The sequence below is a fragment of the Manis pentadactyla genome, chromosome 6 (genome assembly GCF_030020395.1).
Source record: "Manis pentadactyla isolate mManPen7 chromosome 6, mManPen7.hap1, whole genome shotgun sequence".
Classification (NCBI taxonomy): Eukaryota; Metazoa; Chordata; class Mammalia; order Pholidota; family Manidae; genus Manis; species Manis pentadactyla.
The window spans coordinates 52,370,971-52,443,059 of record NC_080024.1 but is presented as its reverse complement, the minus strand read 5'-3'; positions in this window follow the sequence as shown (position 1 = coordinate 52,443,059).

Below are 72,089 nucleotides of genomic sequence, written 5' to 3'. Positions count from 1 at the left end.
ATATAATGTATATACTATATGGATATAAGATCAACACACTACACATTTTTATAGCAACTACTTTAAATAAAAAATTTCAACATTTACAATGATTAACACTTGCAAATTAAATAAAGCTAAATGTAGAAGGAAAGAAAAGTTAGATTTTTCTTTCATGTTTTGGAGCAGATGAGATGAATGAAAAAATAGAGTTTGTATAAAATTTAATGAAACAAAATGGCTGTTTATCAAGTGAAGCTTGTTCATGTATGTTTTACTTTATAATATTGCATTTGCATGTTAGTACAAACATAGTATGTATGTGCACACATAGAGACATTTGTGTAAGTATACATGGGCATATTTATGTATCTACCATTTACTAAAGGAAGGCACGTCATGAATTAAGTCATTACTTAAAGGAGAATAATATAAATTAGATATGAAACATTTTAAACATTTTAATTAAGCAATTAAAATAAGTAACATTAGCATTATTGGAAATGAGTGTATTCTTAAGAATGAAGATCAAATAATTTAATTGTCCATAGCAATAAGTACTTAACCAAACCACAGAGGCTAGTTCAAAAACCATGATGCCTTTTTTCACAGACAAATTATTTCTCTTGGAAAAACTTAAACATATTCATTTGTTGTTTACAATGTCACAGTGGCATGATATATAAAATTAGTGAAATTCAGGCATGCTTATGAAATATGCACATTTATTTACTAATAGGTGGTAATAACTAGAATCTAGAAAGGTCATAGTTGCTAAGAGAAAAGGAATTTTTCCTTTTAATATGCTTTTCTGTTAGACATGGCATTTACTTTATAGGTTATATATAGATATGGATATATGCTATTTAAGTGACATTAAGTTAAGTATATAGAGCACACACACATTATGAAAATCTGTTATGCATTATAAATTTTAAAAAATTTTTAATTTTTTTATTAAGTTATCATTGATATACACTCTTACGAGGGTTTCACAAGCAGAACAATGTAGTTACCCCCATACCCCATTGCAATCACTGTCCATCATGCATTATACATTTTAAGCCTACAATTGACTTCAAGCTCCAAATCTAGTTTTATCATATACAGAGTTTTGCCCTGATACTAGTCTTAGTATTGTTTTTAAATGTCATGTGGATTTAACAAACATATTCGTATGTTTCTATTTGCTTCTTTTTGAGATTAAAGTACTTCTCTTTCCTGAGTGTCAGGAGCAGGTTAGAACAGAAGCTGTACATGCTGGGTTTGTATGTTGGCTTGTGCTGTGGTCGACCGCACACTGAATACAGCTAGTCGATGGCTGAGACAGGAATTTCTGACTATAGACAGAGCCTGTGTAATTGGAGATGGGCAGGAAAAGGAGTCCTGCAAGTTATCACAATATCAGCCTAAAACTGAAAAGATTTAAAAATGTTCTGCCTTCTGGTTTTGTTTTGAAAGGAAATTCTTCTGTATATATAGTTATACTCACCTAGAATAATTTTATTCTCATGTTCACAAATCTAAAAAAAATTAAGGGATTGAAGGAAACAATCTCTACACAAGCTTCCCTTTGCTAATTGTTCTTGACATTTTTTCCCAGGGTCCAATATTTGGGCTTAAAATCCTCAGTAATTACAACAGGTCCCAGTGAATTGATTCATGATTAGTTGTATGTTAAAGACTGTTTCCTATCCAAGTTAATAATGGAAAGGGGTGAAAGTTAAAAGGCTTCTATGATTCTACTTTAAAATGAAAATATAAGATACCACTTTTTTAAAGTTACAGTCATTAAATGAGTCAACTTGCTTAGATCATTGGATTATTCTATGTAAAATACAACTGTAACATTCTTTATAAGCCATCTATACAATGAGTTACAACTAAAATAAAAATGCGGAAAAAATTATCTCTATTTTATGATCAAAATAAAATATATCTCATTGTTTTGGTTTCAGATAGATATGAAAATTTCCTGTGGAGAAGGGCCTGATAAAAAGCCCTTTCTCTTATTTTTCTGGCATGTATAATTACTCATTTATTAAATAATCATTGTTTTATTGATATACTAAGTTAATAGGGCTTACATTACAGCTTTGGCATGTTTTTTATGAGGTTATAAGGAAAAGAAGCACTATGTACTTTTCTTTCTTGAAAATGTTGAACTTGATTATGTGAACCTTGTGTTTTGTAGACATTCACAAATACAATATAAATAACCAAACCACATACAGTCTTTGCAGATTAAACAGATGTTCTCTGCCATAACATAAACTTGCTTTGAAAACCATTGTAAAGGGGATTTTTGATGTTAAAAAAATGTATTATGAGCTTTATAGCTTTTTTAGTTCTTCAGGGTATTAGTTGAGGAGAGAATTCAATCTCTACTAGAATATTTTTGCACTTCTTCAAAACATAATTGTAAAGTCTGTCTTGGATTTGACCTATTCCCATTACTCTTCATGTTGAAAGGTATCCCCACCCTACCCCTCCAAATTAAAAAAAAAAAAAAATATGTGGGTTCAGTTCCTCTCAGGAACAGGCAATCATAGATTGAGCAGGTACATTTAATTTGTGTTTACTTTGCTGTATGTAACTATGCACAGGTGTAGCTCCAGAGGGACACTATGTTCCCAGCCTAGGGAATAAACCAGTGACAGCAATGAAGAAGCCAAAACCAGTCAAGTTGAAAGCTAGATGGGAGAAGCTCTTTACTGCTTACAAGAGGCCTGCCTCCATTACTCTCACGTGCGGTTCTCTCTTGCCCCAACGCAAGGACTGACAGGTGCCAGACCAATTGCACAGCAGAGGGGAGGGGAGAACAGCTTCTCTCCACCCCTTGTCCCCAGAGGCTGCAAAAGGCTGCAAGAGGCTGCAGTAATACCTATTGTTATGTAGAATGACTAAAACTAGGTGAGAGGTTCTGGAAATATTGCAATTTTTACCCACAACAGGTTAATAGTAATAGGCACAATTAGAAATATAAAGCTACCCTTGCCTACACTCCTAACCATGGTATCATGAAAGTGAAAGCATTCAGAGTAGTTTTATTGATAGATAGGGGTTTACTCCTGCAACAGAAATTTAAAATCTATCAGGAACTTGAGAGTGTATCTTTCCATAAGAGATGATAAATCATTTGCAGGAGGACCAGATTCAGAGCCAAGAAGGCAAGATAAAGCTGCATGCCCTGTGGATACTCATTAAAACTTCCTGTTTGCTTGATTGAATTGAAAAATATCTGAGAATCTTGATCAAAGTATTGAGTTTCTAGTAGGAGTTGCCAGTACTGGGCTTAGCCAGTTCATATGTTAATAGATAAATACAATCCTATTGTTAATCTTATTCAGTAAATTCTGTTTTTGTGTGTGGTATGACCTTTGAAAAGGTTACACATTCTGAGATGAACTCTTTGAAAAAGCAATGTCAGGCTTACATGGCAATAAGAATAGCAGGCCTTTTAACACCATTAACAACCATTCCTGTGAAGTTCTTGGACCCCCCCAAAAGGAAAAACAGTATTTAAGACTACAGCTCCTTCAAAGATCAGGGGTCGTTCTCTCTTAGTGAGTAATTGACTAAATTCTGTAATTTGTGGTACCTAAGTACTCTTTAATCAATTTTGGCAATTTATATTCTAAAAAGTTTTTAATTCCTTAATACTTTAAAATTCATTGTCTATTTGGTACTTATTTTTGGTGCTTATATTCGATTTCTTATTCTCAGTGGTGTATTTTTTATTTCTGTTTTTCCTACCTAAATTAGGATTGCAAAAGGTTTATGCATATCATTTTTTATTGGGTCAGATTTCACGTTTTTTTCCCCTATTCGCTTTTTAATGAAGTAATTCGAACCAGTATACAGAATGTAACTTTCGCAGGTAGCTCTGACCACTGCAGGTTTGTAAACGAGTCCCACAATTTCCCCCCTCCCTCTCTAGAGGTAGCCATTTATAAGCTGACTACTAGCCCTTTCTGTCCATCGTAATTGTAGATTAATGAAAAAAAAAAATCTCATATGTCACACACACAAAAAAAATTACACATTTTCATTCTTCCACTATTTTTCCTTCTATTTCATTAATTTCAAATTTTAAAATTTCAACCTTCTATTTTTGATTTATTTTACTGTTCCTTTTTCAAGTTGTTTAATAGGTCAATTATTTTCATTCTTTCTGTTGTATCTATTCAAAGCAACTATATAAAGTATGACCCAGATGCAATTTCACTCTTTTAACATTTAGGTTTGGACATTAATTAGTCTCTCATTTTTTGTGTTAATATCTTTATGCTTTGAAATTTCAGTTTTTTTATTTCCCCCTCACTTTAACATATGTATTGTTTTTAAATGTTCTCTCAATTTTCAGGTTTTATTTATTTTTATCATTTTTGTCCTACTTATTTTTGTTTTATTGGAAAACTGTGGCTTAATTATCAATCAAGTAATTATTGTAAAATATAGCAAGCAGTAAAGTATTAACTGCTATGTGTATATTTGTATGTGTAATGTAATAGATATATAATTTACTTAATCCTCACTTTAAGAAAAACCTGTGAGGGAAATTTTTAAGATACTACATTTTCATTAGAAATAAAGCAGTGCTTATCAGTGTGAGAAACACACTCACTGGTCCAAATTCAATAAGTAGAAACGGAGACAAAGAGAACAGCAGAGCGAGGCTTTAATGACGGTCTTGCAAGATGGGGTGTCTGGTGGGCAGGCACACCTGGGGAGTTTGGCGCCAATAATTTATCTCCTAGTACGTGAGTCCCTCCTCTGGTTCCTCATTGGCTGAGTACTACAGGGTTCACATTCTTTCCCAGACGTCGCCTAAGCCAGTTATATCTTTCATTTACATTTGTCTTAATTTTATTGGTAGGTTTAAAATACTCAAACAGGTATTGCCAGGCCCTTATCAATTCCCCCACCCCCACTCTCAGCCTGAGCAGCTTCCACCACGTGGCCCTTTGTTCATACCTTACTGTTAACATGTTTAAACATCTTAGTGAGAATAAATCACATTTAGGTTTTATATTCTTTCCTAACAATCAGCAATACTTTCGTGCTAAACTGGAATACATTTTCATTAAGAATACTAAAGGGAATGACTGGTTTAGATATAGCCTCATGCAGTATGAAACAAACATAACATATCGCCACCCTTTTTCTTGTAACAACAATTTTCTTTGCCTAATGCTTATGTCCAACTTTAAAAACTAGTTATTTTTTTTCCCCAGAAATGGTAAAACAAGGAAAAGGAAAGAATGCAACAGTAGAGATTTGAATAGTAATTGTTCCTAAAAAGAACCAAATAGAAAAAACAAGTAAATAAATAAGAAATGCAATGAAACAACAAATCTGAGGCCATGATAGGGAAGAAACAGGAAAAGAGATTGGAATGTTGCCTTGTGGGAGACTGTTCTCAAGGGATTTCCTTTCTCTAGTCCCCAGATTGTCATGTGGATTTGGGCCTCTCCCTCAGCCTTCCTCAGCCCCTTTCTATTCAGGTCATTTATATGCAGAGCCATGTGCCATGGTTATTATCTTCTGTTTTCAATACTACAACTGGTTAAAGTATCTGTAGCTCTTCACTAGGATTTTAAATTCTCTGACCTAACTCTCATTAGTGGGTTATTTTTATCACTAGTTTAAATGAAGGCAGTGTTGCCAATTATCACAATTAACACTCTCTTCATCAGTATTTAAAAATTGTCTTCATATATGACAAATTATCACATGAAATATGTTAATGGATATTTTATAATAACCATGAAAGTTAGAAAAGCAATAGTTTTAGAATCGGGTATGAAAGGATCAAGGCAAGATGGAAAAATTATTTGCTGATAATGAAACTTGCTTGACTCCAAGGGAGGAAAGTTAAGTCCTTTTCCTGAATGCTTCATTTTAATTTTTCTAGGATGTTTTATATAGAGTCAAGCTAGAGGTAGGGAAATGGATGAAGACTTTCTAGAGCTGTAATTTTATGAGATTAAAAAAGAATTTGAACTAGAAATACCACTTTTTCAGAGTTCTCTTTCCAGGTTTACATAATATAGTCAACTTGTCATAATGATACCGGGGTTCTTGTTTGCAGAGCTGAAGAATGAGCTTCACAAACAGTCAAGGTAGGAGAGCAAGGTACAGGCTTTTATTTAGAGATACGGTGAAAGGACAGAGCTCCCAGCTCATGCCAGGAGGGACAAGATAGTCCGTAGTGGTGCATTGTCTAGGGGGTTTTATAGGCAGCTGAGGATTTTTCGAGAACATGGAAAAAACTTAGGGGTGTGGACTTGTTAAGTGGTCCCTGAATATTTAGAATTAACTTAACACAAGCAACTTCCTCTGATGATTTCTCTCTGAGATACCAGCATCTTGGTCTGGGGGCATATGAAACAAGGCCACCTGCTCAGCCCCCAAGGTGGGCTGAGGCATTGTTTGCTAAAAAGTAACTGAAGAATTTCTAACGTCTTAACTTCTTCGGTATTAAAATGCAATCTTATCTTTAAGGTGGAATCCTTTCTGCCTTTTACTGTGTTGTTTATGTCTGGGCTTACTTGCTAAATTAGTTGCCCAGCTTGCAAAATCACTTCATCAGATCTGAAGGAGAAAAGACAGCACATAGGCCTAGGCCTTTTAGTATGCTAAAGTGAACCTTACACATGATTATAAATGGTTAGCATAATAAAACATGTGCTACTCTTCTTTATCTGGGGAACATTAACTGATTTCACTGAAGAATGATTCTAGAGCTCAATGCTTAACATAGAGTTTTAGTAGGGGGTTTCCTTGCATGTAGTTACATTGCTCTGACTGCAAATATCCCGCCCTGCACCCTCCAGAGGCCCTCACCCTACTCTGACTACATCCACGGTCCCTGTCTCAATAATATAGTCAACTTCTTAGGGTTCTTCAGAGGATTAAATAAAACTGACCTTGGTTCATGTAGCTATCACATAGTAAACACTCAGTAAATTTTATTTAACATTAGATTACATTTCAATCTTGGAACAAATTCAATTACAGTAGAGAAGTTGAAGAGGAATTTCTTTTTGCTATAGAAAATTTTAAAAATCAAAACTGGGATAATCATTTTTCTATATACTTATTATAAACTTATTTTATTATATGTAAAGTAAGGCACAGAATAGTTTAATGACTCATCAAAGGTCAAGTAGGAAGTTCTGAAAACTCTGAATAAAGAGTTCAGATCTCTACTTCCCAATCTAAAATGTATCCTTTATGATGCACTGCCCAAAAAAAGTATTATTAAACACATATTAACAGATTCAAAGATAGATCCTATTATCTCATAGTGCGCTTTGTGCCAGAGGAATAAAACACAACTTTAGCAAATCATACTACTCACACACATACACCTCATACACAAAAACACATAATGCATATATATCCAAGTGTATTTATATGGTTCTAGTGACATTAAACATGTAACATTTTACATACATATTTGGACTGTATGCTCAGAACTGTTAAGATAATATGCAACAATCTATGATACTATTCAATGACAAACATTTTGCTAAATGTCCAAAAACATAGTTTACTAAAAGGCTGATTGGCTCTTGATAATATAAAAGGTTGTTTCCTTCAACTTAAACATAAAAAATATCCAATATCCTGTATTTCCACACAAGTAAATTTGCAAGAAGTCACATCCGGGAATAAAACAACATTATTTCAACTCTATTCCAGTAATCCATAATTTCATGCTGGATAGTAAGCCATAACATCAATGAATAACAGGTTGTCCAACTGTAAAATAAGCATATATCATTTAACTTTGATTTTACTACTACCCACTACATTCATTAAGATAGGAAATTCAGGGTTTCAGGGAAGAAGCAAACAAAACATAAAACCTTACTGGCATAACATAAAATCTATTTCATTATGATGGAAATGTATATATGAGTGTATTAGTTTGTTAAATTAAGTGAATACAGCATAACTTTCCCATATATGTAAATTTTTCACTAAAAGCTTTTCCTCTTAAGTGTATTATTTAACGGAAAATAATCCCTACATGGTAAATTGACTGTCTAGTTGTTACCATCAGGTCTTATTTAGTTAATGTTTTGTCTCCCACAATATAATTTTATCTACTGTGCTGATTGCAATCCTATAAGTGATGTAAGTAATCATTTTAATAAACATACTTTCTTCTATACAATGAAAGTTGTATTAAAAAGAAAGTGCTCTTAATAACTCTTTAATAGAATCATGTGACTATCAATTCTAATCACCCTTGTCAAAATAATGAGAGAAGAAAATGACACATGGCAACATTTCCAAATTACAATAAATTATCTGGGTTTGCAAGACAGTAAACACTCAGGAGGTTGAAGAATAAAGGTACAAAAGTTTGAAAGAAGATATGGGCTAGTTAAAGGAAATAAGACAAGAGACAGTCACATGGAAGAAGGGCTGAGCCCATTAAAACAGTGATGAGGAGGTAGGTTCTCTTCAAAAGGCAGCAACCAAGTAGACTCAGTCATATTCCATTGAAAGTCTTTTACTTTTGGGGAAAAAAAAAAGTTTTTGACTGTGTAGTAAACAGAAAATAAAGTACAGATTATTTAACCCTCTTATTTTATAGATACTATCACAAGATGACACTGGCAGTTGGCATCTGGAGTGTCATTAAGCACCACTTTATTAAACAGAAGTGTGGCCATTAATATATGTCTAGCTACCTCAAGAATAAACCAGAAGTGGAAAGTAAATGACCCTTTTGTATAAAAGTCTTATACATAAGCTGTAAATAGGTAACATGTACTCACCTCAAAGTTGAAGTGGTGTATTCTGTACTTTAAAAATTGCTAGCTTGTACAATGAATTTTAAATTGTAAAAGTTATAGTCCTTTACAAATAATCTATTCTGTTATTCGCCTGCACATCTTCTCAATTCAGTTCTAATACCAAAAATATTTTCAAATTACCCACTAAATATTATTTGACTATATTTTCTATGAATGGTATAATTACATGATAATATCATCTAGCCAGTCGTAATTACTCTAAATCCTCCCTTTTCTTTCACTGTTGTCTTCTTTAGTTATTTCCATTCTGTCTCATAAAATATTAGACTCAAAATTATCTACTTTTATGACCTTAATTTCAAAATGTATTGCCTTAAAATATTGCTATTGTTATCACAACTGGAATTATTTCATTGAATAGTATCATAGATTGTTGCATATTAACAGTTCTGAACATACAGTCCAAATATGTGTGTAGAAAGGATTTCTACAGTTGTGGTAACAATAGCAATATTTTAAGGCAATACATTTTATGCATTACACAGAAATGTATTGTTAAACACATATTAACAGATTCAAAGATAGATCCTTTTATCTCATCCTTTTATCTCAAAGAAGCTTAACTTCTCTTGGGAAGAACTGCAATCAAAGATATTGTCCCTTCAGGCATTCAATCAATTCCATCTTTGTTTGTTTACATTTTGATTGTATTTTTCTTAAAAAACTTTAAAAAGCTAAATCTAAGAAACCCCATAATACTCATAAAATAAGTTTATTTTCAATAATGACACCTCCTTTGATATATAAATATTTTTCATATAAAATTATAAAAATTTGCTTGAAAAACACTTCCTTCTTTTGCACCGTAATTGAGATGTGTAGGGATTTATCTATTGGCCTCTCAAACTTCCAGAGGTAAAGAAATAAATTCTAGAGATCTGAACATAGCTGAGAGATTGCAGAAGATTCTAAATTGGCACAGAAAACATGACCTATTTAGAGGGGAAACTGACCTGATGACCTCAAAATGCAGAGCAGAGAAGCAGTAAATGAGTGATAATTTGAGAAACATCATATCCATCTCTCCTGATGGGCACATAAAATTAAACTTGGCTTATTCAGCCTATCCCCAGTTCAAGTGAGAATTACTAGAGTTCAGGTGGCATTGCTGTATGTGAGTGAAGGACCGATAGCAGAAATCCTGTCCTGATGTGATCATAGCTTCAACTGACCACTCACTGAAGGTTTCCCAAGATAGTGCTGATTTATGCTACTTCTTCAGTTTAATACTAGTGCTGTTTCGCTTTTTAAAATGTCCTTGTTTGAATAATAAATTATATGTGTGCTCTGTCAAATAGTCAAACTGAGCCATCAGGGAAGTGGGTTGGGCAAAAAAATAGAAAGTAAGTTATATAATCAAAGCAATATGATCTGAAGAACTAGGTGTGCATACACACACACACACAAGACAAAGCTATAAAACAATTTGTGTGCTTATTTCGGGCTTTAGGAATTGTAATTTGGGACCATAAGTTCAAAAGGAAACTCAAATGTATTCTCTGAAAAGGGGAAAGGACTATGGGTTATAAAGATGAAACAGGAACTCCAAGGGAGCTTGTATGAGTTGTTTTCAAAGAATTAAAATTGTCTAATGTTGTTGTAACCTACATTTATCTATACATCATTGGTTACTAGGGCTGCTCACAAGGCAAAAAGTCCACTTGTTGTGGGCAGATGTTTGTCAAGGGTGTTTATTGTTTGGCAGCAAGTAAAGTTCAATATTCTTCCAAGAACAGTCATTTTCAGAGAAGAGGATGTGCATAGACCTTATTTTCTTCATGGCCTCCGAGCTCTATTTTAATTTAATCTTATTGTCAATGTTAGCTCCATTTTGTCTATATTTACACAGGAAATCTCAGAAGCATAGGCTAAGAGCAGGTGATTCACAACCTTTCTATTACTAGAGAGCAGGTATTTCAAGCAATGTTTTCTGCAATTGTATTCTAAGCTATTTTTGTTTGGCTAAAATATCTGTGTGTGAATTAAGAGGCAAATCAAAAGGAAAGAAGAAAAGAATGCACTTATCACTGCAGAGGAAAATGATTCTGCTTCAAGAGACAAAAATATATATATAAGTTGTTGTCAAGTACCATATTGAGTATAAAACAAATTACTATCCTACTTATACACTGAGGGGTGTTGTATCTCAAAAAGGAATAGTTCAAATAGTTGTGGTCTCAGTGACTCAATAAAAGCTATCAGAACTAGTTATGATAAATAAAAGAACTATGGCTATCTGAGTTTAAATATGTCTCCTGATCAGGGGCTAATATAAAATACCCACAGCAAGTATTCAATATTAATTGTAAGATGCTTTTAACAAAAGTGCATTGTTGAAATACATCAAACAACACAATGAATTTGAAAAAATAATTTTTCTTTATCATCAGGTTTGTTTACTCAGTAAAACCCAGTGAATACATTTATGGCATAGAGAATATTAAGGAACAATTTTTCTGCACTAGGAGACACGAAGACTGATTATAAAAGTTAAATAAATGAAGCAATTATTATGCTACCTAGCCAGGTAGCATAATAATTCATAAGCAAGGATATGTACTTTCCAATCAATGAATTATTCTCTATGTGAAAAATATATGGGTATATACTAACTTTAAAATGTATTATGTTATCCAAGCATTTAGATATGATAAAAATTTTATTGTATACATTCTTAAGTATTTTATTTTTCTTTGACCTAGAACAGTCACTGTGTCGTTTAATTTTATTTTTTAGCTTATTTGACAAACATGCAGGTTTATTGCATTCCAGGGAATCATGCAAGAATTTTCCCTGTTTAAAGTAGACTGCTTTTACTGTTAAAGATAAAAATAATAAATTTTTATTTGTATTTCATTAAATTATGTTATAGCCAATATGCAGGGTACTGATGCAATGTAGTTTGAAAGGTGAACAGATGGGGTTTTATTTTTAGCTCACATTATACACCCCATCAAATACTCATTTGCCTGATATACCAGCATAATATAGCTTACAACTTTAAAGTACAGCTTTGCCAGTCATATACAATTCAAATAATAGACAAATATGGAATAAGTACTCAGTTATAACTCTGAGGACCACTGAGTTGCTAAAGCTATTTATTGTAAATAAATGGTTAAAAAAAAAACTCTTCATCTGTATTGCCGGAGAATATCTACCTCTAAGAAATGTAAAAGTAGCAAGTACTTTTTACATTTAGAATTTTTTACAAGCAAGATTTATAATCGCAAAAAGGGGGGTAAAATAAGAGTATATAGATACCTAGTGAAGCAAATTAGTGAAACACTTTTCTGTGTTTCAAGATTGCAAAGTTCTGCTCCATTTTGCTTGAAGTACGTTTCTGATGCAGAATAACTATCAGTTAAAAAATTCAAAGTGTTTAAAACAGATGGCTACTCATGAATAAAGTCAATTATCTTTTTAGTCTACAAAAATTTTGTGCATTACTTTGAATTTAATATTTGTCCTAAAATTTTAAATGGTACTTTAAATATATACTGTTTCCTTACCTCAACTTTTCAAGGAAATCAATTTTATTTCTAAGTATTTTAGTTATTGGGCCAATTTCTTATTTGGGTACCTTGAGTAGGGGAGTTATGATTAATTCTTAATTATCACTTTGGTGGTTTCACTGTGAAACCCACTTAAATCTAGTCCATGCTTTCTCAATGGGGCAATATTGCCCCCAAGCAATTAAAAATGACTTTTGGGGAGGAAGTAAAATGTCTTACTCCTATTATGTATAAAGCAAAGATTTATATCTATCTATCTATCTATGGTACTAAAATTTTAGACATCAGGAAAACTCTGTCTAAAAATGCTACTTATGGAGCAGAAATTAAAAAAGGTTAAGAAATGCTGCTCTGATCTTCTTCCCCTTTCCCCTTTTAAACAGAGGTGAATTTTACATATAATACAATATGTTGATCTTAATCATGAAGTTAAATGAGTTTGGCAAATGCATGCAGCCAAATCAAGAAGAAAAATTTTTCCCATCAGTCCAACCATTCTGTGAGCCCCTTTCCAGGCTTTATCACCACAGAGGCAATATATTTATTTGTGTTTGTCTAATTTCTATCACTATAGATTAATTTGCCTTTTCTTGAGCTTTGTCTAAGTGGAATCATGAAATTTCTAATCTTCTGTTACTTTTTCTCTATGTTGTTTCTGTGAAAATTATAACCATATCCGTGATATGATTTGGTTATCCTTTCTTCTGATGATGAACATGCAAGTTGTTTCCAGTTTCTAACTTATTAACAAAGCTACTATAAGCATCTTGTATAAGTCTTTTGGTAGAAATATGTTTTCATTTTATTTAGAATGCACCAGTTTATTTAGGACACACACCATTTAGGATACCATTTCATTTAGGACACTGACTCTGGGACTGCTGGATCATAAGGCAAGCGTATATTTGACTTCACTGAAACTATTAAAAAGTTTTCCAAAATGGCTCTAAATTATAACATCCCCCTCAGCAACTCAAGAGACTTCTAGTTGTTCCACATCCTTGACAACACTTGGTATTGCCAGTCTTTTAAAATTGTGTACATTCTAATAGGTATTTCAGTACCATCCAACCAACAGATCTTATTGTTTTTGAGACATTAATATAAATTGTTCATCCTGGATTTTTTTATTGATTTTGATTTTCTTTAATGTTGCATTGCAATATCATTTATTATGATGACTGACTTTTTTGTAACCCTCTTAAATTTTGTTTTGGAGGAGGGTCTCACCTCATCCTGGCCCTGTCTCTTTAATTTGCATTTTCTGGATGACTAATGAAACCACACATGCTCACATCTTACCATTAAAACATTTATTTGAGTGACAGGAGTTCTATTATTAACCTCTGCTTATAGACTATGGTTTAGCAATCTTCTGAATAATGTCTTATGTCAAAGATTTCCTGCTTGTTTATATTTCCCATTGTTAAAGTGAGAGATCTAAGAGATTTTTCTCCCACTTTAACAAAGGGACATTTGATGTTTCCTTCAAAGTGAAGTTAGTTCATTAATGTATCAATTCTGATATCTCTCCTGTCTCTCTTTCAGTCCTCCTAGGGGAGGAGGACACACTTATTCTAACAATAAGAGTAAGAAAGAAAAACAAAAAAGAAAAACCTGTCCATGTTGTTCCCAGCCCCTTCCTAGTGGGATAAAGCCATTCTTGTCAGAAGTTTTAAAGCAATTTGCCTAGTCGGAGAGGCAATATATTTTGTTAGTGCCTATGTGGTTAAGGATGGCTAAATCATGGGTTTGGTACAAAAAAATTCAAATGTCTACATAAATAAGTAAAACTGCCAATCTGGGGGAGGTGACAAGGTGGTGTTTTGGATTTATTTGCTGACTCAGTTATTTTGCTTTCCATTTGGTTGTGAAGTAGAGAAGGAAAGGTGTGTGTGTGTGTGTGTGTGTGTGCGCGCGTGTGTGTGCATGTACTACATTGCATCACAACACTAGAGAAAGAGAAAAGAGTGAAATGTTTGATTTCAAAGGAAAAAGAAAAAATATGCCATTAAATTAAGAAAAGTCATAAGCCTTGTGCAAGTTATACAATGGTTCATATTTATATAAAAATGAAATCGGGAATTTTAAATAGAAGCATATTAAACATATCAAACATATAAAAATCTGGAGAAAAGTGATTTCAAAGGAAAAAACTCATCAAAAGAATCAAACAAATGCAGCATATTATAGTTTTTATCTTTCTCCTTTAGGCATATACTTCTAATATTAAAAAATGTCTAGAGTTACAATAGGCAAATGGTACACAATTATTTTTTCTCCCATGTTGCACATGGTTGATTAGGAAATAAATCATGTAAGTTACAAATAATCAGGAAAGTTTTTATTCAGATATTTCATCCCTGACATACTTGCAGATCCGAGAAATAAACATTATTTTTCCTCACCAGCTTTCCGTTAGTGCATGATTAGGTGTTGATACAAAAGCAATCATTAGGGATATTCTATTGTAATACAAAGATGTTGATTACATTTGTAATTTAAGTTAATTTAGCAAAGTAAAATGTAAACAGACTTGTTCATTATATAAGACAATATACTACTCCAACTGACAAAACAAACTGCAAAGGTAGTAGTATTATTTCCTAAAGATTACCTCTGTTCTTTTCAATAAATTATCTCCAAGTTGCTTCTATTAAATCTATTTGAGAATGTGTCATAGTGGGGGATATGGAAAAAAATCTTTAAATATCACAGTTATTGCTATGATACAATATTTACCTCTCAGAATCTTCATATTTTTTCTAATTCATCATTTGCAGTTTTAGATTCAATACTTACATTTTGTACTAAAAAAGCAAAAGTGTTAGATGATTGACCATTCCTTCTGTAATAGACAGCTCTTTAAAAATAAGAAAGTAGTCCTAGTTATTAACTACGTGTCTCTGAAGAAAGGTTTTCCATATACCAGTGCAAGAAGTAAGGTGGATCTATACTTTATGCCACTGTACAGTCATCAATCACTTATAAGTCTTCTATAGTCTATTATCACTGTCCACTGAAATTTTACAAGTGAGGGTATATGAGGCAATTATATTCACAAATAGTTTTATCAAAGTATTAATGTTTTACATTGCATTGTACAAACTTTAAAAAATGGATCATAGAAAAAATGTATCTAAAACCTTAAAACTCCTAGAAGAAAACATAGGAGGAGAATCTTTTGTGAATTTAGGTAGAAAGGTGTTTCTTAAATACAGCACCAAAATCATGGCCAATTAAAAATGATAAATTGTGCTTCATCAAAATTAAGAACTTCTGCTCTTCAAAAGACACTTAAAAGAAAGAAAAGTAAAGCTGCAAGTTGGGAGAAATGTTTTAAAATCTTATTTCTGGTAAAGGATTTGTATCTTGAATACATAAAGAACTCTGAAAGTTGGTACATAGCAAACAGACAAATTAAAAAAAGGCAAAATCTGCACATGGATAAGTGACCAAATAATATATAGAGATGACATACAAACACATGAGAAAATGCCCAACATCATTAGTCATTTTTAAAATTTAACTTAATATCATAATAAAATATGACTAAAATCTAGAATGATTAAACTTTTAAAAGAAAGCGAATTTAAAAAACAGATAATTCAAAATTTTGGCAAGGATGTGAAGCAATTGAAAGTCTATACATTTTGGTGGAAAGGAAAAAACAACTTTTAATTTGGAAACAAAAGAGGTAATGCTCCAGTATGCTAAGTTATATAGTTCATAAAACTTTAGATGGTGTACACATGCTAAATAAACATCCTCAATTTTGAGTGTAACAATTATGTTTTGTCATCAGAAAACCAGTTTTTCCTCAACTTCTCTCAGTGAGCATGGAACCAATTTATAAGAGACATCTAATTCTGAGTCTGTTAGCCACCCACCTTGGCAGTTATCTAGATTTAGATATCCTGTCATTTCAAGCTCTCTGACACCATGACACCTGCTGAGGTGGCAGAGATGTGGGAGCACCTCTTTAGACAATGAAAAATGAAGGTTCTGCATGAAGGCACCGAGATCCTCAGTGACCAATCCAGAGAAATTCCTTTAGAGAATTCTAACACATGAAAATGTATGTGTGTGTGTGTGTGTGTGTGTGTGTGTGTGTGTGTCACAGACTTTAGCTGGCTCAAATATTGCCTCCAGTCTTGGACAAATTGTCTTTTTTCTTTGATTTGCAGTTATTTCCATCTATCACTTATCTTCAGCTGTCCTCTTCCTCCTCATCTCTATTCATTCTCCATACTTGCTGCTAGACAGTAGAACTCATAAATCTAGGCTTCAAGTTCCTAAGACATTCTCTAATGATTCCTATGTCTTTGTTTATGTGCACCAGTTTCTAGGAGAATTCCTTAGTGAGGGCCATGTGCTCATTGATTTTACCTTAGAAATGTATTTTCCATCATTATCTGTCCATCTTTTTTTTCTTCTAAAATATGATGGTTCTATTTTTAATTTCCAACACCTTTGATTATTTCCTTTTTGTAAAACAGCACTTTGGGGGAAATGCAATCTATGTAGATACATCTCCATTATTGTTTTAAATGTTCATCACTGTTGTCTATTCTTCAGTATTTAATTGTCTTCAGGTGGATTTGGTGCTCTTCATCAGCAGCAGTGTTCTCTTTAATACAGTCTGTCTTTGATTTTTCTGGTAGTGTTTCCTTTTGAAGACCTGCGGTGAAGGTTACCTGTAACTGTGGTGTATCTCCTCAGGCAAAGTAAGCATCCCTTGACTTTTGCAGTGAATGCCAGTTTTTGTTTAGAGGAGCTCTGCCTCTGAAAATTGTGCAGGGGTGTGGGAGTGTGGCCAATGATAGTGATGCTTCTTGGCAGGGATTAGTAGTGAGTGAGCTGCATGCTATCAAGATGCACAGTGTCCTTATCAGCCAGTTTGTTTTCTGTATGCAGAGACAGGCTCCACATTCCTCAGGTAAGCTGTAAGTTATCAGGGACACTGCCCTTTATTTTGATCCAATGAACATTTGGAGGGTTTTTTGTTGTTGTATTCCTGACATACATATACATAAATTTGGTGCTTGTTTTGGGGTACAAATATCAGTCAGCTGCTATAAATGTGGAGAAATAACCCAGTAGACTTATTTTTCTTTTTATTAATGATTTTCCAAAAGAAAATTATCTTCATTAATCTTCCACTACCTCTGCTCTTGATATTCCTTTTATCTGCTGGGAAAACTCACTGTGGAGTTCCTATCCCTCAAAGGAATGATGAGAGAATTAAATGTAATAATGTATATAGGGCTTATACCATAAATACTGAATATATATTTTTGTTATTGTGTATGTAGTTTTTGTGGCTGTTATATCATTTGCTAAATATAAGCACCAAAAAAATACTAATTTCACATATTAAGGTGAATCCCTATTTTTTTTGGTTAATTGGTGAACAAGGATTCAGAACATAACTGCAGATGGTACAGTAGTGTTAAGATGGTGAAACATAAATGATCTAACTTTGTCAAACAGGATTATATTAAGCTGAATTTAAATAAATTCACTTCTCTGTAGAGAAACTAGCCAGAAAGTTATATACTCATAGTGCATGGATATATACCTTAAACTTGCTTTTGGAGCAAGTATAAAGAAGCAATTCTGGATGAGACCTTTGATGTAGTAGTCATTCTTTTTCTTATTAAGAATAACTTCCATTTTGGGCGGTTCAACTTTTGGGTTATTTCTTTTCCTACAGACAGTATTTAAGTCCTCATTTTTAAAAAAGACATAGATTCTAGGAAAAGATGTTTACTTTTCTTTCAGGCACTCCAAAATGTTTGATCTTGGTTTATGATTCACATTACTTTTTACTGGAGGTAAATGCAATAACCAAAGAAGGTGTTAGGAAAAAGAAATGCAGCTCAATCTCTATTTTTAGTTTTAACTGCAGCTCTAATGGAGAAAAAGAAACACAGAAAGAAATGTAACTTAGAAACATTAATGACTAAAACCTCTACATCTATTTTATATGTAAAGTACTCCTAGTTAATTGAGCTGATCTTTTCTGTCAACTTAAGTGCACATATGAAGTAAGAGAAAATCTAAATTAACTCATCCAAATATCGCTTTTACTAATTTTATTTCTACTTATGTGAAAGATTGGTAAAATCAAATGATTATTCCAAATAATGTATATAAAAAGCCCAACAACTGTTCTATTATCCCTTTATCTTTTTTACACAGTAATTGAAGTATTATTTACTTTCAACTAAAAACCCATTTTAAATTTACAATCTAATGAGTTTCAGTAAATTCATAACCTTGTGCAACTGTAATCACAAGTTTTAGAATTATTAAATAACCACAAAAGTGTCATTCGAACAACCCCTTACAATGTCCTACCACTAACTCCAGATAAACACATCTCTGATGTTGCTATAGTGTTACTTTTTCTAAAATTTCTTATAAAAGGGATCATAAATAAGTAATTATTTTCGCTTAAATTTTTGTAGCATAAATTTTTATGAGTCATTCATGTTGGTAAATGTATCAATGGTTTGTTTCTTTGTTAGGCTAAGTAGTATCCTACTGCAAGAATATGTCCTAGTTTTGTTTATTCAGCATTAGATAAATATTTGGGTTACTTCCAGTTTGGAGCTATTAGAGATCCTACTTCTGTGAATATTTGTGTACAAAGTATTTGTGAATATATGAACTCATGTCCATTTGGTACCTATCTAGGACTGAGATTTTGGGGGTCTATGGCAGGTGTATGTTTAACTTCTTAAAATATTCCAAGGTGTTTTACAGAATGGCTGTACCACTTAAAATTCACATCAGACACTTATGAAGATTCCCTGTATACTAGATCCTTGCCAACACTCCAAATTGTCAATCCGTTTTATATTATTTCTTCCAGGTAATATATAGTGTTATTTCATTGTGGTTCTGATTTGCATTACCCTACTAACTAGTGATATTAAGTATTTTCTCATGTGTTCATTTTTCATTTGCTATCCATGCATCTTTTTTTATAAAATATAAACTAATTTACCCATTGTTGGCCAGTGTCCACTTTTTTTTGTTAAGCTGTTTGTATCTTTTTCAATTGTAAGAATTTTTAATATATTTTTGATAAAAGTCTATATATCTATACCTGTGCATTTCTGTCTGTCATTCTTCATTTCTTCCTTTCATATTTTCTCATACTTGTAGCTTTACTTCATTCTATTAAAGAGGTATTTGAGGAGAAGTTTTAATTTAGTTGAAGTTTATTTTAAAATACTTTTTTTTGTTGTTATTCATGTTTTTGTGTCATATTGAAGAAATCACTACATAATCTCACACAGATTTTCTCCTACATTTTGTTCTGTATGTTTTGAAGATCTAGGCACTACTTTTAGATTTGTTCCATTTTTAGTTAATTGTTACTTATAGTGGAAAGAAGGTAAAATATGTTTGCCTATAGATATGTAACTGTTCCCATTCTTTTGAAGGAAGACTACCCTTTCCCCAAGGAATTATCACTGTTTTTCTTAAAAAATCAATTGACCTTATGTATGAGAGTCTATTTCTGAAATCACTATTTTATGTTATTGATCTATATGTCTATACTTACACTATATTGTCCTGATTTATGAAGATTTACGTTTGAAATCAAGTAATGTTAGTCTTCCAACTCTGTCCTTCTTTATTAAGTTTTTTTGTTTCCTTATTATAGATCCTTTGTATTTCTATATAAATCTTAGGGAAATCTTTCCAATATGTAGCAAAAAGCTGCTAGAACAGTGATAGAAACTGCTTTGAATCTACAGAACAATTTATGGTTGCCATCTTAGCATTCTTCCAACTCATGAACATAGCCTACCTCTGTATTTAGGTCTTTATTTTCTCTGACAGTATTTTGTTGTCTAAGTGTTTAGGTCTTATGCTTATTTGTAAAATATACTGCTAATTACTTCTTCTTTAATACTAATGTGAATAAAAGGGTTTTAAAAAATTCATTTTCACATTGTTCTAATGTACAGGAATACAATTTATTAGAGTATGTTGCTTCCGTATCCATAAATATTGCTGAATTTGCTTTGTAGTTTTAGTAGCATTTTTGGATCCCTTAGGATTTTCCACACAAAAGGTCTTGCCATCTCCTAACAATGATTGTTTTAATTCTTCCTTTTCAATTCTTTGTTCCTTTATTAATTGTTTTTCCTGTTGATGTAAGAAGTCAATAGCATAATGATGATAAAAGTGGTGAGAACAGATAACTTCACCTTATTGCAATCTTTAAACATTACATCTTTTATCCCTACATGATATTAGCTATTCATTTTTTATTGAGACCCTTTATACAAAAGAGAAAGTTGCTCTTATTTCTTAGTGCTGAGAGTTTTTATCATGAATGAAAAATGGATTTGTAAAATGTTTTTTCTGCATCTATCAGTATTATATGGTTTTTGTCTTTATCTTTTGATGTGATGTATTATATTCACCTGCTGAATGTTAACTCAAATTGCATTCCTGGGATAAATCTTGCTTAGTTGTGATTCCTTGTATATATGGCTGGATTTTGTTGTCTAGTATATTGTTTATGGTTTTTGCATCTATGTTTATAAGGAAATTTCTTCTTCAGTTTGCTTTTCTTGTAATAGTTTATCAGGCTTTGGTATCAGGGTAGTAGTGCCCCAATAGAAGGTGTTGGGAAGTTTCCTCCCCTTCTCTATTTTCTGAAAAAATTATGTATATAAATGGTATTATTTCTTCCTTAAGCATTTGATAGATTTCACCAGATAAGTCTGATGTTCCAGAACTTTATTTTGTGGTAAGATTTTGAAAAATTCACTTAATTCAGCTAGATGATAGATGTCTATTGACATTTGGCTTTTATCTTGAGTCAGTTTTGGTTTGTTTGTTTTTAACTATCTAAGAGTTCATTCATTTCATATAGTTATTATATTTTTGGCATAAATCTGTTCATAATTTTCCCTTATGGTTTTTAAATTCCTGTAAAATCAGAAGTGACATCCCCTCTTTGATTTATGATTTCAGTAATTTACGTTTTCAATCTTCTTTCTTCTTTGACTAAATGTTTTTTATTAGTATGTAAACATACCAGTTTTGGTGGTTTATTTCTTTCATTGATTTTATTTATGATCTATATTATTTTACACTTTCAACATTTTATGTTTGATTATCCCTTTTATAACTTCTTAAGTTTAGCCATGAATAATAGTTATTTTCTTTCTTACTATAAACATTAAGCTATAAGTTTCCCTACAAATGTTGCTATAGCTGTATCCCATATTTTTAGAATTGCATTTTAATTTTTTCCAAGCATCCTTTAAAATTCCTCTTAGGATTTTTTTTTACATATGGATATTTAAAAATGTGCTGCTTCATTTGCACATTTTTGATTTCCATATTTGTTATTGATTTCTAACTTAATTCCAATGTGCTCATTGAACATTCTTTTTTTTAATTTTAACTTTTAAAAACACTGAAAGTTTTTGTGAAGGCTTATCATCTTGGAGAATGTTCTAGGTCCACTTGAAAATAATGTGTATTCTATTATTTGGAGTTTACAATATTGATTAATTCAGTCACTGTGTTAATAATGTTTATGCTTCTCATATTTTAACTGGTTTTCTTAAAATTCTGTCATATTTACTGCATTACTCAGGGGTTTTGTTGTTTTGTTATTATGAAATATTTCACTTTGTATGTAGAAATATTTCTTGCCTTAAAGTCTATGTTATCTGATATTAATTCTCCCATCCCAGTTCTTATGGTTACTGATTGATTGCATCTTATATCTGTTCTTTACCACTACTTTCAACCTATTCGTGACTCTGAGATTAAATTGCTTCTCTGTTGGATAACCTCTTGTTGTATCTTGACATTTTATTCAGTCTGACAATCTCTGTCTTTTATTTGGAATATAGTACATTTATATTCAAGATAATTATGAAAATTTTTGCAATGAAGTTTGTCATTAGTGGTCTTATATATGTCTCATTCCTTTTTATTATTATTCCTTTTACTGTTCCAGTATATCATTTTATTTCCTCTGCTGAATTTATAGCTATATCTTTGAGTATATTTTAGTGACTGATCTGCTCGATGCAATTGCAATATGTGTCTGATTTAAATATAGTTTATTTTAGGTTAATATTCTCTTAATTCTCATAAATTATAGCAGCCATGTCCACCATAGCTCTATTTTGTCCCTATTTCTTTATTCTATTATGGTTACATATATATATATGTGTGTGTCACATATATGTATATGCTAAAAACCCAATAATGTGTTACAATTTTTGCTTTAAGCAATCATGTATTTTTTAAAGAAATTAAGAGATAAGAGAAAGTATGCATATACTTTTGGGATTTTTTGCATTTTTAATAATTTTGGGTTGAAAATTGATCATTTTAGATAATATATCACAGTAGCTTTGGATTCTGTTTTATTTTTCTAAGAGTATTTGTTTCCTTGCCTTGATTTAAACTACAAAATCTATCAACTTCAAAATATTCTATCACTGACATCTCTGTTCAGTTCTTTTCATGGTTTTATTACTCATTTTAGTCATAGTTATTAAGGGTGACACCTGTGCCTGTATGTTCAGTGCTGAACCAGTGGTTTGGGAAAATTTTGATACGACATCTCATGTGTCTTAGATTGGGCTGGTATAACGAATACCACAGACTGGTGGCTTAAACAACATAAATGTATTTCTCACAGTTCTTGCGGCTGGAATCTTCTTGCTGTACCCTCACATGGTGGTGAGAGAGAGATCACTTGTGTCTCCATTCTTCTTCTTATGAAGATAATCCTATTATTAGAGCTTTGCCCTCATGACCTCATCTAACCCTAATTATATCCCAAAGGTTCCACCTCCCAGTGCTATCACTTTGGAGATTATAGCCCCACCAGATGATTTGTGGAAGGACACACTCTATAGCATCATCCTCTAGGGCTTTTATTTTCAGTCAGTTCACCTCTATGTACATGAAGGAATTCATTCAAAGTTGCAGTTAGTTGTCAAGTCTCTATTGGCTCTTTTTTTGCCAGAATTTCTCAAATCTCCCTCATACATGTGTAATTTATTCAGCTGTGGTTATATAGAGAATTCATTTCAGAACTTCTATGGTTCTCTACATTAATTCCAGGATCTCTACATTAATTTCTGGTTGTTTTGCTGCTCATCTTCACCTGGCACACCAAGCCATGGATTCTGAGCCATTCTTCACCTTTGAGCCACCAACACCATGAGTTGCCCCATGTGGGTAAAATTGTAATATTTCCAGAATATCTTGCCTGGCTTTAGTGCATCTGTGTTATCAACAGGTGTTCTGCAGGGGTGGAGAAAGGTTCATCTCCATATCAGTGGGTAATTACCTGGACAACAGAGGACTTATCTGAACCTGAGAGGTTAGAGGAAGGGCTGGGTTTGCTTCTGCCAGAGCAGGAAAGAGAGACGGGCCCAGACTGCAGTTTGTAAGCAATAAATGGGTTTTAAATTTTATTTCTCCCTTTGACTGATTTTGGTTTTAGAGGTATTTTGTCCCAGAATTTCCTCTCCCTTGACTTATACCCCACCTCTTCTCAAGTCAGTTCCTCCACCTCTGGTGACAAAGCTGCTGGTTTTTGTGACTAGCCATAAATCAGTAAAGCTACAATATTCACAGAGAGATCTGGAAGTAGGGAAAATGAGAGCAGTCTCCAAAAAGAAGTAGATAGTATTCATTTTTATTCAATGCTATAGTAGTTTTTAAAGAGAGAATCATCTTCAGTTAGTTAATTTCCATAGAAATAGTTGTTTTTAAAACAGCTGAAGTTTGTATCCACATGAGCCATCCAATAATGGACACATACCATTGTCAACTCAGCAATGAACCTATGCGTTGAATTATAAGAGAATTGACTTTTGACCATATTAGAGGTACCTTGGAAGGAAATTTAAACCTTAGGTTTTACAGGAGTTTTCCAAAAGCTATAGATCTTTTGAGGAACCACAGCAAAGAATAATTTTGTAGTTAGGTTCAAAGTGTTAGTTATTTGAAGTGACTTCAAAATCACTAATGCATTCAGTCAGTTAGACAACTGCAGGAAGTGTGTGTCAATAGAAAGAAATGTAATTTGAAAAAAACAATGAAAACTAGACTTAGAAGATCTTAGTATTCAAAAGTGTCCTCTGTATTAATTCATCTTTAAGAGAGAACACTGAAGATCTCCACTATCTAGTTAATGTAGAAATGAATGCAATGACCTTTATGTATAGAAGTGACCTTTATGCTACCATTTATCAATATAAGGAAATATTTTGACTGGTGACTCAATAAATATTGGTTCACTTCTCTTTTTTCCTTCACTAAGAATACAGAACTATGATATGGCTTGTCAAATATTTAATGGGGTTACTTATTTTCAGCAATTAGAAAAGCTCAAATGAGACAAATGTATTGACAGACTGCAAAAGATGACTGGAATTATTGAAAATCTACTTGTACAAAACTGCTTAGAATTGGAATGGAGTTAAGGTGACTGGAGTTATATAAGAAGTTGAAGAACTTCTTGTGAACTTCAACTAGAAATACAAAGACTATAAAAATTATGGCATTTTAGAGTAGGTGTGGCTCAGAAGATGGATTAAAATGATTTTGAAACAACAACAACAAAATAAGGTATTTCAGTATTGGTTTCAGATTTGCTCTGAGTTAGTACAACACTGGAGAAAAGTGAAAGGGATGTGTGCCTGATGATTGAAGGAAAAGTGAATATAGATCAGAGGAATATCAATTCTTAGATAAATAATGTAAAAGTGAGCTAACTAAAAATATTCAATTTGTCCAATGATCAAAACTTGTCTAAAATAAGGAGGCTTAGCCAGCTTTTTTGAATTCTGTTGAGAGTAGGCTCCTGGCAGTGGTTTGTCTGATGTTTTAAAGTACTTTGTGAAACTGTAAGAGTTATGTAGCCAGTATTTTTTTTACAGTTCAGATTGACATAAAATTGTTTTGTTGATAATTACAATTTTAGGTTAAATTGGACTAATCTACTTATTCTTTTGTGACATCATATAAACATAAACTTCTCAAAGGAGAAAATTCATGTTTCTTGAGATGCTGGTTTGGGCTAATCATGTGAACTATAAAAGGAATAAAAAGAGCTGGCTCTCATTTGTCTGGTTAAATGGGATCCATCTTTGCAGTGCGAGTGAAAAAAAATTAATACAATTAACTTCAAAGTATTTTCAAATGGTGTAGTATGGGATACACTGAAACAAGAGAGACCTGGAAATAACTGTTTTGCAGGTTTTTTAACCCTCATTACATCTTACTTCCCCAATCTATAAAATGTGAATAGTAGTACTGGAATTTTTATAGGAATTCTTGAGAGAATTTATTTGATTTGCTAACTATGTATTAAGGGCTCAATAAATATTGGTTCACTTCTCTTTTTCCCTTCACTAAGAATCCAGAACTATGATATGGCTTGTCAAATATTTAATGAATTACTTATTTTCAGCAATTAGAAATGCTCAAATAAGACAGATCTATTGACAGACTGCAAAAGATGACTGGAATTATTGAAAATCTACTTGTACAAAACTGCTTAGAACTGGAATGGAGTTAAGGTGACTGGAGTTATATAAGAAGCTTTGTGAGCTTTATATAGGCAGGGACATATCAATCATGTTGCTGGCTATCTCAGCAGGGGCTACTTCATGAAGCTTTTAATTTGAAATTTAATTTTTTATTGATTGAATGGTATTGTCCTTCCTTTACTCCTGAATAATTTAGGATATAATGTAAAAAAACATATTAGATTTTTTAATAATAAATCATGTGGGGTGATTGAAACAGAAAATGATTGTAAATATATTGGTATTCATACCTAAGGGTTTTTAAAGAGGAATCTATTTATAGCATATAAGGAAGGTGTTTAGCACAAAAGAACTTCAAATTCAACGCATTTTAGTTCTTTCGGACTCCTCAGGGAACTTTAAGAGATGCCTGCCACCATTTTTCTCTCATGAAAATGTGAACTGTGATAAGAAACAGCTTAGTCTCTCAGAGGTAACACAGATAATTCCAGTTACCAATTTACTGTGACATGCTGTTTTCCTTTCTATAGTCTCAGTCTAAAATAAACTCAGTGCCCCACTGTGAGTTTCAAGTTATATATACACACACACATACACACAGATGTAGAAAATGCTATTTTCCTCTTCTCCTCCAGTGGAAAAATGTTTGGCTATATGTAGACAACATTAAATTTATAAAATGAAGTAGAGAGTTGTTGACTCTACAGTTAATCAGATAAATACAGAAAAACACACCTAATAACCTAATGATTTAGGAAAATAAAATGTCTGAGAGAGATGAAGTTGAAATATCTGTTTTTCCATATGGCAGTATGAAATAGTGTTATACATGTTTGTCTAACCGGAGTGAAAAATAGTCACTGAATATAATTTTCTCCCAACAGTGTTTGATTATAGAGATGAGTGTGCAAAGATGTTTGCAATGAGATTCCAATATATTTTCAAACAAACATTTTTTCAACAAACTTAAGTTTTATGGCTGTAAGGATTTTTGAAATATAATGTCAAGTAAGCAGACATACTTATGTTTTAGAACTGATGGATAAAACATATTATTCTGCAGCCACTTTAAGCACTATCAATCACAGTGGCAAAATATATTTTAGAATAAAAGGCATCATGTAAAATAAGAAAGCTATGAATGGTGATACATATATATTTTGAAACAAAATCATCTCTTTATCCCTTATTCTTCCATACAATAACTTAGCTATGCAACTACAAATAGTACTAATCTAAATCCATTAATAAAGGTTCACAACTCTTTGTAAAGAAAATTATTTGTAATAAAAGATGAAGAAATAAACATCAATATTGGACTCAATATCTTAAACAGGTTGTTTAAATTAATTATGATTTACTTGGCATTTAAGTAATCTTTTTTCTTATGTACTCTCCCATTTATTTTTTATCTTATATCTCAACAAATTATATCACCTGTAATACCCATTCCCCAAAAGAAGTTTCATAAGCAGTTCAGTCACCTGAAAAAAAATTGTAGTCTATAAGTGCTCTGTGTTGTAAAAAGATAAGGATTTGGGCTCTGTCTTAGTCAATTACTATCTATATACTGGCAAAATTACTAAACTTTTAATCTGCAGTTTCCTCTTGTTGAAAATAAGGATAATAACATTTTACACCTTATAAAGTTTTTGTAGGGATTATAAAATATAATTTACAGAAAGAAACTATCAAGAGGTTGTATATGATAAGAATTACAGAAATAATTGCTATAATTGCTATGATGATTGTATCATTATAAATTTAAACTCATGATATTTCAAAGATTTTTTGTTTTTGACATTATCATTCTAAGACAGAATACTGACTTTATTTCTGGTGTTATTTGTAAATGTGGACTTTTGTTTTAACAACATAAACAATAGACATTAATAGCTCCAGAAATAAGGTTGAGATACCAATAAAAGTTGAGTATGCCACATATGAAATATAATTTATAGATTTACCTGTTCAGATTTTTGTAGTATTTATTTCTGATTGCCTATCAATACATTTGTAAGATAAATTCTAGCCAAAATAAGCAGGTAAAAAGAGGCAACAAAGGGCCAGGTAATTTATTTAAATACCCCTGGGTGAGGTTCTGTGGCCTTCTTGCCAGAGGCCAGAGAAGTCACACCTGGTCAGGGAGGTGGGGCGCTTATAAGGGATTAGGAGGGGGAGGAGTGGGCAAGCTATCCTAGGGGGTGTTGAGAGGTATGATTGGCTAAAGGTGACATAATAGACAACTAGAAACTTTTTTCCTTCCAAGAGGGAGGAGGCTGACATCCGAGTCTTAGTTGGCACATTGGGATGGAATTCGGGGAGAGCTGTCCCCTTTCCATATACGGCACGGACTTTGGGGTCTGGTCAGTTCTCCCCCTATGGCATCTCTCTGTTCTGTTTGCATGTCCTTGTTTTTCCTTTCTCCAGCCTAACATTCCAGCCTTTTGGTTATAATGGGCGACGACTCAATCTGGCTACTTCCGGCTGACAAGGGGCGTCGTGGGGGTTTGAGGCTGGTATTAGGCTGAAGGAGTGGGTTCAGTGGGAAGAGGTGCGTAACGGTGAAGTAACGTCTGGTTGGTGGCGACCCGGGTCATCTGGGTTAGCCGCTATTGGAAGAACCTGAGGACACAAGGGGCAACTAAGAGTAACCACAAACTGTTATTAAGGGTCCCAGTAGGGGCATTAGCCAGGCTGTTATGGGGGACTGGAATTCTGGATCGAGTTTACATTTCAATGACTAGTATTAGGATTTAGTATAGATAAGACTGCATTATTGAAACAATACTTTTCTCTAAAATCACCCTTATTTTTATTAGAAGTAGTTAGATTAAGAAAATAATTAACAGTTGGCTTTATTATTTGCATAAGTGCAGCAAGAAGAGCAATTGATTACATGGGCTCTTTTAAATATGCTTTGCTGGAACTTTTTGTAAGGAATTTCAGATTGAACTTTTAAGGGCTTTTTGAGGCTAGAAAGCCAAGCCAGACTTGCCATCAGGTTGTGCCTGCAGTACCTGTAGATTTGGGTGAATTCCTCTCTTCTTGAGGTTCCTGCACCTGCCAGGAAGTGACCTTCTTTACTCACCTGGTAAGGCTGCTGGGAACTCTGTAAGCAAGGTACCAGGCCAGTTTTTCTAAGGGGCTTTGTTGGCTAAAGTCAACCTTAGTTCCTTAAAGCTGTCTGTTCATATCTGAGTTTATGCACGTGTCTCTCAGGTATGACATTCCAGTCAAAGCCTTGGTAGTATAACCTATGTTTTTAATTGGTCTTCTTACAAGGAATGCAGGTTCTTATTGAACTTATGCAAATAAACATACTGCCATGAAACATAAAAATAGTCACTGAGAGTTTTAAATTCTGGAGGGATTAGGTAGAGAGAAAGACAAAGTTTCAATTCTGCTTATAAAGAGTCATTTACTAAACTGTTGTCAGCTTAAAAGAAAAAGCTTAAAACACTTTATCAACAACATTTGAAACAAAAATCCACAAAATTATCTTCTTTAGCTTACTTAATCTTATGTAACCAATACCTGTTCTGCTGAAATCTAGTTCTTTACTAGCTTAAGAGTAATAAAACAGTGACTGTAAATAATAAAAGACTTACAAATGACAATGGTTAAAGATCTGATGAGAGCTTACTGTAAGACAGTTGACATAAGGAAATTTTGATATTTCTGTAATACAAAACATTCAGTAACAAAGTTTAGCATTTAGTCTTAGATTAAGATCTCATTTTCTTAAAGACTCCGACAACTCACTGAGACTTTAAGCATAAGAAACTGCTTTGATAAAACAATTAGAAGAACTTTCTGCAATTTTTCAATATTAAGAGCTAACAGTTAAAACTTTGTCTTTTTAACTGAATATAAAATTGTAATTTTGCTGTGTACTTGATACTGAGACTTATTTGCTTTAATTTTATATAGCATGACCATATTAAATTCTTCTACAAACTTTTTACAACTTTCTTTTATCAAAAGACATATTTTTTAGCATGCAGAAATGTTTTCCTTACTACTTTAAGTAGTTTTGATCAGAACTTAAAACTATTACTTTAACCTTCAGTGAACACTGAAAAATAGGCTACTGTAAACTGTTACACTAGCATTCTTCAGATTGATACGTTTATGAACGTATATTATCATTTTTGGAAATGTGCTTTATAGCACAATTTCTTATTAGGCACAAAATATGTCTATAACTTAGCAAACTTTAAGAATTTTGGTTACTACAAAAATTCTCAGGCTGTTTGCATATATATATATACTGTTATACATTAATACAGTATTATTATTAAAATTTATTTGCTAGGCTTGTTTACTTATTTTTAGCAACTATGCTAGATTACTTACAAAACCTTTATTGAATGTTAGACAAAGCCAAGCATTTAAGCATTTTATTCTTAAAAGATTTAGCAGATAACACTGACTTAAATGACTTTAGCTAAACTTAGGCAGCTGATAACAACAAGGACATGCCCGCCTCAGCTAAACTCAAATTAGCTTTCATGCTTAACATTTTCTACTAGATTCTCTGGAAGTTCCAGAATGCTCAATCTTCACAATCGCTTGTTTTTTAATAAAATATTTTTCATTTATACACTTATACACACAAACGTACAAACTGAGATACAGTGACTACAGTCAGCAACACTTTTTTCATAAAAACATATACACAGATAGACAAACTGATACAAAGACTTAAGTTACTGATATCTAATTGCCCTCTCTCGTCTCAGCTTCTTGTCTGTGGCTTCTGGAACTAGAGGGCAGGAGGGGCTTGTTCTGGTGGGGGAAGAGGGCAGTGAAGGTGGAAGGAGAAAGGGAGTGGGTGGTGCAGCCACCGGAAGAGGAGAGCAGGACAACGGCATGGTTGAGAATGCAGGGCTTTAAGATGGAGGCGACATGTGTGAAGACAAAGGACTTAGAGATGGTGGTGAAGAGAGGGGGAGGGGATTGCAAGCTGAGGGAGGCAGGCGACTGAGGTTTTCTGGAGGATCTGAAAAGGATGGACTGAGCAGAATAAGAGGCTGACAATCTTTAACTGGAGATCGATCGGGCCAGAAGAACCTGAGTTATAGAACACTTAACATAAAGGTTTTGACGGGAGTGCAAAGTCCAAAAAGCCTGCATATGTGTGATTTCATTCTACTTTCCACTCCGGTGGCAATAATTAGTTAAGTTGGTGAGGAGGCTAAAATCAAAAGTTCCCTCAGGGGGCCAGCAAGATTGGTTGTCCAAGGAATACTGAGGCCCGGCCTCAGAGCAAAGGAAGACTAACTTCCATTTGTGAATTTCCGGGACAAACAGAGTAGCCAGATTAGAAATGAGACACCGCAGCGGGGTCTGAGCCTCTGCTTTCATGGGCTGGTTTCCCATGTCTGCGTTCACTTCCCAAAAAAATCCCTCTGAGGGGAGCACGCCCAGCGTCCCAAGTGCACCGAGTCAGGGGAGACAGCCTGGGAGCCTGGGTGAGAGACGTCTTCCCCACCGCAGGGCCAGGGGCGAGTATCCCGGATACTCGCAATGGATGGGCTGAATGCCCGGACCTGGATGTAGCTACGATTTTGGACAGACCAGGTGAAACAGAGTTAGGAAGGGAAGCAGACCGGGGGAAACTGAGGGACTCACCAGAAAATAGTCCACGCAGCAGAGAGCAGGCTGAGGTCCCGGGTCGGGGAAGGAGGGGGCGGGGCCGCCAGTGGCCGGTCAGGGCCTTGCGCTCACACTCCTCCCGCGTTTCAGCACCATATGTAAGATTAATTCTAGCTGGAATAAGCAGGCAAAGAGAGGCAACAAAGGGCAAGGTAATTTATTTAAATACCCCCGGGTGAGGTTCTGTGGCCTTCTTGCCAGAGGCCAGAGAAGTCACGCCCGGTTAGGGAGGTGGGGCGCTTATAAGGGATTAGGAGGGGGAGGAGTGGGCAAGCTATCCTAGGGGGCGTGGAGAGGTACGATTGGCTAAAGGTGACATAATAGACAACTAGAAACTTTTTTCCTTCCAAGAGGGAGGAGGCTGACATCCGGGTCTTAGTTGGCACATTGGGATGGAATTCGGGGAGAGCTGTCCCCTTTCCATATATGGCACAGACCTTGGGGTCTGGTCTGTTCTGCCCCTATGGCATCTCTCTGTTCTGTTTGCATGTCCTTGTTTTTCCTTTCTCCAGCCTAACAACATTGTGTTCAGAATATATTTTATAAAGATTTATAAATCTTTTGGAATATTGAATACCTTTCCTAAATAAAGCCATGATGCATTATATGAGACTGAGTGATTAAGCATAAAGATTGAGTCATCTTATAAAATTAAATGGTTTAATATTAGAAAAGTTTTGTGTTATTAGAAAACCAAACAAACAACTCCTGAAAAACAGTTTGTGACATTTTGTCACACTTAAGCTGTTAGGATTTCTCCATTCCTGTGGAGAATTGTCATTAAGGTCTTAGTATTCTCTATTATTAATGGAAGATTGATTGGCTGTGTGTGGCAGTAATGAATTATTCCTAAAAGTTATCCATTTGCTTATGTAGGTATGCATTTAAAAAATAAATATTTACATGTACATACATACATAAGAAGGTCTGTATGAAGATTAGCTGAAACCACCTAAGTTCAGTGAAAACCAACTATAATCTGTTTTTATAATATTTTTGAATTGCAAATGTTCAATCTCCTATAATTTATGCTAAGCAGAAACACAAGGAAGCAAAAATACATTTTTTGTTGTCTTTTTCATCTTCTCAGACCTAAGAATTTTAGAGAGATTGGGTTTTTAAAAAATTTTGCTCTTCTCTTTAAAATTTATTAATCAAAGATGCAGAATTTTCAATTAAAAAACACAAAGGCGGGTGCAGTCCAAGATGGCAACATGGGAAAATCCTGCAATCACTTCCTCCCACAGACATGCCAAATCTACAGCAACACGAAGAACATTTCCCTCTGAAAAAGACCAGAAGGTAGCTGAACATCTTTGTCACAACAAAAGGTAAAAGGGCCACATTGAGACAAACAGGAAAGGCAGAGACATGATCTCACCAAAAATCCCACTCCCAGCATTAACCCACAGCTAGAAGGGATCTCACAAATCTGGAGCTTATCCCTGAGGATCGATGTACATCCTCGGGACCTACACTGGAGAGATGAGCTCCCAAAACACCTGGCTTTGAAAAACTACAGGGGTTTACATTCTGGAGACCCAAAGAACTATAGAGAACTAAGATACTGCTCTTAAAAAGTGTGTGTTTTTCAACTCCCTTCCCCGGGGTCTTAGCTCAAAAGCCAGCTCACTTGCCCTGTGGCTCAGCTCAAAAGCAGCTGTTTGAAAATCACTTAGTTTATATGCAAAAGAGTTTTATTAACCTTAAAGTGTCCACCTGAGGGGAAGGGACCTATCTGGACTCTGCTAATAGAGTGCTTGTGCTCACCATTTTTGTACTCTCCCTTTACATCACAAGTGTCAGTGGGCACACATAGCCCTTGCACTGCCCCCTGCCCCACCATCTCCCTAAAGCCAGTAGGCATATGCAGTCCCTACAGGTGATACTCCTTGATCACCTGGGTCTGGTGGGTCCCATTGGACCATAACAATTGGAGAGACGAGCAGTTCTTGTGGGGCACCTACCCTCAGGGAATTGCACAGATAGCAGAATGAAACACCCACAGTCTTTCTGTATAGACTTGCCCTTGAACTTCACCTTGACAGGCGGGCCTTAGGTTTGCCACATGTCTACAAGCTACAGAAATGTTCCCATGGAACCTAGGCCAGGGGACACCATCTTTGTGCTTTCCCTTGGCCTCACTACAGATCAATGGTCCCTTGCAGAAAGGAGCTTAGACATTTGCCTGGAGCCCTGGTTTTTACAATTGTGGGTAAAATTGTAGCATTTCCAGAATATCTCGCCTGGCTTTAGTATATCTGCATATCAATAGGCGTTAAGAGGTGGAAAAACATATGGCTTTAGGGAATTTGCATCTTTCCTCAGAGGTGGAGAAGTTCATCTCCATATCAGTGGGTAATTACTTGGGCAACAGAGGGTTTATCTGTACCTGAGAGGTGAGGGGGAGGGACAGCGTGTTGTTGCTGCTGGCGCAGAGAAGAGAGAAGACCTGGGACTGCAGTTTGTGAGCAATAAACGGGTTTTAAACTTTATTTCTCCCTTTGACTGATTTTGGTTTTCAGAGGTGTTTTGCTCTGGGATTTCTTTTCCCCAGACCGACAATTGGCATAAGTTGGCAGAGTTCCTCTGAACCCAAAATCTGTTATAATGGGTGTGACCTTTGGGTGGGCCACCCCTAGAAATGATGTGGAGAAGTGGCACTCACGCCGAGGGACATGTGTCTACGCTCGTGTGGTCGTGGAGGCGCCATCACAGCTGCTGGCCACGCCTACCCCACCCCATGGCCTGAGCCTATAAGGCTTCTGCTTCTGCCACTGCTGCTGCTCCTGCTGCCGGCCAGAGCCTGGCCACAACCATGGAAAGGAGCAGAGGTCCGGGTCACCTTGATAGAGAAGCAACTGGCTGCTGTGTACCACGTCTTGCTGGTTACAGAGCCCATCACCAGAACAGCTCCGACCAGAACATAACCTCCTATCCCATTGCGGGGTGGGTGTGAGACTGGAATCACAGGCCATGGAGTGGCATGGCACCGACATCTCAAAAGACAATGTGGGCCCATCCGTGTGGCTTATCTTTCACCTTTGAAGAAGTCAGCTGAGCCCGGAAGGAGTTCCCTGCACGTTGTGATCAGCAAACCACCAAGAGGGGCCTAGAGCATCTCTCTGCAGCCTATGGTTGGTTGCCAGTTACTGAGAGCGATCAAGGTACCCACTTTATTGGACATGTGTTGCAAGGATGGGTGCAGGAATTAGAAGTAAAATGGACATGGCCCTGGACATTTCAACACATGGATCGGTGATGGCTGGCTTTTCTGGCACCTTGGGGTAAGGCCTGGAAGCTGGCCTTCTGTGTATTCCTCTAATACCAGCAAATTGGCCCCTGACAATCACAGTTATTTGCTTCTACAGTCTTTGTGTCCTGGATGCGCCCCCTGGCTGCAGCTGCCACGTGATGGCTGGAAAGGACGAGTTTGGGACTTAATCTGCATGGGACTTTGAACCTAGCTGAATCCTCTGGCTTGAGATTTATGATTGTGTTGCTGTTGTCAAGAAAATAATGTTTAAAGAGAGGCTTGACTTTGTCTAATGTTTGGTAAAAGTTTTGTGAGCAATCTAGCATGATTGTTAGGAATGAGTAAACAAGTGTAGAAACGTATTTTGTGCTTAGTGAGAGATTGTGCTGTAAAGTACATTTACTTAATCTGCATAGGCTGAATCCTTTGGCTTGAGAATTATCAAGATTTTATTGCTGTTGCTATTGCATGTTACTAGATTGGTTGGAAGAGGGGGATTGAATAAATTGTTAAGGTGAGATTTCTGGAAGGGTGGATTGTGGGTAAAATTGTAGCATTTCCAGAATATCTTGCCTGGCTTTAGTATATCTGCATATCAACAGGCATTCAGAGGTGGAAAGAAGTATGGCTTTAGTGTATTTGCATCTTTCCTCAGGGGTAGAGAAGTTCATCTCCATATCAATGGGTGATTACCTGAGAGGGGAGGTGGAGGGCCAGTGTGGTTGCTGCTGGAGCAGAGAAAGATGGACTGGGAGTGCAGTTTGTGAGAAATAAACGGGTTTTAAACTTTATTTCTCCCTTTGACTGATTTTGGTTTTTGGAGGTGTTTTGCCCTGGGATTTATTTTCCCCGGACTGACAACAGCCCTCACTCAGGGGACACCTCCTGATAGCCTTTTCTGAATACCAGCACAGTTTATGATTATGGTTCCACAGGACTATATGTATTTGCATAGTTTAAAAGCTGTTGCCTGAGAGTCTGGCTCCCAATCAGCCGAAAGTAGATGCCAACTGAGGTCCCTTCATTCAGAATCCTGACAAGTCTTGGCACACTGTCAGTACCTGGGACCCATCAAGAATACAACTGGCCACTTAGACAATCACAAAAGTTTGAGAGAGAACCAAGAGCTAGGGCTAAATTGAACAGTTAAGTTTCATTACTAACTCAAGGCTACTCTTTCAAGAATGGGAGAAACAGCTGTTTCACCTAATACTTAGAAACAAGCACAGTCAAACAAAATGAAGAAACAGGAGTATGTTCCATATGAACCATTATAAAACCTCTGAAAGAAAACCTTAGTAAAATGATTGTAAGAACCTGATTAAGGTTTTAAAGTAATGGTCATAAAAATGCTCAATGAATTGAGAAGAATGGGCAGTGAGAACTTCAGTGAAGAGATAGAAAATACAAGAATGTACCAAACAGCAGTCACAGAGATGAGGAATACAATAATCAAACTGAAAAATACACTGGAGGGGTTCAGTAGCAGATTAGATGAAACAAAGAGGGAATTTACATATGTAAATTTTTCCAAGCAAAATAACATATTCATATATTCTGGGGATAAGGATGTGAACATCTTTAGTTGTTCATTATTCTCTGGATACAATATTGTATACAAATACGATTTTTCTCCTTTCTTTCCAAACTACATCCTTTCTTTTATTTCCCCCATAGTTTTCTTAATGAATAACTGATGTACAAAAAATACACATGTCTACAATATATAATTTGATGAGATTTGGCATATTAGCATTTCCCAAATGACTAATACACGTAATGATAAAAAAAAGAGTGAGCTTCTTTTTTTGTGTGTTGTTTTGCCATTCATTTTCTTCTTTGGAGAAATAGCCATTCAAATATTTTCCCCTTTTATCTTATACAATTTTTAATTTTTAGCAGCTTTACTGATACATAATTCACATTACTATAAAATTCATCCATTTGTAATGTAGAAAAGATGTCCATTTTCCCCAAATTGATCCACAGAGTCAGTGCAACTCCAATTAAAATCTAGGCAGCTATTTTTGTAGACATTAACAAGCTGATTCAAAATTTATATGGAAATGCAAGCTACCAAAACTACCCAACATTTTTTAAAAAGAAGAGCAAATTTGAGTAACTAATTACTTGATTTTTAGCCTTAATATGAAGGTTCTTTTATCATAAAAGTGCAGTAGTTATATATGCATATTCATATATATCATTGGAACCTTCATATATATGACTGATTGACTTTTAATAAAGCACCAGAATAATTAAATTGGGAGAAATTATAATCTTTTAAACATTTTGCTGTAATTTATGGATATCCATGGTAATAACAATAAACTATATCCTTTTATCACATCATATAAAAATAACTGAAAATGAATCTTAGGCCTAAATCTATGTGCTAAATCTATAAAACTTGTTTAAAAAAAGGACCATAAAAATCTTTGATTCCTAGGGTTAGTCAAAGATTTATTAGGAGAAACAAAAGACAAGAAACAAAAAAACAAAGACTACTAAGAACTGTAGAAGAATGATTAACCTCATAAATATATTAAGCATATTCTTTTCAAAAGAACCTGCTAAAAAAATAAAACTCAAGCCATAGCTGGTAACAACTAATTAATTAAAAAGCACAAAATATTCAAACCAACATGTTACCAAAGAAAATATGCAAATGGTACATAAATATATGAAAAAATGCTCAACTTCATTAATTATTGGGGAAATTCAAATTAAAACTGTAATGAGATACCACTATATACACAGTGGCATAGCTAACATGGAAACAACAGTATCAAGTACTGGCAAGAAAATGGACCAGCTGGAACTTTCATGCAGTACTGTAGGGAATTCAAAATTTATAGAGCTACTTTGGGAAACAATTTTTAAATTTATATTATATTATATATATACATACCCTATGACCCCAAATTTCCACATCCCCAGTTATTTACCCAAGAGAAATGTGCATATATCCAGTCAAATACTTGTACTTGAATGTGGCAACTTTATTCATAATAACCAAACTGTTAACACCACAAACGTCCATTAATTGGTAAAATATAAAATTCTAGATAAGGCAAAATTATAGTGACAGAAGTCAGGACAATGGTTACCAGTGATCGTGTTGAGGAAAGTTAGTTGACTGCAGAGATGCATTGGGAAACATTTCAGGTTGATGCAGATATTCTGGATCTTGATTGTTGTGGTGGTTACTCAAATATATATATACACACACATATATATTTTGTGTGTGTCAAAATTCATTGAACTTTTAAAATTAATGAACTTTTATTTTATGTAAATTTTATCCCAAGAAGCTAACTTGGATAAAGACTACCTAGGTAACTATTTGAAACATAAGGTATTGCCAGGCAGCTACATCTGGGGTGGTCTCTCCCTGTGCACCAGGTGAAACGACCTGGACAGGGGAGGGTTCTTGACTCTGGATGAGAAAGAATTCTTGAGCAGGTCAGACAAGTGTAGGTATGGGTGAAATTGTAATATTTCCAGAATCTCTAGCCTGGCTCTAGTGCATCTGCATATCAATAGGTGTTTCCAAGGGGTGGAGAAGAAGTGGTCCATCTACATATCAATAGGTAATCACAAGGGTGTGGGAGGGTTTATCTGGACTGGTGAGGTTGGGTGGAGCTCTCTTCTGCTGTAACCTGGTCATGAGAGAGACAGGATGACTGCTTGTAAGAAATAAATGGGTTTCTTAAACTTTATTTCTCCCTTTGACTGATTTCTGTTTCAAAGGTATTCTGCCCTGGGATTTTCTCCTGCAATTACAGTAGGTAAGGAAGGAATTCATTAAAGCAAGAGCATCAGGGAATGGCAGCTGCCTTGCAGGAAGAAGAAAGCAGGAAAGTGCAGAGGGAAGGAGGAAAGTCTTGGCCAGGGCAGATTCCCTTGCCATCTCTTAGAGCAGGGGTCACCTGGTGTCCTGTGTCTACTTGGATCTCCATGGCATGGGGACTAGCTCCTACCACCCCAGGATTTGGGGGAGCAATGGAGTGTGGGATGGAGTGAGATTATGTTCTGAGAACTACCCAGAGAAGGGAGATTTTCAGGCAGTCTCCTGCAGCTGCAGTTCTGTTCAGGTCACACAGGTGACAGGAACTTGTGGGCCCAAATCTGAGCTCTCATCAGCCCCTGCCTACCTATCAGGTGTAAAATGGAGACTTGGAAATAGAATGAAACAGCAAAAAGACAAACACAGTAAGTTGAGCAGTGATAAAACTTTATTTAAAAGTATGCACTTAAAGAAAGGAAAGTGCAGGTGTCCTCAGAGAGAAGGTGTGCAGAAAGGCTGGGGATTCTGTCTTTTAAGGCTTTCAAGGATGGGCAAAGGGCAGGGGTGGGGGTATTGTTGGGTGTAGGCTTGACATGTGGTCTCATGATGTCTCTCTCTAGTGAAGGACACTATATGATCATCCACAGTCACTCCTCTACATAATTCTGTAAGATAACTTAACACAAGGTATTTGTTGATCCTGTTCTTCTCTAAATTAGTGGTTATCCTCAAGCAGTGGGGACATACCAGTTAAGACTGCTTGCCCTGCCTTAAGATAGGTTGTTGGCTCATTACCAAAGAATATGTTAGGAATCTTACTTCTCAACTCTTTGGTTTTTAAAATGGAATCTTAGCCTTAAGATGGAGTCCCTCCTGTTCTTATTATACTGTTTTTATCTTAGCATTTTTCATCATAGGCAGGAAAAGTTAATCATGATGCTTGTCCCATGTCCTTGTCCTGCCTCAAAAGCAGTAAAACCTTGATCTCTGGGAGTTCAATTTCTTTAGAATTTTCATAAGATAATGTAATTTACAATTTAGCAGTAATAATAGATGGATAAGCTATAATTCATAGTTATCTTGAACCCATTAGGGAGTTGGAGATTCCCTGGAAACCTAAATGAATTAATTCTGTAAAGTGACTATACTTTTTAGAAAATAAAAAATACATAGTTTTAATGTTTAATCTTTGGCAGAGCTATGGAAGAAGCAGCAAATAAACCCAGTGTAGTTATATAGCAAAACCAGCCATTCGTACAGTTCTCCAGGGATCAGTTTTATTATCTAATTCATTGTTCCTGATAATCCAACACAGAGCTTTCATTACTTACTTTAACATGTTGGTTGGTAACCACCTCATCAGTGTCACCACCTGGACCCTATATATCCTCTTTGTTATCACAAAATGATTTCGCCACGTTAGGTAAAGGATCCGAAACCAATCCCATTTCTAATACCACTCAACAGTGTACAACATTCTCAACCAGCAGCAATGATTTGGAGTTCAATTTGAAAATCAATTTTAGTCAAAAAACCAAGCTCCCCAGCACAAAGTATATTTGGAAAGAAACAACGTAGGTAATAGTACAAATTGCATGTCAACACCACAGCAGTGGTCTCATAATTCCTTGGTGCAGCATTGATGACTGCAGTCAGGGTGTGCATGATCATGTGTGAAGAGACTGGGTGAGAAGAGACCATCCGACATAAGATAAATCCATAGCTGCTGTAGTCCTCTGTCTTTCAGTCTTTGCTAGTCCTCTCTGGGCTGGTTCCCATCCTCTAGAGCAGTTGCATTTGAACAATGATAGTTATTGTTCAATAAATGATCTTGACAGTGAAGTATGGATGCTTGGTCTGTGCATAGTAATAGCAGAATTCATATTTATCTTGGATCCAAATCAGGGATACTTATAATTTTTTGAGTTAATATTTAAAGAAACACTAAGGAGTAAATTTGTAAATATCCCTGGAGTTAGGGAAAATATCCCATAACCATTTGGTTACCCTGTCTTTTCAGATAGCAACATTCTAAACAATATATAGTTGTCTATTTGTCAAGTAATTATTAAACCTCTACTTCATGAGATTCAACAATTTCCATTTCTCTCTATCACTTTCTCTATGCACATCACAGTAAACAATATTAAAACTATTTTGCAGCAAGTTCAATGCACTATATAATTAAAGAACCATTGTTTCAAATGTTTATGTCTATTCTATAAAAGAAACAGTACTTCACATTTCCAATATAAATGTTCTCTCTAATATCATATGCTTTGTGACAATTTTAAATGTGTGTATGTAAGAGGAGATTTAAAAGAAAATCCGATATACTGCAATAAGTTGGTATTAGCAGAATCAAATTTAAATTCATACCAATCAAAATTAAATGGGAAGTAGCTGTGAAAATGTAAATATCAAGAAAATAGGAGAACCAGGGTCAGTTACCCAAGTCTTAAATCTGATCCAAGTACTGAAAGACTGTGTGCTTTTGCTAAAGCATCAAGCCCCTTCAAATTTCCAGATAGGTCTTTTGAATTAAGAGAGAAGATTATTAAACGAAATCTTCACTGAGTTCCTGTTTAAATCTGAGGTCCTACAGTTTGTGTAGGACACAAACTTATACATTTCAACATTCATTATTGAACTGTTTCATTTTTATGCAGGTTCAAAGCACATAGACTTAGAATTATTTTAATTTTTTGGAATACATCTGTTTAACAACCCACGATAGTTTATTCATTATTTCTCCATCATTATTAACTTCATTACAAGTCATATAATGATACTAGTAAATATTTACTTATCTTTGCAGAAAATACAATTTGAACAAATAACAAAGCAGCTTCCAGATGGTTCCCAACATTACACATGGATGTCCAAATGAAGATACTAAAACTTTTGTATTTCATGAATATTAGTGAGATGAAGCAATGGATATAATGGTTTTTTTTTTTGTGTGTGTGTGTGTGTGTCAATAGGTAGGCCAATTTGTAGCAAACAGATTTTCACTGTTTTTTGTACTAACCAGAACATTACTTTATTATTCTATATTTAAGTATCATTAATACTTTTGTAGATCTGATTTTATAGTCATGATTAAAAAAAAATAATAGTTCTATATTTGTCTTGAAACAGTGTAACTCCAAAGACTGTTAGCAGGCAACAGGATAGCATCTAAATAAATGGGGAGACGTTCCATGTTCATACATAGGAAGACTCAGTATTGTCAATATGTCGGTTCTTCCTAATTCATCTATAGATTCAGTGTAATCCCAATCAAAATCCTAGCAACTTATTTTTGTGGATATTAACTGATTCTAAGTGAAATCTAATAAAACTGATTCTAAAGTTTATATGGAGGGGCAAAAGACCCAGAATAGCCAACACTATTGTGTTGTCAGTAGAACAAAGTTGGAGGGCTGACACTACTGAACTTTAAGACTTTCTATAAAGATACATTAATCAAGTCAGTGACATATTGGTAAAAGAATAAACAAATAGATCAATGGAAAAGAATAAAGAGCCCAGCAAGAGATCCCCATAAGTATAGTCAACTGATATTTGAAAAAGTAGTCAAGATAGTAGAGTGGAATAAAGACAATCACTTTAACAAATGTTTCTGGAGCAACTGGACATCCCCATGCAAAAAACAATCTAGACACAGACTTTACACCTTTCATGAAAATTCAAATGGGTCATAGACAAAAATGTAAAACATAAAACTTTAAAACTCCTAGAAGGAAACATAGGAAAAACCTAGTTGATCTTAAATATGGAGATTCCTTTTAAGATACAATACCAATGATACAATCCATTAAAGAAATAAATGAGTAAATCTATACTTCATTAAAATTAAGAACTTCTGTCCTGTTGAAAAGTAACAAAAAGAGAACTAGAAGACAAACCACAGAAAGGAAAAAATATTTGCAAACAACATATCCGATAAAGGACTATTATTTAAAATTATGCAAAATAACAAAGAACTCTTACAATGCAACAAGAAAAAACAAAGATTAAAAAATGGGCCAAAGATCTAAACAAACACTTCTCCAAAGAAGATATGCAGATGGAATATAAGAATATGAAAACATACTCCACATCATATATCATCAGAGAAATGCAAATGAAAACAATGAGATTCCACAACATGCCTAATAGAATGGCCAAAATCCAGAACTTAGACAACATCAAATGCTGATGAAAATGCTGAGTAACAGGAATTCTCCTACGCAGCTGGTGGGAAAGAAAAATGGTTCAACCACTTTGGAAAACAGTTTGGCAGTTTCTTATAAAACTAAACATAATCTTACTATACCATTTAGCAATCATGCCACTCAATATTTATCCAGAGGAGTTGAAAAGTTATGTCTACACAAAACCCTGTACACAGCTGTGTATAGCAGCTTTATTCCTTTTATGTTTTTTCAGTAAAACTCATCTTTATTTCATAGGAGTTAGTCCAGAATTGCAATGCTGAATGCAAACTACAATGCAGTAGATAACATTTTATTGAAAAATAGTTTCATTATTAAAATCTCATGATTTAGACAGCTATTCCTTTATTTTTATTTTTATTTATTTTCTTTTTTTAAGGTATCAATAATATACACTCTTATGAAGATTTCACATGAAAAACAATGTGATTACTACATTCACCCATATTATCGAGCACCCCCCCATATTATAATTAGTATACATGGTGTGGGGGGATAATGGGGAAGACAGTGTAGCACAGAGAAGACAAGTAGTGACTCTGTGGAATTTTACTACACTGACGGGCAGCTTTATTGCTAATTGCCAAAACTTGGAAGCAACCAAGATATCCTTCATTAAGTGATTGGATAAATAAACTGTGCTACATCCAGATAATTAATATTATTCAGTGCTAAAAAGAAATGAGCTATCAAGCCATGGAAAAATATGGAAGAAATTTAAATGCGTATTACTAAATGAGAAAGCCAATCAGAAATTTTACTGTATGATTCCAACTATAAGACATTCTGGAAAAGGCAAAACTCTGAAGCAATAAAAAGATTAGTGGTTTCTATGGGTTAGAATGGGGGGACAGATGAGTAAGCAGAGCACAGAGGATTTTTAGGGTTAAAAATATAGTGAAAATACTCTGTGATATTATAATGATGGACATATATCATTATACTTTTATCTAAACCCCTAGAAAGTAAAACATCAAGAAAGAGACATTAGGCAAACTTTGGATTGTAGGTAATTGTGATATGTAAATTTAGGTTCTGACTTGGTTTAATAAAGAAATGAAAAAAAAGAAGGTACCATTCTGGTCAGGGATGTTGATAACCAGGGAGACAAGTTTGGGAGATGTACATGGGAATCTCTGTAGCTTCCACTTAATTTTGTTGTAGACCTAGAATTGCTATAAAAAATAAAATATTTTTAAAAAATAGCCTTGTAAGTGCCTGTAGAACTAAAGTGATGGCAGGAATCTTCAGGTGACCAAATTTCATGGTAGTGCTAGACCTGGTTCTCAGTGCTGGCAGACACCTTTCATCCTTAAATGACCATTTGCACACTCAAACCTATTGTAGCCTGTGTACATTTTTGTTCTAAGTTAAGATGATTTCAAGTAAATACTTTGTAGCATGCTATTAAGTCCACAAAATTAATGGACACTTTTCATCATTTAATGATTAGATGACCTTGGGATCACATTGCTGCCTTTTACTTCGGTTTTAATAATCAAACCACTTTCTTATTCACTATTATCTTACCATAATTGATACATTGTTGCTCTTTTTGATGCAAACTTGCCTTTTTTTTTTTCAATTTAGAGATCACTTGAAGTTCAACCAAGCTTCCTACTCCAATAAGACATATTTCACTATAGTTCTCTCATGCTTAGAACTTACTGTTCTAGATCTATGACTATACTGGGCTCAAAAATTCTATTATACTACATTTATTTGCTGCGGTTCCCTCCTGTAATGTGTCTGTAAGGGAAGATTCCCTACTAGCTTTCTATGACATCATGGTCTTCTCATCTCTAGCTCTTCCTTAATTTTCCTATTTTGTGTTCAGCAAATGCCTAGTTCTAAACCTGTTGAGGAGAGAGGAAAGATTAAGTAGTATCTACTTTTTTCCTTCTACGAATTCTTTCCTACTTAAATTGTAACTGACAATTCTCCAGCTATTTGTGAGTGAACACGAAAGAGATAATCCAAGACTCAACTCTGGCTCTTCAATCTATAGTCTTCCAGATGTAATGTGATTATATATCCTTTTTGGCTGAAACAGATGTGGTTCAATTCAGCTATTCTTATGTAATTATTAATAGTATCTTTCTTCACTCACAAGTGTCCCAATTTGACAGATAAAATATATGGTCACCTTAGCCAAAAGTATGAACATCACTGAATAAAAAGAATTTAATTGCTTAGACTATGACTAGAAAGAGAACAGATTAAAGATAAATCGCAAAAGTAAGAAGTGTGATAGAAAATAACTGATCATAGAGAAAATGCTTCATATGTATTCATGATCTACTACTTTCACTGAATTTAAAAATACAAGTGAAGTCAAAGAAGTAAGGTCTAATAAGGGTAGTAAAATTAAGAAAGTACAACTATTACAGAAAACAATCATTAGGAGGAATGTAGAGGAATATGATCCTTAATATTGAGAGATTAGGGATACAACTAATGAGAAAAGTGAAGTAAAAGTATAGAGGAGATTGTTCAGGGAGAAGACAGATGGGTTCTTGAAAACTTGCAGAAACTATTCAAAATGCAGTGAAAGGAGCATGAAGGTAATAACCAGTAAAGGTGCTGAAAAAGTTGGAGGAAGTTTATCAGCAAATAAAATTTAGTGGAAAGAAGAGTGCATTTAAGGTAAATATAAATCAGTAAGATTATACTCATCTGAAATCTTACTTTTTACAGTAAGACTATGATGCTTCATTTCAACTTAAATACTTCCCCGATACAAAATATTTGGATTTCATTTTCAATAGTGGCATTCATGTGTGTAAACATTTTCATTTTTTCTAGATAGTTATAAGAAATATGACCAAAAGTAAGAAATCCATAAGATATGAAACATTAACTTAAAGAATTCCATTTAATGGTCAGTTGCTCCAGAGAGGTAACTCTTCTGCAAAGCCCAATCTGTAATGATTAGGTTCCAGGAAAAACCTTATCTTATTTGGGATAAAAACATATACTGGTAGACTTAATTTACTTTTGAGGAAAAAAAGAAAGAGATCTTTAAATGTTTTGATATAGAGAGGAAAGGGTAGGTTTGGGCCTTCTGACTATATTAAAATTTCACTGTGATAGCCTTAATGGAAAATATAATTAGGAAGGAATTAAGTAATTGTGAAACAAAAGTAAAAAAGAGGAATATTATAGCATAACTTTTACATGACTTCATAAGAAATTTTAAAAAACTTTTATAATAAAAATACTATATATATATACTTTTACATATTTACATATATTTAATATATGTTATATATTAAATAATATATATGTATATATTTGTATATATAAACAAGCCAACATATGAAACAATTTATTCTGTGGAAATAACTAAAAATTATTTGGTGTCATTGTTCTACAGTATCAAATTTATCACTTCATTATCTAGAAGGACCTCTTCTAAGAAAGAAACTATAAATCAGGCTTTATTAAACTTGGGTACAAAATACCTCCCATGGTGTTTTACAAAAATTACTGAACCCATAAAGAGACAGCACTTAGGAACTAATAGAGTTTGTGGAATTATTTTTCTGAGGAAACTTAAGGAAAAATCATTCAACCTGATTAGTTTATAATGAGGCAGAATGCTGATGGTAAGTGGGTTCATGGAAAAATAATTTAATAAAGACTGAGACATGACTGTGTGTAATCATAATGGCATGTGGAAAATAATTAAAATGTTTATAAGGACTAAGCTAATGCTGAAGTCAGCAAGACTTGGTCTAAGGCTGAAGTACAGAGGAAGAAGCTTCTGAAGACAGTGTCCTGTAACGAATGCTGTTTACCGGGTATGCTGGTACACGTTTGAAAAGTACTGCCCCCTGGCTCCTGTGCTGGATGCTGAAGCATCATTGTTACTAAAGTAACAGTCCCTCAAAAAAAATTTTGTAAGTGGCTACATGTGTTGGAATGAAATCTATTTAAAAAGAACAACAATTCAATGCAGAAGATAAATATTTATTAGTTAACATTATTTTAAGTAGAAAGCCTCTGACCAATGTTTTCTCATGAATTTGTGAGTACTTGGCTCAATGCCTTATGAAAAGAAGCAATGAATTAATTCAAAGCCTGTCAGGAAGAGAGTCACTCCTGCTGTTTGGTCGTGAACTCCGTAAAAATCTGCTTTATAACAGATTCCACTACATTTATAGCAATATTAATATGTCATGTAGTTTTTGTCAATTTTATGCACTTATAGTAATTTTTGAAAGGATTCTTGATATTTTGTAATATCACAAAATGAAGTTTGAGAATGACTAAAACTACATGTCAAAATAATAATAAATATATTATAGATAACAGTTGTATACCAGGTATACACATCATATAAATACATACATATATAATATTATAGATAGGGTTGTGTAAAATGACCTATAAAGTGAATTCATGACTTATCATGGCAGTCTTCTTCCTCACTAAGGAACAATGAGATACTCTTACCACACACAGGATCTGGAAAGCTTTGTTGATGCTGGATCATTTAAAGTAGCCCAGTGCTTCTTTCATGTCAAGTGGGTAGTCACTTGTTTTAGAGAGCTTGTTAGGGCAAACACAGAGGGCCTTAGTTTGCTCTAGTTTCATTATCTTTAGTTCTTTCTTCTTCTTCTTCTTCTTTTTCTTTTTTTTAAATGTGAGTACTGTGTATATGTGGCTTCTGCCTGATCACTGAATATTTGTTTATTTCCTTTCTGAAAGCATTCTGTTTGAGGGTCTCGAGTCAGGTCCAGGGAGCAATGAACGAGAAACATAAGCCACATGACACCAGGTCCTTGCCTTTCATTTCCTCCCACTGTGTCCTGCCCCAGCCAGGGCACGCATCCTCACTTACGCAGGAGAATGGAAGTGTTCATTTCAAATTCAAATTTCATTTTAAATTTTGGCATGTGTGAGGGCTCTAGTTTACCTTGGTGAAAAAGAAACAGTCTAAATGGGTGGGAGATAAGAAGCATACATTCTTGAAAACACTAATTCTTTTGAGTAGGATTTCAAAGGAAAGAAGTTCAAATAATTCTATTTGAAAATCTGTTTTTCAACATATAATCCTCAATTAAGACAGTATCTGCACTTAGACAGGAGCTTGACACTTGCTTTTGCCTTTTTATTCTCAGGCAAAGAGTAAAACTCAGACCTTATATACTTTCATCAGTTCAAGCCCCATATCATCTGTGAATTATATATTGTTGAGGTTAAAAAAGACATGGTTAAAATTATAAAGATGGCACAGGTCAAATGTACGTGTTCATGGATGATCACACAATTTTTAAAAAGGAAGAGAAGAAAGCTCAAAGGCAATGCTTTTTATTTGAGGAGAATAAATATTATTGCATCACTTAGAAACTGTGATGACTGCTGAAGAAATGTTTTTTGGGAACACCTCATAGATACCAAATAACAATTTATTTTTCCCCAAGGAAACAAAATTTCTATGTTTATAAACAGAAGAAATGGCATCTATGTTTTATATGTAATAAATAGAGAATTTTATATAGAAGATGGTATATATTTTTGTTGGTTCAGTTTTATTTTTACTAGGTAAACTTTCTTTTTAACAAATCTATATGTCTTTATTTCATTCAGATCCAAAATCTCTATGAATGTGATGGAGCTGTAGCTTTTTGCTTATGTATATAAATTGTATTCTATACTTTGGATCAATATGGTCAGTTAAAAAAAAGAAAACTGAAAATTAAAAATGTTGAAATAAAAGCCATAAAAATAATAAAGATAATTTAGTGATGATAAGAGTAAAAGCATAAAATGTAATTATCAGAAAAAATCAACAGAATTTGTTTTTCAAATTATAGGCTGTATTTTTTATATTATTCATTGGCAAAATACTATAAGATATTAAAAAGCAATAGTGGAAAAGTAAAAATGTAACTCATTCTCGCCAAACAGGGTTAATTTCCTTATCATATGTCCTTCATAACAGCTGCACCTCTGACTCTCCCATTGTTTATATGCTATTTGCTTATATTCTTACAGGTCTCTTTTTCTAGAAGGCTTGATAAAGGCAGAAACCTTATATATCCTATACTATGATCTACTCCAAACAGTTGGTGAAGTATTAGTAATAGAGAAGACCTTCAGTACTTATTTACTGAGTAAATTATAATGTCTAATAGTTGTCTCAATCATACTTTATCCAAAAAATAATTTGTGATTTTTCCTTTTGGTCTGCTCCCAAATCATTCTTTCTGTTTCTGAAGATAAAAGTCTTGGTGTCACTCTCAGATTTCTTTCACACTCACATCTAGACTTTCTGCAGATTTTATGGATTGTATCTTCAAACTATATCTAGAGTATAACCACTTCTCACTACCATTATTTCTCCCCACTTCTTATTGGGCTGTAGCAATTTCTAAAATGACATCATCTCCCCAGTGTTCTTCCTACTACAGTCTGTTGTCCAAACAACAGCCATACAAATGCATACAGACCTGCCAATGGCTGACCATCTCATTTAGAATGTAAGGTTTGCCCCTTGGCTGCACTTCCATGGCCTTGCCTGTTCTGGCCACTTCTCCCTTTCTTATCTTACCCCTTCCTACTTCCCATAAGCACACTGTGCCTAGCCATACCAGCCACGTATGCTGTCTTCACAAACACATCAAATATAACTTCCTGAAGTCCCTAATGTTCCCAAGTTGCCTGGGATGCACTGCCCCTAGCATGACTGCTAGAACTCTTGCTTAGTCCTCCACACACACACCACCTTATCAAAGGGCTTTCCCAATTACCTGACCTAAAAGACCAGCTCTTCTCCCAGCTCACTGTCTCCTCATCCTGCTTTGTTGTTCTTCTTGACAGTTTGGCAAACAGGTACATATTTATTTCATTATCCTTTTATTTTGTATTGCTATCTCCTGTCTGAGATTTTAATTTTTGCAAATCTGTAGATCATTGAACAGCATCTCTTACATAATAAGCATTCAAATGACTATTTGTTAAATGATGAAATAGAAAAATAAATGAACAAAATGAAGTGATGAAATAAATGGCTGAATGAATTATCAGGAAACTCAGAGACCCCTTAATATTTGAGAGTTCTCCAGCTGTTGTCTCAGGAAAAATTCTCTACTGTATAACTATTGCTTCTGAACATTAGAGTCCTAGTCTACTAGAGAGAATTTATTCTACTTCTGAGGGCAGTCTTACCACACTGATGGGAGAGTGGATGCCTTATTGCTACTTCACTCTTACCTCTTTTTTAAGCCTGACAACAGAACAGAGACCAGACTATGACATTTAACGTTAGTTTATTGGAAGTTGGATGATAATCAAGAAGACATCTGATAACAGAGAACACTACTAAATTAGACTATGCTCAGAGTTAGAATTAATCAAAAATTGTTTTTCTTATTAGTTACACATTCTTTTAATATTATTGCTGAAGTTACTTTACATCTGTAAATAAGTACTTTTACTACTTCCAGATTAATGCTAGGATCTCACAATATAGTTTAGGTCCATCCTATTAGCTTTTGAGCTATTTTTTTCATCAAGTATTTTATTTCTACATATATTTGATAGGCTACAATAATTTATTGTTAATGCTTTAAACAGACATGTTCATTTACATTTACCCTAATACTTAACTTTTGGTTGTTTCTTTCTTGCAACTGGGATTATTCTTCTTTAGTCTATAAAGTTTATTTAATATTATTTTTATTATGGGCTCACTGGCAATAATAAAAACCTATTCTGTTTCTTTCTGAAAACCTATTTTGTTTCTTATTTTCTCTGAGGCTGTGATTGTGGGTGGGTCATTAATTTTAGTAATTCAAGATTGTCTTTTGCCTTCCATAATTTTTATTACAAAGTCAAGTTTTATTCTTATTTCTCCTCTTTTAAATATAATTTCCCTTTCAAGTCTGGCTATTTTAATATTTTCTTTTGTCTTTTGTTTTTAATAGTTTTACTAGGTGATATCTTAAATGCTTATTTCTTTGAATTTACACATAAAATTTGTAATGTTTCTTAGCTATTTGGCTTAATGTCTATTTTAAATATCTAATCTAATATTTCCACAAATTTGGTGCATCCTCCTTTCATTTTCATCCTGGGAATTGAGTTTAAATATATGTTACAGCATTTCACCTTATTTCATATGTAATTTACGCCCTTTTTAAATTTTCCATCTTTGTGATTTGTTTCTTTACTTCAACCATGTTATTTTTTCTGATCTCTTCCAATTCCTTAATTCTTTCTTCTCCTGTGTCTAGTCTATCATTTATATTGTTTTATATTCCATGTATCATACTTTTCAGTTTAAGACTATCCATTTGATTCACTTCTTAGATTCCAGTTACCTGTTTAAATTTTCTCTCTTTTTTGCTTTTTTGAACATGGTTATTTTAAACTTTTGGAGTCTGATATCTCCAATATCTGTAATTTTATTCCTTTTGTCTATGTATTGTTAAATATTGGTCATTTAATCTTGTTTTCTACATGTGTTGAAGTTTTTTTATTTCAAACATACTGTGTGAAAAATTGTTAAGACTCTAAATGATGACATGTTCTTCTAGAAAAAATTTAATTCTAACGTGAAGCTAGAATACTAGCAGGTCACCTTTATCCAATCAAAGTCAGTTTCAGGCTCTATGAGGGATGTTATTCCTCTGGGTGTGCTTACTGCTAAGACATAGCCCTGAAGAGTCTCAAATGAAAGACTGAACTGCTTTCTGAGGACTCTAATTATTCGAGCTGTGGACTTTAGTCTCTAGCTCTTCAACATCTGTAGATTGTTGTAATTTCTGCTCAGACCCTGAACACCTTGTCAACTCCTTTCTTATTTTTATCCAAGGTCACAGAATGCTTAAATATTAACGGTCATCTTGACATATTATTGCAAGCAGAATATTGGGTTGAATTCCTGTGATTTCTTCCTGTAGAGTATGTTGGCTATTTAAGACACATCTGTGTGCTTTTGCACACAGAACTTTAAAGTCTGTCTCTCAAGCTCGGCAGATACTAAACCACTATTTGTAACTGACCTGCATCCACAGCAGTGCATGAAATATGTCCTGAGGGGACATGTCAGAGGTAAATGTTCACCTTAATGTATTTCTCACCAGGATTTTAGCCTATCTATTTCTGGCTGTATTGTTTTACCTTGACACTTTCAAACAGCTTTTTGTTTGTTTGGCTGATATTGTATTTTATTGGAACTTTATTGTTCTCTCTAGGAGAGTTGGTCTGATAGATAGTTTGGCTTTAAATAGCATTATATAGGTCATCAATCTCCAAGCCACATTTTTCTAGAGAAATAACTAGTGTGGTATGATGCAGCTCTGCAAAAACAGACCCCTTGGCAATTTAGCCTAAATATCTCTATTCTTTTGAAATTTGATTCACTTTTTTTCCCCAAAGAACACACATTGATAAATGTTTATATTTGCATTATTAAATAATCCAAATAGTGGTTTTATCAGGTATATAAAGTAGACACATTTTGTAGAAAAACAATACTGTACACAATTTAAATTGGTAGTTTTCTTATGTTTATCAAGGCTTTACAATTTTGAGGGCCAACTTTTATCTGAAGAACCCTGCTACATGTATGTTTATCTATATTTATTAACTATATTTTACTATGTTTTCTTTTTCATTGATACAGTTTCTGCATAGAATTTAGTGGAGGTGCTTCGCAACCTACAGGATCTGTTCCACTCTATTTTTTTCTTAACCCAAGTCCATCTCTTATTTTGGAACGAAGGTCAGGCTTGGGAATGTAACTCTAATCGTTAGTATGACTATCTCTCTGCATGATGACCAAGTTGCTAGGGAGGAAAAAAGCACAGCAACAAAGCGGGTCAGAAGTATTAGATATGAAAAGAAAATCCTCTTTGCAGACTCCCTAGAAAATCAGACACCATGTCAGGATTAACTTGATACCTGATAAAGGAGAAAGTTATTGAAGTGAGTTTTCCACATGTTTTTCTCATCTTCTGATTTCACATTTACCCCTAAAATAAGAGAATAGAATAGAAGTTCAGCTAAACAAGATTTTTTGACTCACTGAGGAAATATGAGTCAAAATAAATAAATATCAGTTAAGAATAATGGCAGGAGTACTGATTCTGCTTAAAATACAGCTTTAGAATCATATTGCTTAAATTAAAATCCTCAGAGTGCAACCTACTAACTTTAGTCAATTTATTTAATCTTTCCTTCTAAACCTTAATTCTCTTCTTTCTAAAATAGGCATAAAATAACATTCACATATAAGGTTTTATATTATTTAAATAAGCAAAATTCTGAACAGAATAGCTGGTACATACTAAACTCTCAATAAATGTTAGATACCATTTTCAGTACTAGATATTGCAAAGGATATAAGTGGTATAAAGAAATTTCCTATTCTCAAACAGTTAAGATGCCTCTTTTTACATTCTATTTCCCAATTAAGAGTGCTGCATTAGATTTAATTTACATTTTCCCTTAATCTATTTTTTTGGAAATCAAGTCAATAGAAGTAACATTTGATTTTTGATTAAGGATGCAGTCTATTTAAACTTTGTTTTCTCTTTGCCGATGCACTGATCATAATTATCTTGTCAGATGTCACTAAAGACAGTGACAAGATGGTAATAAAGCTTTGCAAGTTTAAAATCAACTCAGTTTTTTTATTTTTAAGACTGAATTTTGAGGTTTTAGTCAGGTATGAAAAATACTTTAAAAAATAGCTGAAATAAATAAAACTAGTGCTAAAAAACTGAAAATCAAAGTACCTTACTTTCAAAGTGATAGTGTTATTTAGGTAGGTATTAATAATGCGTTGCCATACCCAATACAAGGCTCAGCATGTCGTATTCACTAAATGATTAACTGTGAAATCTAAATTAAACTAGATTTCAGGCAGATGAAGTTGGGACATGGGTGGCAATGGAAAAGATATGTAAAGAAGAGGTTCCAGAATGATGTATAAATTTTAATGGTTTGGTTTAAGTTAAACATAGGTGTCAATTGCAGTGCACTCCATCAGAATAAACTGGAGCAGAAAAGATAAACGGCCATGCAAGGAGGAAAGTTCAGGGGGTAGCAAGAGCAGTACTTGTTTTAAAAGTCAGATTATTTACTGTCTGCTTTTTAAAAGTATCTTTTTAAAAGTATCACTGGTGGATATGAGAGGCCCTATGTCCAAAGTTACTGAATTAAGATGAGAAAACACATGTCTAAAGATTCATCCTGGTTCTGATTGAGGCAAAAAACAGAGAGGCTAATATTACCTCACATAATGAAGCATTTTGCCTTAACTGGAAGGGAAAAGTCTATTTCTGTCCAGCAGAGCAAACTAACTCTTCCTGGTTAGAGATCTTAGAAAATCCCTCTTGTTTTATTTCTTTTGATACATGACTTAATGATGCCTTTCGTCATATGGAGTATTATTATTTTTTCTGAAAAACAAGAATAAGAATAGGCTTACAAGGGAGAATTCAGTGAGCTATGAGGTAGAAACAATGTATAATGTGTACGTTTGAGAACTTTAAAGTTATAATCAATAAGTGTATATAGAGGAGATAAGGTATCAAATGAGATCACTTCTGGATCCTTCTGGATCCTTACAACTAGTTCATCAAGAAAAAGGAAATTTAATAAAATGTAAAAAATGCAATTTCTTCAGAAGGTTAAGAACAGGTTAATACTAAATAAGCAGAATTAATTAAACTTCTGAATCTATTTATTACATCAAATACCCCTTTTCACTATTTAATATATTTTAATCATGTTTATACAAGTAACTCTATTTTAATAAATATAAAATTGAATAGAAAGCAGCTGTACAATATAATAAAAGGGCTATTTTCCCAAAAATGTTAGAACTATAAAAAGCTTTAGCATAAAACATTTGTTGCTTTATTTCTCATGTGTTATAGATCCTGTGAAAGAAAAAAAAAAGTGAGATAAATGGTATCAGAGGATTTCAAATTCAAGCTAAAGTTTTAGAAAATGACTTCTTACATTTATATTGTATCTTTTTAGTTAATAAAAAGAAAAGCCTTTGAAACATTTAATTTTCAAAATATTTATCCTTATAGATTATCCTCAATCAATTATTGTCATCATGGATTCAATTAATCACTGTCTAGTGACAGGAGGAAAAAGGAAGTCCTTAAGCAAATTTGAATCTTGAACAAATCCAGTATTTTTAAGCCTACTTTTGTGTCTCTGAATCCTTTTATAAAATGCAAAGTGAGGCAACAGTTTGAGATCAGTGACTTCCACAAGTAACTTGTGCATTTTTAAAATAATAATTTTAAAAATTACTCTATTTAAAGTGAGAAAGTTACATGGATAAATGCTGTACAACTAAATATATTGTGTGAACTAGATATATTGATGTAGAAGAAAGTGATTCATTGTTTATCTAAGAATGCAGGGCTTTCAAAATTCTCATCTCCAAAATCCTGTTATGCAATTTTTATTATCATTTTAAATATAAGGAGAACTTAAGTGGTCTCCCCAAGTTTACATAGCTAAAAAGTAGTGAAACTGATGAATCCAAATCGGACTTTTTTTGTTAAAGAGGCATTTATTTTTAATAAACTTTGTCTTTTATAGCAATTTTAGGTTCACAGCAAAACTGAGTGAAAATAAGAGTCCCCATTTTACCCCCTGCCCCTATCTATGCATAGGTTTGCCATTACTAATATCTCCATGAGTGGTAGATTTGTTAATACCAATAAACCTATATTATATTACCCAAAGTCTATAGTTTATCTTAGGGTTTATTCTTGTGTTGTATATAGCATGGGTTGGACAAATGTATAATGACATGTATCCACCATTGTAGTGTCATACAGAGTATTTCACAGCCCTAAATATCCTCTGCACGCTACCTATTCATCTCCCTCTACCCCTTAACTTGCGGCAACCACTGATCTTTATACTGCCTTCACAGTTTCATTTTTTCCAGAATGCATATAGTTGGAACCATACAGGTGATAGCCTTTATGGGTTGTATTTTTCACTTAGTTATATGCATTTTTTTTTTTAATAATTATTTTTTATTGAAGGGTAGTTGCCGCACAGTATTACATTACATTAGTTTCAAGTGTACAACACAGTGGTAAAAGATTTATATACATAATTCTAGGTTCCAGCTATCACCCTACCAAGCTGTTACAATATCTTGACTATATTCCTTATGCTATACATTACATTGCGGTTACTTATTTATTTTACCATTGGAAGTCTGTCCTTTTTTTTTTTTTGTGAGGGCATCTCTCATATTTATTGATCAAATGGTTGTTAACGACAATAAAATTCTGTATAGGGGAGTCAATGCTCAATGCACAATCATTAATCCACCCCAAGCCTAATTTTCGTCAGTCTCCAATCTTCTGAAGCATAACGAACAAGTTCTTACATGGAGAACAAATTCTTACATAGTGAATAAGTTACATGGTGAGCAGTACAAGGGCAGTCATCACAGAAACTTTCGGTTTTGATCATGCATTATGAACTATAAACAGTCAGTTCAAATATGAATACACATTTGATTTTTATACTTGATTTATATGTGGATACCACATTTCTCTCTTTATTATTTTTAATAAGATGCTGAAGTGGTAGGTAGATAAAACATAAAGGTAGAAAACATAGTTTAGTGTTGTAAGAGAGCAAATGTAGATGATCAGGTGTGTGCCTGTAGACTGTGTGTTAATCCAAGCTAGACCAGGGCAATAAAACATCCACGTATGCAGAAGATTTCTCTCAGAACGGGGGGGTGAGGTTCTAAGCCTCACATCTGTTGATCCCCAATTTCTCACCTGATGGCCCCCCTGCGACTGTGCCTGTCTTAGGTTGTTCCTCCCTTGAGGAATCTTACCCGTCTCTGGCTAACCAGTCATCTTCCGGGGCCATACAGGGAAATGTGAAGTTGGTAAGTGAGAGAGAAGCCTTATTGTTTGAAAAAGTTAGCTTTTTACTTCTTTGCATATTTATGCCCTGTGGCTTCTATGCCCAGCCTTTGTCTTGAGGTATCTTTACCACTTGGAAGAATTATGATACTCGGTAAATTTGATATGAGGCATGAATTCTATTTAAGGGTTGTAATTAGGAAGGAAGAAGAAAAGCTATAGAAGTAGCAGGCGGAAGAAAACATGGGAAGATTGATTATTTCTTTGACATATCTTCTTGTAGAGTACTTCAGCATGTATAGGTTTTAAGCTACTACTTAAATTGTGCACACACATTAACATAATAGGAGTATAGTTACATAACCAAAGCATATCTGTAATTACCAGCCATCTCCAGTGAAACCAAGAAAACCAGTTAGGCACCTTAGGCATTTGTGAAAACTTATCTATGATATGGTGGATATTGTCCAACTGAACTTGAACAGTCTGAGAGAAATCAGACAAATTAAAACAACCCATTCCTGGGGACTGTTCACATGTCATATGTTCTTTTAACAGTAAATTGTCTGTAGTTGTAAGACTTTGGAGCGCTACAATTTGCACTTCTCCAAATTCTTGGTTGAGTTCCAACAGTATAGATCCAGTCAAATTTGTTGTTTTACTGTATGCACAGGTCAGCTTAGATATCTCCTTCCTCATTCCCATGGCAAGTCCAGGAACTGGTGGGATGAGTGCATCTACAGCTGTAGCAGTGCATGGATCTTTGTTGGGGTTTTTTGATGATCATCTTCTGGCATGAGTCTTCCAGAGAGTGCAGATGTTGGAAGTTCTTTTTCATATCGTATCTTAGTTCATTTTCGGGGTGGCCCAATTAGGCTTTGATCCACTGTATAAACACAAACAGACCCTTTGCCTACACTTTTATATGCCCTTTATACCCTTGTGTAGAACTCGTTGGAGGTTACCACACAGGAACTGCCTTTTTTTTTTTTTTTTGCTTTGTTTTTGGTATCACTAATCTACACTTACATGACGACTATTATGTTTACTAGGCTTTCCCCTATACCAGGTCTCCCCTATAAACCCCTTTACAGTCACTGTCCATCAGCATAGCAAAATGTTGTAGAGTCACTACTTGCCTTCTCTGTGTTGTATAGCCCTCCCTTTTCTCCTACCCCCCCATGCATGTTAATCTTAATACCCCCCTACTCCTCCCCCACTTATCCCTCCCCACCCACCCATCCTCCCCAGTCCCTTTCCCTTTGGTACCTGTTAGTCCATTCTTGAGTTCTGTGATTCTGCTGCTCTTTTGTTAAATCAGTTTTTCGTTTGTTCTTATATTCCACAGATTGGTGAAATCATTTGGTATTTCTCTTTCTCCGCTTGGCTTGTTTCACTGAGCATAATACCCTCCAGCTCCATCCATGTTGCTGCAAATGGTTGGATTTGCCCTTTTCTTATGGCTGAGTAGTATTCCATTGTGTATATGTACCACATCTTCTTTATCCATTCATCTATCGATGGACATTTAGGTTGCTTCCAATTCTTGGCTATTGTAAATAGCGCTGCAATAAACATAGGGGTGCATCTGTCTTTCTCAAACTTGATTGCTGCATTCTTAGGGTAAATTCCTAGGAGTGGAATTCCTGGGTCAAATGGTAAGTCTGTTTTGAGCATTTTGATGTACCTCCATACTGCTTTCCACAATGGTTGAACTAACTTACATTCCCACCAGCAGTGTAGGAGGGTTCCCCTTTCTCCACAGCCTCGCCAACATTTGTTGTTGTTTGTCTTTTGGATGGCAGCCATCCTTACTGGTGTGAGGTGATACCTCATTGTAGTTTTAATTTGCATTTCTCTGATAATTAGCGATGTGGAGCATCTTTTCATGTGTCTGTTGGCCATCTGTATTTCTTTTTTGGAGAACTGTCTGTTCAGTTCCTCTGCCCATTTTTTAATTGGGTTATTTGTTTTTTGTTTGTTGAGGCGTGTTAGCTCCTTATATATTCTGGACGTCAAGCCTTTATCGGATGTGTCATTTTCAAATATATTCTCCCATACTGTAGGGATCCTTCTTGTTCTATTGATGGTGTCTTTTGCTGTACAGAAGCTTTACAGCTTAATATAGTCCCACTTACTCATTTTTGCTGTTCTTTTCCTTGCCCAGGGAGATATGTTCAAGAAGAGGTCACTCATGTTTATGTCTAAGAGGTTTTTGCCTATGTTTTCTTCCAAGAGTTTAATGGTTTCATGGCTTACATTCAGGTCTTTGATCCATTTTGAGTTTACTTTTGTATATGGGGTTAGACAATGGTCCAGTTTCATTCTCCTACATGTAGCTGTCCAGTTTTGCCAGCACCACCTGTTGAAGAGACTGTCAGTTTGCCATTGTATGTCCATGGCTCCTTTATCAAATATTAATTGACCATATATGTCTGGGTTAATGTCTGGATTCTCTAGTCTGTTCCATTGGTCTGTGGCTCTGCTCTTGTGCCAGTACCAAATTATCTTGATTACTATGACTTTATAGTAGAGCTTGAAGTTGGGGAGTGAGATCCCCCCTACTTTATTCTTCTTTCTCAGTATTGCTTTGGCTATTCGGGGTCTTTGGTGTTTCCATATGAATTTTTGAATTATTTGTTCCAGTTCATTGAAGAATGTTGCTGGTAGTTTCATAGGGATTGCATCAAATCTGTATATTGCTTTGGGCAGGATGGCCATTTTGACTATATTAATTCTTCCTAGCCACGAGCATGGGATGAGTTTCCATCTGTTAGTGTCCCCTTTAATTTCTCTTAAGAGTGACTTGTAGTTTTCAGAGTATAAGTCTTTCACTTCTTTTTTAGGTTTATTCCTAGGTATTTTATTTTTTTTGATGCAATTGTGAATGGAGTTGTTTTCCTGATTTCTCTTTCTGTTGGTTCATTGTTAGTATATAGGAGAGCCACAGATTTCTGTGTGTTGATTTTGTATCCTGCAACTTTGCTGTATTCCGATATCAGTTCTAGTAGTTTTGGGGTGGAGTCTTTAGGGTTTTTTATGTACAGTATCATGTCATCTGCAAATAGTGACAGTTTAACTTCTTCTTTACCAATCTGAATTCCTTGTATTTCTTTATTTTGTCTGATTGCCGTGGCTAGGACCTCCAGTACTATGTTAAATAACAGTGGACAGAGTGGGCATCCCTGTCTAGTTCCCGATCTCAGAGGAAATGCTTTCAGCTTCTCGCTGTTCAATATAATGTTGGCTGTGGGTTTATCATAGATGGCCTTTATTATGTTGAGGTACTTGCCCTCTATTCCCATTTTGCTGAGAGTTTTTATCATGAATGGATGTTGAACTGTGTCAAATGCTTTTTCAGCATCTATGGAGATGATCATGTGGTTTTTGTCTCTCTTTTTGTTGATGTGGTGGATGATGTTGATGGACTTTCGAATGTTGTACCATCCTTGCATCCCTGGGATGAATCCCACTTGGTCATGGTGTATGATCCTTTTGATGTATTTTTGAATTCGGTTTGCTAATATTTTGTTGAGTATTTTTGCATCTACGTTCATCAGGGATATTGGTCTGTAGTTTTCTTTTTTGGTGGGGTCTTTGCCTGGTTTTGGTATTAGGGTGATGTTAGCTTCATAGAATGAGTTTGGGAGTATCCCCTCGTCCTCTATTTTTTGGAAAACTTTAAGGAGAATGGGTATTATGTCTTCCCTGTATGTCTGATAAAATTCCGAGGTAAATCCATCTGGCCCGGAGGTTTTGTTCTTTGGTAGTTTTTTGATTACCGCTTCAATTTCGTTGCTGGTAATTGGTCTGTTTAGATTTTCTGTTTCTTCCTGGGTCAATCTTGGAAGGTTGTATTTTTCTAGGAAGTTGTCCATTTCTCCTAGGTTTCCCAGCTTGTTAGCATATAGGTTTTCATAGTATTCTCCAATAATTCTTTGCATTTCCGTGGGGTCCGTAGTGATTTTTCCTTTCTCGATTCTGATACTGTTGATTTGTGTTGACTCTCTTTTCTTCTTAATAAGTCTGGCTAGAGGCTTATCTATTTTGTTTATTTTCTCGACGAACCAGCTCTTGGTTTCATTGATTTTTGCTATTGTTTTATTCTTCTCAATTTTATTTATTTCTTCTCTGATCTTTATTATGTCCCTCCTTCTGCTGACCTTAGGCCTCATCTGTTCTTCTTTTTCCAATTTCGATAGTTGTGACATTAGACCATTCATTTCGGATTGCTCTTCCTTTTTTAAATATGCTTGGATTGCTGTATACTTTCCTCTTAAGACTGCTTTTGCTGTGTCCCACAGAAGTTGGGGCTTAGTGTTGTTGTTGTCATTTGTTTCCATATATTGCTGGATCTCCATTTTGATTTGGTCATTGATCCATTGATTATTTAGGAGCGTGTTGTTAAGCCTCCATGTGTTCGTGAGCCTCTTTGCTTTCTTTGTACTGTTTATTTCTAGTTTTATGCCTTTGTGGTCTGAAAAGTTGGTTGGTAGGATTTCAATCTTTTGGAATTTTCTGAGGCTCTTTTTGTGGCCTAGTATGTGGTCTATTCTGGAGAATGTTCCTTGTGCACTTGAGAAGAATGTATATCCCGCTGCTTTTGGATGTAGAGTTCTATAGATGTCTATTAGGTCCATCTGCTCTACTGTGTTGTTCAGTGCTTCTGTGTCCTTACTTATTTTCTGTCCAGTGGATCTCTCCTTTGGGGTGAGTGGTGTGTTGAAGTCTCCTAGAATGAATGCATTGCAGTCTATATCCCACTTTAGTTCTGTTAGTATTTGTTTCACATATGCTGGTGCTCCTGTGTTGGGTGCATATATATTTAGAATGGTTATATCCTCTTGTTTGACTGAGCCCTTTATCATTATGTAGTGTCCTTCTTTATCTCTTGTTACTTTCTTTGTTTTGAAGTCTATTTTGTCTGATATTAGTACTGCAACACCTGCTTTCTTCTCACTGTTGTTTGCTTGAAATATGTTTTTCCATCCCTTGACTTTTAGTCTGTACATGTCTTTGGGTTTGAGGTGAGTTTCTTGTAAGCAGCATATAGATGGGTCTTGCTTTTTTATCCATTCTGTTACTCTGTGTCTTTTGATTGGTGCATTCAACCCATTAACATTTAGGGTGACTATTGAAAGATATGTACTTATTGCCATTGCAGGCTTTAAATTCGTGGTTACCAAAGGTTCAAGGTTAGCTTCTTTAGTATCTTACTGCCTAACTTAGCTCGCTTATTGAGCTGTTATATACACTGTCTGGAGATTCTTTTCTTCTCTCCCTTCTTGTTCCTCCTCCTCGATTCTTCATATGTTGGGTGTTTTGTGCTGTGCTCTTTCTAGGAGTGCTCCCATCTAGAGCAGTCCCTGTAAGATGTTCTGTAGAGGTGGTTTGTGGAAAGCAAATTCCCTCAGCTTTTGTTTGTCTGGGAATTGTTTAATCCCACCGTCATATTTGAATGATAGTCGTGCTGGATACTGTATCCTTGGTTCAAGGCCCTTCTGTTTCATTGTATTAAATATATCATGCCATTCTCTTCTGGCATGTAAAGTTTCTGTTGAGAAATCTGACGTTAGCCTGATGGGTTTCCCTTTATAGGTGACCTTTTTCTCTCTAGCTGCCTTTAACACTCTTTCCTTGTCCTTGATCTTTGCCATTTTAATTATTATGTGTCTTGGTGTTGTCCTTCTTGGATCCTTTCTGTCGGGGGTTCTGTGTATTTCCGTGGTCTGTTCGATTACTTCCTCCCCCAGTGTGGGGAAGTTTTCAGCAATTATTTCTTCTAAGATACTTTCCATCTCTTTTCCTCTCTCTTCTTCTTCTGGGACCCCTATAATACGGATATTGTTCCTTTTGGATTGGTCACACAGTTCTCTTAACATTGTTTCATTCCTGGTGATCCTTTTGTCTCTCTCTATGTCAGCTTCTATGCGTTCCTGTTCTCTGATTTCAATTCCATCAATGGCCTCTTGCATTCTATCCATTCTGCTTATAAACCCTTCCAGAGTTTGTTTCATTTCTGCGATCTCCTTTCTGGCATCTGTGATCTCCTTCCGGACTTCATCCCATTTCTCTTGCGTATTTCTCTGCATCTCTGTCGGCATGTTTATGATTCTTATTTTGAATTCTTTTTCAGGAAGACTGGTTAGGTCTGTCTCCTTCTCTGGTGTTGTCTCTGTGATCTTTGTCTGCCTGTAGCTTTGCCTTTTCATGGTGATAGGAATAGTCTGCAGAACTGGGACGAGTGACGGCTGGAAGGACTTCCTTTCTTGTTGGTTTGTGGCCCTCCTCTCCTGGGAGAACAGCGGCCTCTAGTGGCTTGTGCTGCGCAGCTGCGCGCAGACAGGGTTTCTGCTTCCTGCCCGGCTGCTATGAGTTAATCTCCGCTGTTGCTGTGGGCGTGGCCTGGCTCGGGCAGCTACTCCAAAATGGTGGAGTCGCGTTGGAGTGGGAGCTGCTGGGAGTCTATTTATCTCCGTAAGGGGCCTCCCTGCTCCCTGCAGCCCAGGGGTTAGGGTGCCCAGAGATCCCCGGATTCCCTACCTCTGGATTAAGTGACCCGCCCTGACACTTTAAGACTTCCAAAAAGCACCCGCCACAACAAAACAACGACCATCAAAAAAAAAAAAAAAGAAAAAAAAATTTTTTAATTAAAAAAAAAAAAAAAGGTTTTAATTAAAAAAAAAAAAAAAAAAGGTGGTTGTTCATTTTTCTTTATTCTCCGGTGGCAGCCTCAGGCCTCTGCTCACCGGTCTTTCTGCCCTGTTTCCCTAGTATTGGGGTCCCTATCCCTTTAAGACTTCCAAAAAGCGCTTGCCAAAACAAAACATCAAAAAAGCAAAAAAAAAATGGTCGCGCGATTTTCTTATGTCCTCTGGCGCCCAGCCTCCAGTGCCCGCTCACTGTTCTTGCTGCCCTGTTTTCCTAGTATCGAGCGTCCTGCACTCTGGCCCGGATGGCTGGGGCTGGGTGTTCGGCAGTCCTGGGCTCCGTCTCCCTCCCGCTCTGCCTGCTCTTCTCCCGCCGGGAGCTGGGGGGAGGGGCGCTCGGCTCCCGCGGGGCCGGGGCTTGTATCTTACCCCCTTCGCGAGGCGCTGGGTTCTCTCAGGTGCGGATGTGGTCTGGATATTGTCCTGTGTCCTCTGATCTTTATTCTAGGAAGGGTTGTCTTTGTTATATCTTCATAGATATATGTTGTTTTGGGAGGAGATTTCCGCTGCTTTACTCACGCCGCCATCTTCCACCCCTCTTCCAGTTATATGCATTTAAGTTTCCTCCATGTCTTTTCATGGATTAATAGTTCATTTCTTTTTAGCTCTGAGTAATATTACATTGTCTGAGTGTAGCACAATTTATTTGTCCATTCACCTACTGAAGGACATCTGGGTTGCTTCCAAGCTTTGGCAAGTAGGAAAAAAATGACTATACACTTCTGTGGGCAGATTTTTATGTAGACATAACTTTTCAGCTCCTTTGGATAGATATTATCAAGTGGCATGATTGCTAGATAGTATAGTAAGAGTACATTGTTTTGTAAGAAACTGTCAAACTATTTTCCAATGTGTCTGAACCATTTTTCATTCCTACCAGCAACATATGATAATTTCTGTTGCTCCACATTCTCATCAGGTTTGGTATTTTCAATATTTTGGATTTTGATCATTAGTTTAGGTGCATAATGACAGTTTTTTATTGTTTTAATTACATTTCCCTGATGACATATGTTGTGGCGCACCTTTTCACATGCTCCCATGTCCTCTGTATATCATCTTTGGTGAAGTGTCTTTTAGGGTCGTTGGCCCATTTTTTGGGGGGAGATTTTTACTATTGTTGAGTTTTAAGTATTTTTAGTATATTTTAGATAATTGTCCCTTATCAGATAAGTCTTCTGCAAATATTTTCTCCTATGACTCCTTTCGAAGTAATTATAGAATTTGTGGGTTTTTTTGCATCAAATGTTTTGGGAAAAAACAAGCAAACAAACAACTCTGAAGTAAAAAAGTAAAATAAAATTACCTGCTGATTTTGATTACCTTGAAAATTTCACTTGTTGAGTCTCTTTGTGAGTTTCCTATTGCTGCTGTAACAAATTGCCACAAATTATATGCTGTAACATTGGAAAAATTTATTAAGTTTCTGGAGATTAAAAGTCTAGAATGAATCTTATGGGGCATATGTCAAGCTATTGGCAGGGCTGGTTTCTTCTGGATGTTCTAGGGGAGAATTCATTTACATGGTTTTCCTGCTTCTAATTGCTGCTTGTATTCCCTAGCTCTTGGCTCCATATTACTTAAATCTTTTCTGTAATCAAATTTCTTACTACTCACTGTGATCTCCTGCCTCCCTTTTATAAGGACCTTTATAGTTAGTTACATTCAGTCCACTGGATAATTCAGAGAAGCTCTCCATCTCAAGATCTTTGACTTAATCATAGCTGCAAAATGTCTTTGTCATATAAAGTAACACTTGCAGGATTAGGATGTGGAATGGACATCTTTCAGGATATATTTTATGGCCCACCAAATTCTCCTTTATGGTAACAGAGACTTACTGAGATTATCCCCACAAATAGGGGAATATTTTAAAGATAGGTCAATTGAAAAGACAGAAGAAAAGTATGACTCTTAGTAACAGAAATTACCTATTGAAAAAGCAGAAACCATAGTGTAATTTAGCTTCAAGATACTGGAAATGGACATCTGTTTTTATATATATATATTCCTTCTTTGTCTACCAACTTCTTTATACTAATCTTTGATCCATTTTATGGTTCCTTCTTATCCAGAGTTTTAGGTTACTTACTATTTTATCTGATCGGCCAATGGTGACTTCTTTTGCACAGTGATTCTCACTTATTATTGACTGTTTTGCTCATGTTATCAGCTACCCAATTCACTCTACGTTTCTTTGGAGCATTGTTTTTCAAAGAGTAATTAATGAAAATTCTGACAATTTCTGAGGTCGACTGTTGAAGATACAGATTTTTTTGATCTATAACTGAATCACAGACCAGGGGTGGGAACACAATCTGAATTTTTTTTTCCCTTTCTTTCTTTCATTTAGGTATCATTAATATACAATTACATGAGTAACATTGTGGTTACTAGATTCCCCCCATTATCAAGTCCCCACCACATACCCCATTACAGTTACTGTCCATTGGCATACTAAGATGCTATAGAGTCACTACTGGTCTTCTCTTGCTATACTGCCTTCCCATGCCAACCCCTACATGATGTAATCGTAATGCCCCTTACCCCTTTTCCCTCCCTTTCCACCCCTTCCTGAGTCCCTTTCTCTTTGGTAACTGTTAGTCCATTCTTGGGTTCTATGAGTCTGCTGCTGTTTTGTTCCTTCAGTTTTTGCTTTATTTGGTACTTGTTTTTCTCCACCTGGCTTATTTCACTGAGCATAATACTCTCTACCTTCATCCATTTTGTTGCAAATGGCAAGATTTGTTTTCTTCTTATGGCTGAATAATATTCCATTGTGTATATGTACCACATCTTCTTTATCCATTCATCTACTGATGGACACTTAGGTTGCTTCCATTTCTTGGCTATTGTAAATAGTGCTGAGATAAACATAGGGGTGCATCTGTCTGTTTGAGACTGAGAAACTGCATTCTTAGGGTAAATTCCTAGGAGTGGAATTTCTGGGTCAAATGGTATTTCTATTTTGAGTTTTTTGAGGAACCTCCATACTGCTTTCCATAATGGTTGAACTAGTTTACATTACATTCCCACCAGCAGAGTAAGAGGGTTCCCCTTTGTCCGCATCCTCGCCAGCATTTGTTGTTCCTAGTCTTTTCTATGTTGGCCATCCTAACTAGTGTGAGGTGATATCTCAGTGTGGTTTTAATTTGCATTTCCCTGATAATTAGCGATGTGGAGCATCTTTTCATGTGCCTGTAGGCCATCTGAATTTCTTCTTTGGAAAGGTGTTCAGATACTCCACCCATTTTAATAGGGTTATTTTCTTTTTGGGTGTTGAGGCATGTGAGTTGTTTATATATTTTGGATGTTAATCCCTTGTTGGATATGTTATTTACAAATATATTCTACCATACTGTAGGATTCCTTTTTGTTCTGCTGATAGTGTCCTTTGCTTTACAGAAGCTTTTTAGCATGATGTAGTCTCATTTGTTCATTTTTTATTTTGTTTCCCTTGCCTGAGGAGATGCATTCAGGAAAAAGTTGTTCATGTTTATATTCAAGAGATTTTTCCCTATGCTTTCTTCTAAGACTTTTATGGTTTCATGACTTACATTCAGGTCTTTGATCCATTTTGAGTTTACTTTTATGTACGGGGTTAGACAATAATCCAGCTTCATTCTCTTGCATGTAGCTGTCCAGTTTTGCCAACACTATTTGTTGAAGAGGCTGTCATTTCCCCATTTTATATCCATGGCTCCTTTATCATATATTAGTTGACCATATATGCTTGGGTTTATATCAGGGCTCTCTAGTCTGTTCCATTGGTCTATTGTTTTGTTCTTGTGCCAGTACCAAATTGTCTTGATTACTGTGGCTTTGTAGTAGAGCTTGAAGCCCAGGAGCATAATCCCCCCCAGCTTTATTCTTCCTTCTCAGGATTGCTTTGGCTATTTTGGTTTTTTGTGGTTCCATATGAATCTTAGAACTATTGGCTCTAGTTCGTTGAAGAATGCTATTAGTATTTTGATAGGGATTGAATTCAATCTTTAGATTGCTTTAGGCAGGATGGCCATTTTGACAATATTTATTCTTCCTATCCATGAGCATGGAATGTGTTTCCATTTATTGGTATCTTCTTTAATTACTCTCATGAGTGTCTTGTAGTTTTCAGAGAATAGGTCTTTCACTTCTTTGGTTAGGTTTTTTCCTAGGTATTTTATTTTTTTTGAGGGACTTGTGAATTGAATTGTTTTTCTGATTTCTCTTTCTGCTAGTTCATCATTGGTGTATAGGAATGCAACAGATTTCTGGATATTAATTTTGTATCCTGCAACTTTGCTGATTTCAGATATTAGATGTAGTAGTTTTGGGGTGTATTCTTTCAGGTTTTTTTATGTACAACATCATGTCATCTGCAAACAGAGACAGTTCAAATTCTTCCTTGCAAATCTGGATGCCTTTTATTTCTTTGTGTTGTCTGATTGCCATGGCTAGCACATCCAGAACTACTTTGAATAAAAGTGGGGAGTGTGGCATTCTTGTCTTGTTCCCAATCTTAAAGGAAAAGCTTTCAGTTTCTAGCTGTTAAGTATAATGTTGGCTGTGGGTTTGTCATATATGGCCTTTATTATGTCGAGGTACTTGCACTCTACACCCATTTTGTTGAGAGTTTTTATCATGAATAGATGTTGAATTTTGTCAAATGCTTTTTCAGCATCTATAGAGATGATCATGTGGTTTTTGTCCTTCCTTTTGTTGATGTGGTGGATGATGTTGATGGATTTTGAAATGTTGTACCATCCTTGCATCCCAGGAATAAAACCTACTTGATCATGATGGATGATCTTTTTGATGTATTTTTACATTCGGTTTGCTAATATTTTGTTGAGTAGTTTTGCATCTATGTTCATCGGGGATATTGGTCTGTAATTTTCTTTTTTTGTGGTGTCTTTGCCTGGTTTTGGTATTGGAGTGATACTGGCCTCATAGAATGAGTTTAGGAGTATTCCCTCCTCTTCTACTTTTTGGAAAACATTAAGGGGGATGTGTATTAGGTCTTCACTAAATGTTTGATAAAATTCAGCAGTGAAAACATCTTGTCCAAGAGTTTTGTTCTTAGGTAGTTTCTTGATTACCAATTCAATTTCCTTGCTGGTATTGGTCTATTCAGATTTTCTGTTTCTTTCTGGGTCATCCTTGGAAGGTTGTATTTTTCTAGAAAGTTGTCCATTTCTTCTAGGTTATCCAGTTTGTTACCATATAATTTTTCATAGTATTCTCTAATAATTCTTTGTATTTTGGTGTTGTCCATAGTGATTTTTCCTTTCTCATTTGGGTTCTGTTTATGTGTGTAGACTCTCTTTTTTTCTTGATAAGTCTGACTAGGGGTTTATCTATTTTGTTTATTTTCTCAAAGAACCAGCTCCTGCTTTCATTGTCTCTTTCTATTGTTTTATTCTTCTTGATTTTATTTATTTCTGCTCTAATCTTTATTATGCCCCTCTTTCTACTGACTTTGGGCCTCATTTGTTATTTTATTTCTAGTTTCGTTACTTGTGAGTTTAGACTGTTCATATGGGATTGTTCTTCTTTCCTGAGGTTTTTCCTGTATTGCAATATACTTTCTTCTTAGCATGGCCTTTGCTGCATCGCACAGATTTTGCGGTGTTGAATTATTGTTGTCATTTGTCTCCATATATTGCTTGATCTCTGTTTTTATTTTTTCATTGATTCATTGATTATTTAGGAGTATCTTATTAAGCCTCCATGTGTTTGTGGGCTTTTTCATTTTCTTTTTGTAATTTAATTCTGGTTTCATACCTTTGTGGTCTGAGAAAATGGTTGGTACAATTTCAATCTTTTTGAATTTACTGAGGCTCTTTTTGTGTCCTAGTATATGATCTATTCTTGAAAATGTTCCATGTGCAATTGAGAAGAATTTGTATTCTGCTACTTCTGTATGGAGTGTTCTGTAGATGTCTCTTAGGTCCATCTGTTCTAGTGTGTTGTTCAGTGCCTCTGTGTCCTTACTTATTTTCTGTCTGGTTGATCTACCCTTTGGAATGAGTGGTCTGTTGAAGTCTCCTAAAATGAACATATTGCATTCTATTTCCCTCTTCAATTCTGTTAGTATTTGTTTCACATATGTAGGTGATCCTGTGTTGGGTACATAGATATTTAAAATAGTTATATCCTCTTTCTGGACTGACCCTTTTATCATTATGTAATGTCCTTCTTTGTCTCTTGTGACTTTCTTTGTTGTGAAGTCTATTTTGTCTGATACAAGTACTGTAACTCCTGCTTTTTTCTCCCTATTAGTTGCATGAAATATGTTTTTCCATCCCTTTACTTTCAGTCTGTGTCTGTCTTTGGGTTTGAAGTGAGTCTCTTGTAGGCAGCTTATAGATGGGTCTTGTTTTTTTATCCATTCAGTGACTCTAAGTCTTTTGATTGGTGCATTCAGTCCATTTACATTTAGGGTGACTATCGATAGGTACGTATTTATTTCCATTGCAAGCTTTAAATTCATGGTTACCAAAGGTTCAAGGGTAATTCCCTTACTACCTAACAGTCGAATTTAACTCATTTAGTATGCTATTACAAACACAACCTAAAGGTTCTTGTTTTGTTTTGTCCTTTCTATTCCTCTTCCATTCTTTATATATTAGGTATCATATTCTGTACTCTTTGTCTATCCCTTGATTGACCTTGGGGGTAGTTGATTTAATTTTACATCTGCTTAGTAATTAATTGTTCTACTTTGCTGTGGTTTTATTTCCCCTGGTGTCCGCTATTTAACCTTAGGAACAGATCCATCTATAGCAGTCCCTCCAAAATACATTGTAGAGGTAGTTTGTGGGAGTTAAATTCTCTCAGCTTTTGCTTATCTGAAAATTGTTTAATCCCTCCTTCAAATATAAATGATATCCTTGCCATGTAGAGTATTCTTGGTTGAGTCCCTTCTGTTTCATTGCATTAAATACATCATGCCACTCCCTTCTGGTCTGTTAGGTTTCTGCTGAGAATTCTGATGATAGGCTGATGGGCTTTCCTTCGTATGTGATCTTATTACTCTTTCTAGTTGCTTTTCAAAGTCTGTCCTTATCCTTGATCTTTGCCATTTAAATTATTGTATGTCCTGGTTTTATCTTCCTTGGGTCCTTTTGTTGGGAAATCTGTTGACCTCCATGGCCTGAGAGACTATCTCCTTCCCCAAATTTGGGATATTTTCAGCAATTACCTCCTCACAGACACTCTCTATCCCTTTTTCTCTCTCTTCTTCTTCTGGTATCCCTATAATGTGAATATTGTTCCACTTGGAATGGTCACACAGTTCTCTCAATATTCTTTCATTCTTAGAGATCCTGTTTTCTTTCTGTGCCTCAGCTTCTTTGTTTTCCTCTTCTCTAATTTATATTCCATATACCATCTCCTCTACTACATCTAGTCTGCCTTTAAATCCTTCCATTGTAAGTTACATTTCAGATATGGAATTTCTTCATGATTGAATCTCCATCTTAAATTGGTCCCTAAGCTCTTAAATATTTTTCTGTAGCTCCATGAGCATGCTTATGATTTTTATTTTGAACTCTGCTTCAGGAAGATTGGTGAGTTCAGTTTGATTTGGCTATTTTCCTGGGGTTTGTGAGATTTTGGTCTGAACCAGTTTCCTTTGATATTTCATATTTTTATGTGGCGCCCTCTAGTGCCCAGAAGCTCTATTTTCTGGAGCTTCTTAGCCCCTGGAGTGAGGTCAGGCGTCACTGGTGAGCTCTGCTTGTGCCTGTGGGCAGGAAAGAGCTGTTTCATGCTTCCCAGCTGCAGTGCCTGTCTCAAGTGTCAGAGCCAGTGGGCCAAGCACACAGGTGTAAGCCTTTGTGCTTTCTGTCTGTAGCTGTTGTAAGCGGGGCCTCTCTCTGGCTAGCTTGATGACAGTGCAGTGACTGTCTGTTTGCGAACTGGTGCCGGCAGGCCACGGGAAAGGCTCAGCAGCCTGCGTATCACAATGTTGGGCCTTGGAGCTGAGTAGCCATCCAGGGGATGGAGCCCCTGAAGCTCCTGAACATTCCCAACCTGTTGAGCAGAGCACACCTAGAGAACCTTGAGCACCTATCCTTTCTCCCATGCAGCAAGCTCTGTGCAAATCCCCCTCTTTGGAAGCCCTCTCGCTGCTAGGAAGCCTCTCAGACCCCCACCTTTCCTTTGTCTCAGAGTGACTGGATATGAATGCCTGTCCTCCACTAACAGCTGGAATCTCAGTCTCTCAAGTGTTCCACATGTCTTGGCTTTCCAACCCCACTAATCTCCAGAGCACTATGCAATGTAGGTTCATGCTCCAAGCAGATCTCCAGCACTGGGTATACAGCAGTCCTAGGCTTCCACTCCCTCTCTTCTCCATTTCTCTTCCTTCTGATGGTAAGCTAAAGTGGGGGAAGGTCTTGGGTCCCTCCAGATTCAGGCTTTGGTACATTACCCTGTTTCATGAGGTCTGTTCTGTTCTCCAGGTGTATGCAGTCTGGTGTAGCCTTCTTTCCTGTTGCTCTTTTAGGATTAGTTGTATTAACTATACTTTCAAGCTATATGTGGTTTTGGGAGGAGACTTCTGTCTCACCTCTCATACTGCCATCTTGAGTCTTGATCTGAATTTTTAACAAGCCCCCCCAATAATTCTTACAATTCAACAAAATTGAGAGAACCTGTGTTTGAGAGATAACTTGATCCACCCAG